General features: G+C 43.0%; 3 protein-coding genes across 3 annotated transcripts; all 3 read right to left on the bottom strand.

Annotated features, from left to right (window-relative positions):
- Positions 1-17,600: 17,600 nt before the first annotated feature.
- Positions 17,601-24,258, bottom strand: LOC306791124 (uncharacterized protein; the record flags this gene model as incomplete). The annotated part of the gene is made up of 4 exons (XM_079287750.1): positions 17,601-17,959; positions 18,649-18,853; positions 21,395-22,377; positions 24,066-24,258. 4 exons carry the CDS (start codon positions 24,256-24,258, stop codon positions 17,601-17,603), a joined length of 1,740 nt encoding a protein of 579 aa, XP_079143876.1.
- Positions 24,259-27,402: 3,144 nt separating this feature from the next.
- Positions 27,403-30,120, bottom strand: LOC306791288 (E3 SUMO-protein ligase ZBED1-like). Its single transcript, XM_079287938.1, has 2 exons — positions 29,237-30,120; positions 27,403-28,880 (listed from the first exon to the last, which is right to left on the bottom strand). The coding sequence occupies exons 1-2, from the start codon at positions 30,090-30,092 to the stop codon at positions 27,862-27,864; spliced, it is 1,875 nt and encodes a 624-aa protein (XP_079144064.1). The 5' UTR covers positions 30,093-30,120; the 3' UTR covers positions 27,403-27,861.
- Positions 30,121-46,411: 16,291 nt separating this feature from the next.
- Positions 46,412-63,690, bottom strand: LOC306791086 (uncharacterized protein). Its single transcript, XM_079287711.1, has 3 exons — positions 63,255-63,690; positions 55,929-56,066; positions 46,412-50,301 (listed from the first exon to the last, which is right to left on the bottom strand). Exons 1-3 carry the CDS (start codon positions 63,445-63,447, stop codon positions 48,398-48,400), a joined length of 2,235 nt encoding a protein of 744 aa, XP_079143837.1. The 5' UTR covers positions 63,448-63,690; the 3' UTR covers positions 46,412-48,397.
- Positions 63,691-72,089: the final 8,399 nt, after the last annotated feature.

Genomic DNA, 72,089 nt, shown 5'->3' with positions numbered 1-72,089 from the left:
ACAAACCGACTTTAGCGAAAGATGAGTCTCGACCCCTGTCTGCCTCAGTGCGAATTGAGTGAGAGACAGTGGCAGATGGAGGTGTGGGCACATGAATAAATTGATTAGTGGGGCACTTGACGGATGGGATTCATAGGAGGCCTCGACGCACCAGAGAATTAATTTCGCTAGAAGAACATGCCTCTGCCAGGTTCATTCGTCTTGGCAGCAAATTTGGCAGCTTCCCCAGGTCTGGGGGCTCAATAAACCACCGGCTCCAGCAGTTCGGGGAGGGAACAGCTTTATTGAGAAATACGTGTGTCAGACACGTGTGTTAATGAAAACAGATTTCGGGAATACAAAATGAGGGAGACTCTGAGGGAGGGTGAGGTTAAAGGGTGAAAGGGTGGGGTTAGGGGCTGAGCGATTGGTGGGGCTGATTGTGGAACAAGGGGACGAAAGGATAAAAAGTAAAGAAATGGTTCACGGAATCGCTAACGCAGCCTACAGCAACTGATCTGTTTGGCCACTCGGAACGACCAAGATGGTTCCCTTTGACTGCCAGACATATAACTAACCTAAACTAGCAACTTTTTGTGTCGCCTATTTGAAGCACTTCATTACCAAGTGAAGCAAGACGCAAAATAGTGTCCAGCTGCTTTCAAATTAGCTACATCCATTGCTTTATCAGATTGTATTTAATTGTAACTGGCGATGATGTTGGCTTTGCAGCAACTTTGCCAGAGGTCTGTTGAATCTTCTGTAGCTCATCTACCAAGTTGGAGATATCGTAGCCATGGGGGGATTATGAGACATTGGGCTCCTGGGCTCAGACACAGACGGGCCCCAGCACCGCTACCAAATAAGAGCAAGACACACAGACTTGGTAGTTATTTAGCCCCTTTTATTGGTCTTTTTGAGCTTTTTTTTATCTCTTTGTGGTTGTTTTGCCCCCCATTTGTAGTTGTCTTGCATTTATTTGCAGTAAGTATGTCTCTTTGAGAGATTTTGCATGTGTAGGCCAGGGCGGGGATGCCATGAAACTTAAGGTTCCGTAATCCATCCATGATCGCAGCATCAAAAATACAGATTATTGCTGCTTTACTTAACGGATTTTGCACAAATCTCTCATTTTCTATGGACTGCAGAGAATAGACAGAAATACAGAGTTGCTCGTGTTGAAGGCTCTCTGTACTGTGCGTCTCCCTTCCACTATCTCAGGCTCCAGTCCCTCATCCTGAACATCTCGGCGGATGATTTATGTAGCAGTGTTGCTCTGTGACCTCAAAATCCGCCCCATCCATACCGCACCTGTCACTGCCTGCGTGCTGACTGAAAACCAAGCCATCCGTGCAAAATGGCAATTTTCCACCCACCTAGAGAATGGAGGGAGAAAAAAAAGGATCCAATACATTCAGAGGCAAAAGTAGGAAAATTCTATGATATGTAGAGCAGGTGCGCGAGGGCTCGGTGCTCCGCTAACGAGGGAGCTGAACTGCACGCACCGCTGACCACAACATCTGTCGTTTGTGGGTATGCAGAGCTTGGTTTTCTGTTTGTTTTTTTTATCTCTACAACACAGTTTGCAGGCGAGAGACAGCAGATGATGAAGCGCTTAAGATGGATACAGATGGATGGGACCGGGGCCCGGCTTTCAGCTGGGGGGCACAGAGTACCCCGTGCCGTGGCTTGGTAGCATATAAAGCACGAGAATCCAGCGGGAATAGCAAAGAGTTATACCGGTCTGTCTGGGCCCACGGTGAGGCCCGGCCTGACCCACAGTCATCCCAGGTGGAAACCCTAACTAGCTCATCAGGCCTAACGAAGCTTAACGAGCCTCTTAATTGGCAGCGTTATGATGTCCCCGAAGGTCAGAGTGCAGGTTTGTGTGCCAGCAGCAGGACAGACTGCCATTTCCTGCCAACAGCACGCCACGTGACCCTCCCCCCGCCCCCCACGTCCCTCTGTAAATTCTACTGATGCATCACTATAGCATCATATTAAAAACCCTACGTGGATTGATGTGGGATCAAGCGACCTATCCACGCTCTTATCAACCAACACATTGCAGTCCCCAGTAAACACACACACACAGAGCTGTGAGCTAAATTATTTATCGGTTCTTGCAGACAAAGAGTGATCTATGTACATGGAGGACTGTGTATTCAACAATGACAAAACGAATCACACGAATAAAAATGTAAGATTAGAGTGTACTTACAAATCAAAGAATGAGCAGTAAATCATATTTGCAGAGTTAAGTCTTACAGGGCTTACAGGACAAATAAAATCCAAAATGTACACGTCTGACTGGCCAAAAGAATAAAAGACTGGAAAATGAGTAAAAAGGAGACGGACAGAAAAGCCCCAAATGATTAAGCTTACCACTACAAAAGAGGTAAAACCCATTTAAAAATGAAAGGTGAGGTAAGTAAGGCCACCAACGAGACATTCTTACAACAGTAAATGAATAAAATAGTAAAACAGCACACGTGAACCCACGTTTATCTCCCCTACAAGCTAAAAACAGCACATCATACCACAGCACACAAAGCTTTGAAATAAACATTTGTTTTAATAAAGTAATGTACAAGTCGACAGCAGCCTGTCGGGTCACTCTGCTGTTCCACACAAGGTTGTGAGTCGATTCTGTCAAGAAGTGGGGAAAAAAACAACAATGAGAATAAATGCATGCGCAAATATTTCACATCTAATGCTACACTAAATTGTGTAGCAAAACAGGGCCACAGAGATACCACACAAGGGATGAACTTACCTGCAGCAGCCGAATGCTCCTCAGAGCGGTTTCATCCAGCTGAGATTCCCCTGAATCAGGAACAAGCAGTTACACATGAAGTGACAGCCACTCTGATATTCATGATCAGTGATGCTCTCAAACACTCCGCTGTGTTTTCTTCCTCATAGGCATGTTTGAATGGAGAGAAAGAAAAGAACCAGCCATTACCTTCCGTGTTGTGCTCGGGGTGTTTTCATCCCCTGACCTGGATCTGGTGCCACCTTTTTTCTTTGATGCTGTGAGTTTGAGACAAAATAAACAGTATGAGATCATTTTACAAACCTTAAAGTCTTGACTGGAGTGAAAGAATTTGTTCAGTCTATATCGGTCTGAAGAGACACCCCGGGTTAATAGGAGAAAGAAAATGAACTCATAGATACCCCCATGAAACCTCCCCGGTTCATTACTCACATTAAAGCAGTTTTTATTTATATTTTCTGAAATGTTATGTTTAAATATGCAAACAAGTTATTCAATATTTGCTGATTTGCACACATTTCCAGAACAGAAACTGGAACAGCTTGTTGGTTATATAAACTGTACAGTGTCAGTACAGTTTATTCAAATACACAAAGAAACAACAACTTGCCATCACAGTATATACTCAGGATGCACATTACTAGTCAAGGGCTACAAAAATAACCAAGGAAAACATCTAACCTAAATCATAACAACACATTTTCTCAACACCATGAAACACAATATACAAGAGGAAAAACAGGGACACCTGGTGGCTAAAGTAAAAAAGTTTGTGGGAAATCATAACATTAAACACATACTTGAGGAAGTCAATGTATAAACACATTATTTGCCTTCTAGTATTTTTCTGCAATGCTGCCTCTACACATGCAACATAACAGAATTTACACAAGGAGATAAATGCCAACATCTATGCAGTGTCTATCTAATCTATGCATCTATTGTCATGTGACACAGGACGGCCTGCAGTGATAGAAATGACACCTAATAATTACAGAAGAACAGCAAACTGCTTTTAACAGTAACTTAACACCATGCCGGTATTTATAAAATTCTCACGGGTTCCAAGTGAAATTTACACTTTGGATAGTGTTGATATTTTAACTCTTTAATAGAGTTAATCAATTCAATCACCGTTTTTTTCATGAGACATGAAAACAGGGGTCTCAAACTCCCGGCCCGCGGGCCAAATCCGGCCCGCCACGTCATTTTATGTGGCCCGCGAATCCGCCAGCAAAAAAATAAATAAATAAAAACAAAAAAAATCTTTTTTTTTATAAAGTTAGACTTGATAATAAAAATATCCCCATAGTCGACCACGATGCTGATGTGGCCCGGAGGGAAAATGAGTTTGAGACCCCTGCATGAAAATGCATTTTTAACACTAAATTGTGTATCTGTGTTCACATAAGTTAAAATGTGTTCACCCACAAGACGTAACAGTGAACAACGATAAAAAATCATTGAAACAAACACTAAAAACTTTCTTTTTATTCATAAAAAAATCTTCCAAGCACCATGGGCACAACTTAACTTAACTTAAGAAAGAATATAATTGTACAATATATAAGCTCTCATCTCCACCATAAGCACTAAGTATTATGATACTCACAGGCTGGGCTTGGTTGGAATGTTGGCCACAGGTTGTTCTGACGTGGGCCCCTCCGCAGGAGGAGCAGGTATGGAGGAGGGTGCTGAGTGGTTGGCTGGGTGGTGGCTGTTTTGGGGGTGATGGGTGGTGAGGGGGTTAGGGCTGGGCGGTATACCAGTTTCAATTTCCCGTACGATATGAATTTTTCATAGACGTCATACCCGTGCACAGCCGAAACAACTTCTGTTGCTCTTCAACAGGCAGCAAAATATATTGTTCACAGCTAAGAATGCTACAGTCGGAGCTAGTTGTCTTAGCTGTATTGAGAGGGAACCCTAGTCATGGTCATAACTTTATAACAACAATGAACCCTAACCCTAAACCCTAGGGTTTAGGCCCTAAAATAGGGCCCCCCCCCCCCCCCAATTAATTTGCCATTATTGGCTTTAAAAAAAAACTTCTTTTTTTTTGGTGATGTCATTAAATTAAACTATTGTTTCTCACATGGACAAGTTATTTATAACTCTAACATGCTACATATGTGCGTGCGTTCTGGTTTGTATGTTTTCTCCCCCTTCAAATTACAATCCAACAGCCTATCATCATACTTAACGATATAAAGTTGACACTGTCGGGTCCATTCTCCATCCATTGTGTACAGTCCCTTTAAGAATTAGGATTTGGGAGTGACGCGGATATGAAAGCTACTTTATCCGTCTTTCCTTTACAAGCAGGAAAATTATTTCTCTCTCTTTATTTGAGAAAAGTTCATATTTGTGTTGTCAAATTTCACTCTGACCCTGAAATTCTGTATCTGTATCATATACTGAATGCAAGCAAAACTACATAGCAAAATCACACTCTTTCTGATTGAACCAATCTATGAACTGTCTGAAACAATGGATATCCACGGCCCCAAATGGGCCCCAAAACAAATTGCCGCGCACTACACGCGCAAACATAACACTCCCCTTGGGGCTAAGCCCCCCCTTCTTTGAATCCTAGAAACGCCCCTGTGCAACGCTGATTTCCGTAATATGTGTGGTATTTGTTATAAATGTACGTTGCTACATAGACGGTGATCAGAAGCTGTAGGAGCGGCTTCTTCTTCTTCTTCTTTAAATTCCACTGGCGGATCGCTACCAACTTGCATAGGTGCATACCGCCACCTACTGTACCGGAGTGTGCATTTTCAGGGAAACCTTTTCTTCACTGTTCTGATAATAAAATAAAATTAAAAAAAATAAAATAAAATAATAAAATAAAATAAAATAATATATACATATATAAATAACTAAAAAAATAAACCTAAACAACACCTACTAACAACTAAATCCTACGGTGTAATCCCGTTGCTTTCCATGGAGGGGCTTAGGACCCAGGGGAATGTAGGTGAAGGAAACAGGAAGTGACAGAACGGAAGACACGCCACACAAACAGCTGTTCACCACTCGCTGGCCTGCCGGAATCTTACAAAATACCGTGATATGCATTTTTGGTCATACCACCCAGCCCTAGTGGGGGGACTGCGGGAGGCAGGCTGCAGTAAAAGATGGGGCTTTGTTTACAAGGAACTGAGCAGCCGGCCGAGAGTCAATCTGTCCCTCCACGCTGAAGCACTGAGCTGATCAGCTGTCTCCGGTGTTCACAGACATCGTCAACACCTCACTGGAGACATACCATGTACCAGCCTGCTTCAAGGCCTCCACCATCATCCCCGTCCCCAAACAAACACAGGACTTAATGACTACAGTTCCGTCACCCTGACTTCTGTGGTTAAGAAGTCTTTTAAGCGCCTTGTCGTGTCCCACCTCAAAACCCTTATCTACCCACTCCTGGACCCCTTGCAGTTAAGCTACAGAGCTTACAGGTCTGTAGACGGCCCTTCACTTCATCCTCCAGCATCTGGACTCAGACTTCAACACCATCATCCAATCTCTGCAGCAGGACAAGCTCTCCCAGCTGCATGTGACGACTCCATCCGCAAGTGGATCACAGACTTCCTGTGTCACAGGAAGCAGCATGTGAAGCTGGGGAAACATGTCTCAGTCTCTCGGACCATCAGAACCAGTTTCCCCCAAGGCTGCGTTATTTTCCCTCTGCTCTTCTCCCTGTACACCAACAGCTGCACCTCCAGTCACCAGTCTGTGACTGGAGGTGCAGTCTGCAGTCGGGCTCATTAACAACGTCTGGGACCCCCAATGACTCGGACACTTACATCCTCGACAATTACTCATCCTTGCACAACTCTACTCTTTAAATACACACATGGCCCATAAATAACATACTCGATATTTGTTTATCATATTTTATTGTACATGTTAATTGTCAGGCACCAATCACCAAGCCAAATTCCTTGTTTGTATAATACAGTTGGCAATAATGTTGATAAGAAGAATCATTACGAGACAATAACAATAAGAACAATAATACATTTATTTAAAGCACACCAAACTTTTTGCTCACAGAAAAAGACAAATCTTTAGTCACAAACTGTTATGAAGTCAACTTTGTCCAGGAGATTACAAAACATATCTTAACAATATTACCCAACCTTTGTGAAAACGGACCAACAAAAAAAGGCATCAGAAAGATGTAAACTAAAGGGACAGTTCAGATGTTTAGAAGTGTGGTTGTATGAAGTACTTCTCCACAGTCAGTGAATTACTCCAGTAGATGGAGTTTGAAGAAACAGACAGGAGTACCAGAATTGTGAGCAAAGCAATGCACTGCTGTGGACGTATTTTAGACACCTAAAATAATCAATATCAGTTTTAGTGTAATACTCAAAATATCCCTTTAAGTGTAAAAATTAAAGACATTTATTTATAAGAAAATGATTTACAGAGAAACATACTAATATTGCAGAGAGGAGAGCAAAATAGGTGTCATGGTCTCCAAACCCGAAAGAGCACAAACCCACCTGACCCACATTAAGTATAAGTACAAAAGTATTGTCATGACAAAGAAGTATACTGATTATACCGAATGGCCCATTTCAAATACATATTTATGGTAGGCCTGTATCATTGGATACTAATAATTGACGCATTGTGTTCATCCCTTTAATGCTGCAGGCACTCAGGTATGGTAAAATACTTCACAATTGTACTCAAGTACAATACTTAAGTTAATGTACTTAGTTACATTCTACCACCGCTAAAAGAAGATCACACAATAGTTTACAAGAGCACAAAGTTCTTCATAGAACTAGCCTCTTGTTTTGGTCTCAAAACACACCCGATTGATGAAACAATGAACAACATGTTCTTCCAGGTGAGCGTGCCCCGGACCCCTCTGGAAAATAAAAACTCAATTAGTCTACTGGATCAAACTAAAGACAGTACTCAGCTCCCTGCCAACGTGAGGAGGCGTCACCTTAAACAAAGCGTGGATCTCTCAGAGCGATCAAGGTTTATCGTGTCACTAATCATAAGCGGGGGCTGATTGTGTGTGAGGACAGGGTTTTGAGGGAAACAATTCTAAATCTGAACGTGGAATCAATAAGTAATGCTCTCAAATTAAAACATGCATTTGAATAAAGATAGGAAAAAAGCACCATAGTTCTTCCCCTGAGTTATGTGCCATGTGGTGTGTCAGATTTACCTTTTCGATACAAACAGAACCACTACAGCCGGTTGTCTCTTGTATGAGCTTTCATGTGTAACTTCAGAGCTGACTTAGCATGTGTCTGTAAATGTCCACTCTCTGAAAAATATTTATTACATTCAGAGCAGCTGAAAAGATTCTCTCCTGTGTGGAATCTCATGTGTGTCTTCAGATTTCCATTTTGAGTGAAAGTTGTATGACAGACTGAGCAGCTGAAAGGTTTCTTTCCTGTGTGGATCATCATGTGTAAAATAAAAACCAGTGAATGAACAGAAACACAAAAGAAATAACTGACAGTGACTTAGGTCAGAAAGGCTTTCCTGAATAAAAAGGTTTTTAGGCCAGTCTTAAAAGAGACCAGTGTCTGTGTTGCCCTTAGGTGGTCGGGGAGACTGTTCCATAGGTGTGGAGCTGCCGAGCCAAAGGCCCGGTCGCCCATGGTGCGGAGCTTGGTGCTGGGGACCCGGAGAAGCGAGCTGTTTGAAGATCTGAGGGTGCGGGTGGAGATTTGGGGAGTGATGAGATCTTGTAGGTAGGGAGGTGCATGTCCATTTATGCATTCATGTGTGAGTAGTAGGACTTTGTAGTCAATCCGGAATGAGACAGGGAGCCAGTGTAGGGAGTGCATGATGGGTGCTATGTGCTCATTCTTCCGGACTCTCATCAGGATCCTGGCAGCGCTGTTTTGGATGTATTGCAGCTTCTGGATGTTCTTGGCAGTGATCCCAGTGAATAGTGCGTTGCAGTAGTCCAGTCTTGAGGATATAAAGGCGTGGACGAGCATATGAGTACATATGAGTATATCGATATCTGACAGTACAACACTCTTAGAGGGAAGCCGTCAGGATGAGTCAGTACCTCTGGGTCTGAGGCCATGTTTCTCTGCAGGGAATCGGTGGATACCGCTCTCCAAGTTGGAAATGAGTCACTGCCCCAAGAGAGGGCGTTCAAATATCTCAGGGTCTTGTTGACAGGTGAGGGAGTGGAATTAATCTCAAATTCATCAAAACCAGAACAACTACAGGGGGTTCCCTCCTGTGTGACTTACCATGTGCACCTTCAGTTCTGCATTTAGCATAAAACTTTTATTACAAACTAAGCAGCTGAAAGGTTTCTCTCCTGTGTGACTTAGCATGTGTTTCTGTAAATATTCCCTAAGTGAAAAAGATGTATTACAGACTGAGCAGCTGAAAGGTTTCTCTCCTATGTGGAATCTCATGTGCATCCTCAGACTTCCATTTTCAGTGAAACATTTATCACATTCAGAGCAGCTGAAAGGTTTCTCTCCTGCGTGCCTCAGCATGTGTGTCTGTAAATGTTCCCTACGTGAAAAAGATGTACGACAGACTGAGCAGCTGAAAGGTTTCTCTCCTGTGTGACATCTCATGTGTGTCTTCAGACTTCCACTTACAGAGAAACATTTCCCACATTCAGAGCAGCTGAACGGTTTCTCTCCTGTGTGACATCTCATGTGTTTCTTCAGATTTGCATTTCGAGTGAATGTTTTACTACATTCTGAGCAGCTGAAAGGTTTCTTTCCTGTGTGAATCATCATGTGTTTCTTCAGACTTCTATTTTCAGTGTAACTTTTACTACATTCTGAGCAGCTGAAAGGTTTCTTTCCTGTGTGAATCATCATGTGTTTCTTCAGACTTCTATTTTCAGTGTAACTTTTACTACATTCTGAGCAGCTGAACGGTTTCTTTCCTGTGTGAATCATCATGTGTTTCTTCAGATTTTGACTCTTGCCAAATGTTTTCTCACACTCAGAGCAGCGAAATAGTTTCTCACCAGCACTACATCTTGAATCACTGACAGAAACTTCATCATTATTCACAGAGTTTAAAGCCGACTGAGGTTCTCTGGTCTCATTCCAATCACAACTGTCATCAGTGTCAGAAGAGTCTCCAGTCTTCTCATTAGTATCTGGTTCTGGATGTCTATCTGGATCTGAGTTCCTGTCTGGTTCTGGTCCTCCACAGTCCTCTCCATCAGTTTCTGTTTCCATCTGTTCAGTTTGTCTTTGAAGCTGTGAGGACTGAGCTTCCTCTTCATCGTCTTCACTCTTCACAGGAGTGAATGTGAACTTGATGATATCAGCCTCTTCCAGACCTTGAAGCTGCTCTCCCTCCTGACTGGTCCAGAGTTCCTCTTTAATGTGTGGGGGCTCTGGGTCCTCCTGGTCCTCTTTAATATGTGGGGGCTCTGGGCTCTCCTGTTCCTCTTTAATATGTGGGGGCTCTGGGACCTCCTGGTCCAGACTGGAGCTCCACTCCTGCTGCTCAGGGGGAACCTCTTCTTTAACCACCAACAGCTGCTGGACGTCTGCAGTAAAACAGAAAACACAGACTTCAGATTTTTTTTCCCAAAATAGCCAATTAACTAAAATGCTCATTACCATAGACGATATCCAGTTCATTCTTTTGTACCTTGACCTGAACATTCAGGTGTGGATGGTTATCTCAAAGATGTTGGAGCATATTTGAATAGTTGGACCCCGTTGCTCTGGGTCCAACGGATCACGTGACTTGGTTCAGTTTGTCTCACGGTTTTGATTCAGCAGAATAAATAAGACAACAAATATAACTTTTAGAGATGCCCCGATCACGTTTTATTGTCATGATACCGATCGCCAATAAGCCGTATCGGACAAAACAGATCTTTATTGTTGGAGCCATAATGTAGTTTTGTTGTTTTATTTTGTCTTCGAGGGAAACACATGCAGTTCTGACATTGAACAGTGGGTGGCACATTAACTTAAAAGTGCATATATGTAAGTGCCTGGTAATGAGGACGAGGTGTGTGTGTGTGTGGACGGGAAGCTCACAGTTTTTGACCGCGTTATCGTGTCCAAGTAACGTATCCTGTATTCTGTTACGGTGCCAATATGTATTTAAATAAAAGGATCAACGGATCTAAAGAAAGACAGCGCATTGGACATTGAAATGTTTGCGGAACACGGGTCCGAACAGGTTCACCCGTTCGCCCCCACCGTGACTTTAATATATAAAAATGGATATTGCTAGTCACTCCAGTTATTGTTGTGGTTTTGTGATCCAAGGTTACATGTTGCATGGTTATTTTTGTTGTCATTGTACAACAGGGTTGCACAACTAAATGCAGATCGTAGTCCAATTTTAATACATCACAAACAAAAATTGCTGAAATCTACAAATAACTGTGTACCAGCTGGTTAGTCTAATATGTACATCACATATTGATGACTCAGTGGACAAATTGCGTCAAACCTACTTCAAAAAGGTATTTGTGTTGCACACAGTCACTAAACAGAGAACTGAAATAGATTTGCCATAAAAAATGACATGGAAATAAAATGCATATTGTATTCTCATTGTGTCACTGAACACTTCTTTTTTTACTAAAATCCACTTGCCACAACTTCATTTAAAGATAAAATCCTGTATTATTTTCTTATTGTGTCTCTGACCACTCTTAACATGTAGATGCCATAAACATCATATGAAATAAAGTGCATTAAGTAAAGTTGTCTGTCACTATGGCTGAGTCGTTCCCACTCTTGTCCCATTCCTCCAGGTTCACTTTTCAGTACCTCCGTGATGTCACTGCCTGTACGGCTCTCGTGCTGTGGTGTCTTGATGTGGTGCGACGTAGTCGTAACATTGGACTCGGTGGTCTAGTGTCTAACATTGTAAGTCAGAGCTACTCTCTTTTACAGGGGGGAGAAATGTTTCTTCACCTCTTTGTAAATCCTGGGCACTACACTGCTACATCCATCATGTGATGGCATGATTTGGGATCACATCAGAATCACAATCAGAATCGTTTATTGCCAAGCAAGTTTTCACCTGCAAGGAATTTGTCGTGGCGGAAGGTGCATAACATTCAACAATAAACAATAACATTTAACTATCAAAAACAGTCAGCACAGTGCAGGAAATAGAAACATATTTGAAATGTACAATAAGATATGTAATATAGGATATGGAATAAAGTGCACACAAAAACAGATAACAGGACCGTAAACCAAGTGAAGTGTATGAATGTTAAAAGTGACGAGTGTGTTTAAATAGAGAGACAGTGGCGAGTGTGTTTAAATAGAGAGACAGGGATGTGCGGGGGAGAGACCAGAAGGAAATGTCCTGGGGATGCCAGAGTCAGTGGGGGACCCGGGCTCTGTTCATGAGTCCGACTGCCGATGGGAAGAAACTGTTTGTGTGGCGTGAGGTCTTGGTTCTGATGGGCCGCAGCCTCCTACCAGATGGAAGGGGCACAAATAGATCATGTCCAGGGTGAGAGGGGTCAGCAACAATCTTTCGTGCTCGCTTCAGGGTCCTTGAAGCGAACAAGTCTTGGAGGGAATGCAGATTGCAGCCAATCACCTTCTCGGCAGAGCGAATGATGCGCTGCAGTCTGCCCTTGTCCTTGGCGGTGGCTGCAGCGTACCAGACCGTGATGGAGGAGCAGAGGATGGATTCAATGATGGCTGTCTAGAAATGCACCAACATTGTCTTTGGCAGGTTGAATTTCTTCAGCTGCCTCAGGAAGTACATCCTCTGCTGAGCCTTCTTTGTGATGGAGCTGATGTTCAGCTCCCACTTGAGGTCCTGGGACATGATGGAGCCCAGGAAGCGGAAGGACTCCACCACGTCGACGGGGGAGCCACACAGGGTGATCGGGGCTGGTGGGGCTACGTTCTTCCTGAAATCCACAACCATCTCCACTGTCTTCAGAGTGTTGAGCTCTAGGTTGTTCAGACCGCACCAGGTCACCAGATGGTCAGTCTCCCACCTGTAGGCGGACTCATCCCCACCAGAGATGAGTCCAATGAGGGTGGTGTCATCCGCGAACTTCAGGAGCTTGACGGACTGGTGACTGGAGGTGCAGCTGTTGGTGTACAGGGAGAAGAGAAGAGGGGAAAGAACGCAGCCTTGGGGGGAACCGGTGCTGATGGTCCTGGAGGCTGAGACATGTTTTCCTCGCTTCACGTGCTGCTTCCTGTCAGACAGGAAGTCTGTGATCCACTTGCAGGTGGAGTCGGGCACGTGCAGCTGGGAGAGCTCATCATGCAGCAGAGACGGGATGATAGTGTTGAAGGCAGAGCTGAAGTCCACAAACATAGCGCCGCAAACATATGTAGCCACAAACATAGCGCCGCTCTAGAGAATATGGCCACTTGATTGTGAGACGCCATGTTGTGATTTTGGCCGGATCATGCGACAGGCCCGGAGGTCACTGGCCTGAGCTTGGAAGGCAAAAGTCAGCAGCATCTAACATTACGGGAGCGGAGGAGGAGATTGTTTGACACAAAGGGATTTGAGGCAATTCAAAATACATTTTAGATCCATTTAAAACAGGATTTTTAAAAAGATGTAAGGATTGTAGTTGCGGAAATGTTGACACAATATTGCTTAAAAAATATTGCGATAGTACGATACATTGATATTTTTGTACAGCCCTATTTGTGTCTGGATAGGTTCTCTTTTAATGTACAACCAAATGAAAAATACAAACAATACCGTAGAATAACAAAAATATTAAACGATGAAATGTGCTGCTTTAATGACACAAATCTGTACTGTCCTGTACCTGTGCAAACAGAAATATATCTAAATCCTAAAACGTTTACATGAATGCACGAGTAATAAGATAATGGTATAATATATATAGCCTAATACCACTGTACTTTTAATGCCTTAAGTATTACATTTTCCTGATTAAACTTACATATTCTTACTCTAAGGAGCAGTGTGTAGGATTTATTGGCATCTTAGTGGTGAGGTTGAAGATTGCAACCAACTGAAGACCTTTCAAGATGTGTCGAAGAACTACGGTGGCCTTCAGGTACAGTAAAACCGTGAAAGGCTCTCTGTAGAGCCAGTGTTTGGTTTGTCCGTTCTGGGCCACTGTAGACAGCGGTCAAGTGAGCCTTCATCTTCGGAACCTCGGTCAAGCCAGCCGGCGCTTGAAATGTAATGCTCCTCTGTTCGTGGTGCTACGGTACGGGTGCTTTGATAACCAAAAAAGCCCGGAGATGGACCTATATTGAGGCAATAATTTGTCCAATTTGATATCACAAGTCAACGTAATTGTTTACATTATATTAAATAATAAAGTCTGAAGTTACACTGCTGTACTGTTTTTAATTGAAAAAGAAGGTCCGAAAATTACAATATTATCAAATAATAATTTTGATCTGCCTAACCCTCAGACATTTTTACTGTACCAATTAAGAGATATTTCAAAGTAAAAGTCATACATTTGTACCAAGAAAATATCGAATAACTGAATATTTGAGGTGCTCTAAAAATATTGTTCTCTATAATTCCAGACAACGACTGATGCATATATGTTCAGGACATCTGTTAAAAGCTCACAATGTAATAATCAGCACATAATGTAACAATAATTATTGTCTTTGTCTCAAATTGTTGAACTAAAAGTATGTGCTGTGTGTTTTTTATTTTTTATTCTTATTTGTGAATTAGAAAATGTTTGATGTTCATAATTACATAACTTAAATGTTCTAAAACCTTTCACTTGTAAAATAAAATAGTTTGATTTTTACTATGGTTGGAGTCTTACTATAGATGTCCTGATTTAGTTTTTTAATGTACAAATGCTCGACGTTCACTTTAAAAAATCTATTAATTGTTCCAGTAAAAATGTTTTTGTAGGGTTGTAGTCAGACACTTGCATCAGTCATTGTGTGGAATTATTGAGAAAATACCTATTATAGTACCTCAAATACAAAAAAAATTGCCTTTTAAACATTCAAAAGTAGGACTTTTAATTTGGAAAAATCTCCTAATTGGTAGAGAAAAAATGCTTGATTTTCTCTATCGGATGAGTCAGATGTCCTGAACACATGCATCAGTCATTATTTGGAATTATTTGGAAGTCTTTTTTTAGCACCCTAAAATATTCAGAAATGAGCTTTTTGAATTTACAAATGTAAGATATTTTTATTGTAAAATATGTAAATTGGCACAGTACAAATGTCTGACTTTCAGTATGGTTGTAGTGAGAGATGCCCTGAAAACATATGCAACAGTCATTGTCTGGAATTATTGAGAAAATTATTTTTACAACACTTCAAATATTCAGTTATTAGATATTTTCTTGGTACAAATGTATGACTTTTACTTTGAAATATCTTTTGATTTGTACAGTGAAAATGTTTTATTTCAGGAATACCCGAACACATGCACCAGTCATTGTATGGAAATGTTGGGAAAAATATTTTTATTGCACCGTAAAAATTTCAGAAATTAGCTATTTGAAGGTACAATTTTAGTTCAGTTTTAACTTCATAAAATCTCTTAATTGGTATATTTAAGATGTTTGATTTTTGTTTAGATGTGGTCATAAATGTCCTGAACACGTACATATTAGTGAGTCATATATTACTAATCAAAGAATAAAGACACTTCATCCACAATTTAGTTGTATTGTCCCTTTAACTCACGAGATGCAGGTAACATTTTTTATACTTAATGTGAATATTATTCATTTCATCTTATTTACACATATTGTATATACGCTTAGTTGCCATCTTATTTTGAAAACCGGTTGTATCACGTTAATCTTTCCGCTAACTTTGCAAAGTCCCGATCTGTGTCATTTGAATGAGTTTACCATGAATTGCATTATATAGGCGCACTAAAATGTAAGTGTCTGCTGAGTTGACCGCAGGAGGAGACAGGGGCCCTAAAGTTGACCCACATTGGACTGAGAAAACCATAGTTAAACAGACAGTTTGCAGAATCAAACCATTAAATTATAGCCATTTTGATTAAATGTTTATGAATAATTGGTCAAAGTACAATACTGAGCAACTTGTTGCTCTCTCTGTGTGAACAGTGTTTGAAGAGTGAGAGAGAACCAACCTGCTCTGTGTAACCGAAGCTGAGGGATGAAATCACCATCCAGTAGTTTCCTTTGTCGCTCGTTCTCCTCTTTTGAACGACAACGTTCCTCCTCGTACTCTGCTATCGTTCTTTCAAACACACCAAATATCTCTTCAGCAGCCGCAGTTAGTCGCTGGTTGACGAAACATCTCAGCATTTGGACTTTAGACATTTTCACACAACGAAACAAACTTGTTCTCCACAGAAACTCCGTCACAAACACCCTTTGCTCTCATTAAACTCTGACTAGCGCTGTGTTGATAACTCCCGTCCCCGTCGGTCTGTTTCCAGCTAGCATGCTAAGCTAACTTCAATAGCTTTGTAGGCTACCGGGAGATGAGTCAGAGGAAAAACATCCAGAAAAAAGGTGAACAGCTAAAAGTCCATTAAGACATGTTTATCCAGAGACTCTGGTGGATCAGTACCGATGGAGCTAACTGAGACTTTATCAACACAACAAAGAGACGCTGCTGTTTCTAACAACGTAAGGCGCCATGTTGTTCTCAGAAGAACATCCGGGTTCGCTGACACGTTATAGGTTACCTTCAAAATAAAAGCACTTAAAAAAAATACAAAATCGTTAATTATTATTTCAATCTTCAATTATTATTTCAATCTTCAATTACCTTCCATCTTTTCCAAATGTAACAGTTGTGGGTAGGGCATGGAAAGAGACTCCTCAAGTGATTGTTTTACATTCATTTGTTTCTGTAGAAGATAAAATATCACAATTCTGATCATTTTCTGCACCTCTGCTCCCTCAGCAATGTAAAACAGAACTGTGTGATTTCATTCCTTTTTTTCAAATACCCACACAAACAACAACTTGATTTACATTGAAGTATGTACTTGGTTCAGGATGCACATTATTAGTCAAGGGCTACAAAAATAACCAAGGAAAACATCTAACCTAAATCTTAACACATTTTCTCAAAACCATGAAAAACGATATACATTAGAAAAACAGGGATACCTGGTGGTTAAAGTAAAAAGTGTGTGAGAAATGAAGACAATAGACAACAGAAATCGTATTCCTCGCTCAGTGTGGCTGAAATTAAAATCTATGTGTCTGTAAAGGCTGCAGTACTAAGAGCCTATGAGTTGGTGCCTGAGGCATATCGTCAGAGGTTTAGTACTTGGGAGAGGTCTGGAAGACAGACACACATGGAGTTAACTACTCACTTCACTCGTTGGTGTACTTCACTGGGGGTTCATTCTTATGAGGCTGTGTGAGATTTAATAGTTCTGGAGCAGTTTAAAGATTGTGTGCCCAGTCATATTGCGACGTACTTAAATGAACATAAAGTGAGGACAGTGACAGAAGCAGCCACTCTTGCTGACGAGTGCGTGTTGACGCACCGTGGTGACCGCGATTGCACGCCTCGGGATGATGGACTGTGCAGAGATATTGGCGGTAAATTGTCGACCAGCCGGAAAACGATGGGAGGAGGGAGCCGGCCCTCGCCGTGATAAACCGGAACGGGTTGCATGGAGTCAGCAGCAGGTTGAGGCGAGTGATATATGCCATTACTGTAAGGGCAGGAGTCATTGGAAGGCTGAATGTCCTGTCAAGTACAGTGCCAACAGTAGGCTCAGAAGTGAGCATGTCAAACCTGTCGCACTGGCTGTTACTGTTCGAAAAATAACTCCTGTTATTTCTTCCTGTGTCAGTTCTCTCTGTAATTTTTCTCCCAGTGAGCAGGTGGAACCTGGAGTTGATTGCAGTCTGGAGCAGTCAGATTTTTCAGCTTTTGTGTCAGACGGCCATATGTCCCTGGTGGGGAGTGCTGTCAGGGTACCGGTGAAAATACTGAGAGATACGGGGGGCCTTGGATTCGTTCATTGTGAGTTCTGTGTTGCCTTTCTCACAGGGTACTGATGCTGGGGATTGCATTCTGATGCAGGGGATGGGTTTAAAAATGTTGCCTGTCCCAGTGCAGTCGCCCCGCTCGCTTGTCGCGCCGCCGCTCTGGAAGAACACGAACTTGACGTCGTCCTGCTCCGACGTCTGAGACGCCTCCTCCTGCTGATGATTGGTCCACAGCTCCTCCTCTTTGATGGGAGGAGGCTCGATGTCGCTGAGGCCGGAGCTCCAGTCCTGCTGCTCACAGAGAGCTGAACAAAGAACAAGAGTCACGTTTAGAGGCTGGTTGTGTTTCAATGATACTGGATGTGACTTCAGTATTTCTGTTTCATGTCTTTCTACTTCTGCTGCTCTACGTTTTACTGCATTATTTTGACAAAATAGGTTTCCAGTTACTTTGGAGATTGTGATTATTAAAACAAACGAATTACTCACTAGTGGAATCAAACTATAAATACCAGCCCCACCTTTACTAGCTGCAACATTAAAGTGATGAAGACATTAATCATTATAAAACAATAATAGAATATTATTCTTTCTGCATAATTAGTCCTTTTACTTTTGGTACTTCTAGTATATTTTGATGCCAGTACTTTGTGTACTTCAGGTATAAATTGTGTTGTAAAGGTTTATTTCTTGAAAATTAAAATCAAATGAATATAAACATAAATGAAGAGAGAAGTAGAGTCAGCTTTAACACATGACGCTTTGAGGTTTCACTACGTCACAAACAGCAGCGTCACTATTTAAAGGAGACACCTCGTGACATATTTGGGGAATTGGAGTTTCTACAAACTGAAATAAAACAATCCAATCGGTCATTTGTGGCCAATCACATTTGGTGTCCTCTTCTATGTCACATGTTGTCGGTAAACCGGTAACGTCAGAGAGACGTTACTGTTGTCGGTGAACCGGCTAAGACTCGGTGAACGTTGCTCACCTGTGCTGTTGACCTGCAGAGATATCTGCGGCTTCCTGGAGAGGTCCAGCAGCCAGCGCTGGCGGTCGATCTCCAGCTTGGAGCGGGAGATCTCCTCGTACTCGGGTAAGGTTCTCCCGATCACGCCGAAGATCTCCTCTGCGGCGGCGATGAGCAACCTCAACATCTCGATCTTAGACATGTGAGCGGCGGTTTGTGCGGCGGACTGGCGATACAAAACGGGAGAAGTTCGCTATCTGAAGAGTCGTGGCCAGTTGTTTACTCGTTACACTTCCGGGTTAAAGACTTTGCGCATGCTTAGTGAGCTTTTCAAAGGTACACATTGGATTATACGTGTGGTTATGATTATACGTGTAAATAAAATATACATTCATTCAATGTTAAACACAGCTTATACGCGGATATGTGAGTTCTAGTGCACGAAGGTCAAAAACTCCAGGCGGGGCATTACAGGAGCTTTGGCTCCCTCTGGTGGCAGTTCAGGAACTGCAAGAAGAACATTTGACTGGAGCTTTGGCTCCATCTGGTGGACATTCGGGAGTACTGCATCCACAAATTTTGAATTGAAAAAAAAATAAATAAATTAGAAATTTGAAAAAAACTTGATTTGAAAAAAAAGACGAAGAACACAAGACATGGCTGGAGCTGTGGCTCCATCTGGTGGCTATTCAGGAGAACTGCGTGCAAAACTGAAAAAAGCAGTCACAGAGACTGGAAGCAAGCATGGAAAAGAGACAAGATTCATTGGGATAACTGCATGAAACGATGGAAAGAGGAGGGATGGTGGAAGGCGGCTAGTCCCCTGCTTCCATCAGCCAACAACCTCCGATTCTTTGGACCGATAGGTTTAGGATAGGGACCTAAACATCGAGTTACAGCCATTGAATGAGTAGTTCCAAAACAAAGAATTCACACCAAGCAGGTGTGAAAAGGGGGATTTGTAAATAAAATATACATTCATTCAATGTTAAACACAGCTTATACGCGGATATGTGAGTTCTAGTGCACGAAGGTCAAAAACTCCAGGCGGGGCACTCTAGCGCTCGCCTGAACAAAGTGGAAAATACTAGAACTCTGAAGGATAGCTTTTGCCTTCAGATAATCATTAATATTATTGTTATTATTGTTTTATTCATATTTCATGTCCTGCACTTTAAATTCTAGTTGCAATACTCTTTCAGTATCTGATAGTCAGTGTGAATTTCTATGTTCTCAAATACTTGTAAAAAAACTAAATAACACAAACATTTTTTTACATTTATTTAAACAGTTTGTAAGATCCATTTTGTGTTTTTTGTTTTTGTACAACCTCCCACCACATGAGGGCGTTGTGCCGGTGTAAATCAAAGCACAGGTAATATAATCAGTGGGGTCATTGGACACAGGTTGTTGCTAATAGGCAGAAGCAAAGTTTTTGACCGTGCACATTTAACGAATGTAAATGTTATGATTTATTGGTTTATGGAGAAAATGAATAACTGAATATAAAGTAGTGGAACTCTGATTATGTGAGAAATAAAATGCCTATATTGGAAACTGGACTTCGTTATTTATGGCACGCGTCAGAACAAACATTTCAGCAACTGTAGTGACTTTTTTTATTGGGAAGCAACGGTCACTAGAGTGTACAAAATACAAACCAGTTTTATTTGTTTCTTACAATGAAAAGTAGATTAAAGGTTACAAAAATGGATTACTGAAAAAGACAATAAAATAAGACATAAATGTCAAAAGCTAATTTTACCTCAAGATCAATGTACTCTTACAATATTTACATGATCCTTGTTCTTCTTGTCCAGCACCCCTGAGTGAAACATCAGCCCAGATATTTCTTTAAATGGTGAACATTTTTCACAACAGTCCAAGGTTGCTTCATTTACATATCTTAGACAATTCTGATCTCCAGAGTGTATAAGCTTATACATTAATCAAGTAATGAAATTATCACTTTAAAATGATCATTAAATGAACACTGTGCTATAATGTGTTTGTCACTTTAATGCTGCAGGTACTCAATTAAAGTACAAGTACCTCAGAAATATCAAGTACAATACTTAAGTTAATGTACTTAGTTACATTCTACCACCGCTAAAAGAAGATCATAAAATAGTTTACAAGAGCACAAAGTTCTTCATAGAACTAGCCTCTTGTTTTGGTCTCAAAACACACCAGATTGATGAAACAATGAACAACATGTTCTTCCAGGTGAGCGTGCCCCGGACCACTCTGGAAAATAAAAACTCAATTAGTCTACTGGATCAAACTAAAGACAGTACTCAGCTCCCTGCCAACGTGAGGAGGCGTCACCTTAAACAAAGCGTGGATCTCTCAGAGCGATCAAGGTTTATCGTGTCACTAATCATAAGCGGGGGCTGATTGTGTGTGAGGACAGGGTTTTGAGGCAAACAATTCTAAATCTGAATGTGGAATCAATAAGTAATGCTCTCAAATTAAAACATGCTTTTGAATAAAGCACCATAGTTCTTCCCCTGAGTTATGTGCCATGTGGTGTGTCAGATTTACCTTTTCGATACAAACAGAACCACTACAGCCGGTTGTCTCTTGTATGAGCTTTCATGTGTAACTTCAGAGCTGACTTGCGCTGAAATCTATTGTCACATTCTGAGCAGCTGAAAGGTTTCTCTCCTGTGTGACATCTCATGTGTGTCTTCAGACCTCGACTGTCAGTGAAACCTCTATCACATTCTGAGCAGCTGTAAGGTTTATCTCCTGTGTGGAGTCTCACGTGTCTCTGTAAAGTTTCCCTCCGTCCAAAAGACTTCTCACAGAGGGAGCAGCTGAAAAGTTTTTCCCCTGTGTGACACCTCATGTGTCTCTGTAAATGTCCACTACGTGAAAAAGATTTATTACATTCTGAGGAGCTGCAAGGTTTCTCTCCTGTGTGAGTTACCATGTGTCTCTTTATAGTTTGTCTCCGTCCAAAAGATTTCTGACAGACTGAGCAGCTGAAAGGTTTCTTTCCTGTGTGAATCATCATGTGTTTCTTCAGACTTCTATTTTCAGTGTAACTTTTACTACATTCTGAGCAGCTGAAAGGTTTCTTTCCTGTGTGAATCATCATGTGTTTCTTCAGACTTCTATTTTCAGTGTAACTTTTACTACATTCTGAGCAGCTGAACGGTTTCTTTCCTGTGTGAATCATCATGTGTTTCTTCAGATTTTGACTCTTGCCAAATGTTTTCTCACACTCAGAGCAGCGAAATAGTTTCTCACCAGCACTACATCTTGAATCACTGACAGGAACTTCATCATTATTCACAGAGTTTAAAGCCGACTGAGGTTCTCTGGTCTCCTTCCAATCACAACTGTCATCAGTGTCAGAAGAGTCTGCAGTCTTCTCATTAGTATCTGGTTCTGGATGTCTATCTGGATCTGAGTTCCTGTCTGGTTCTGGTCCTCCACAGTCCTCTCCATCGGTTTCTGTTTCCATCTGTTCAGTTTGTCTTTGATGAAGCTGTGAGGACTGAGCTTCCTCTTCATCATCTTCACTCTTCACAGGAGTGAACGAGAACTTGATATCAGCCTCCTCCAGACCTTGAAGCTGCTCTCCCTCCTGACTGGTCCAGAGTTCCTCCAGGTCCTCTTTAATGTGTGGGGGCTCTGGGTCCTCCTGGTCCTCTTTAATATGTGGGGGCTCTGGGTCCTCCTGGTCCAGACTGGAACTCCACTCCTGCTGCTCTTCTTTAACCACCAACAGCTGCTGGACGTCTGTGGAAAATAATGAATTACATACACACCTTAGAAAACTGTAATTTCATGTTAACAACTAATCCATTGATTTCACTACTTTACTGTAATGTGGGGAGACATGTTGCACATTTCGTAGAACATATTCAGACTTCATTTAAACTAAAAACTGACATGTGTTTTACCTGGCTGTGAGACAAGGCCAAGGTGGAACAACTGATGGGTGAGGTTCACCCCCGCCTGTCAGGGCAGTTGAATCCTGCCCAACCTACCCATTTGAAAGCAGCCAGAAAAAACTAACAGAATCGTAGCGCTGGTTAAAGGTAGGCAGCTGTTTGTTTGTAGCTCTATAGCTTTATAAGCTTTATAAGCCAGGCTACATAAAGTATATTCATGCACAATGATCTAGTAAATAATTCAAATAATGTTGGTGTGTGTGCGTGTGTGTTTGAGAGTGATAGTGACTGTCTGTACATTTGTTGAAAGCCAGCAGTGGTTCTTATTATTCGAAATATAATAAAATATGATTATTTTAGAGCCTTCAACATCAGCAGTGGGATGTGGCCTCCATGGGTCCCAAACTCCTCCCCGCCTCCCACTGTATACTTTATATTATATTATATGATATTATAACATGATGTTGACATTAGTTATGATGAAGAGTAAACAAAACATGGTCATGCTTTTTCTGATATTCATACAGCCTCCCAACCTGCAGAGACCAGACCTTCATCATCCATCTCCTCGTCTGCTGGACCCACGACATCCACCGGTAGTGTACTTCATGTTAACTTTCTTTGTATGCCAACCCATGAAAATCGGATAGTTTTCTTCAGTTAAAAGTTCAAATAATCTGTTTATAGGTCACACTCCTGAAGAGATCGAGAAGACAGTTTGGGAGTTCAGCCGGTTCAGGAAACCTGACCCTCCTGACAGCTCGGAGGGATTGGTGTCGTGGGTCCAGTGCGACAGCTGCCACTCATGGTATCACACCATGTGTGTGGGCTGAGACAAGGAAATGATGAGGATGATTATATTAAATGTTGTTTGTGTCCTGATTTTTAATTTCATTTTTAATTTTTTTTTTGTCCCGTTTATATATAAATAAATGTTTGCATCATCTTTTCAATCCTACGTCATCTTTCATTTGCTTCAACAATGTAGCTTTTCAATAATGAATATTTGTGTTTTAAGTTTTAATCTAAGTCTTACTCTCCAATGTGTTATGATCGTAATTGTTATATTAAATATACTTCTACATAATTGTTAAATTCATGCATCAGCTGGTGTTTTGCAAGTGATTGACATGAGAAGAGTTTAACAAAACATCCAGCAGGTGGTGGTATACACTCAATTGGAAATGAAGGAGCTTCGATTGCATAATTTGGAGTTGTTGAAGCGTAATATCTTATTGTGAAGGACAGAACTACGGTCCCGGATGTGTTGACAGCATTGATGGTAATTTTGTCAACTCTGAAACAAGTTAATATCCCCAAAAAACAAACAGGACCCAGTGTTTACAACGAGGATAGAAGTTGGTCCGAATATATGTGGATTTTATTGGAATGTTCGCTAAAAACTGTCCGGACCAGGAAACAATTCCGTTAACTCTCTTATGTGACATGAACATATTTTAGATTTCAACACGCTGCACGTTCTCATCTCATCTACTTTGTGTGTTAAAGATGCTGAGTGTTTAATGAACCAACCTGCTCTGTGTAACCGGAGCTGAGGGATGAAATCACCATCCAGTAGTTTCCTTTGTTGCTCGTTCTCCTCTTTTGAACGAGAAAGTTCCTCCTCGTACTCTGCTATTGTTCTTTCAAACACACCAAATATCTCTTCAGCAGCCGCAGGTAGTCGCTGGTTGACTAAACATCTCAGCATTTGGACTTTAGACATTTTCACACAAACACACAAACTTGTTCTCTACGCAAACTCTGACTAGCGCTGTGTTGATCGCTTCCGTCCCCGTCGGTGTGTTTCCAGCTAGCATGCTAAGCTAACTTCAATAGCTTTGTAGGCTACCGGGAGATGAGTCAGAGGAAAAATATCCAGAAAAAAAGGTGAACAGCTAAAAGTCCATTCAGACATGTTTATCCAGACACACAGAGACTCTGATGGATCAGTACTGATGGAGCTAGCTCAGACTTTATCAACACAACAAAGAGACGCTGCTGTTTCTAACAACGTTAGGCGCCATGTTGTTCTCAGAAGAACATCCGGGTTCGCTGACACGTTGTATGTTACCTTCAAAATAAAAGCACTTAAAAAAATACAAAATCGTAAATTATTATTTTAATCTTCAATTACCTTCCATCTTTTCCATATGTAACAGTTGTGGGTAGGGCACGGAAAGAGACTACTCAAGTGATTGTTTAACATTTATTTGTTTCTGTAGAACACAAAATATCACCAATTATTTGCCTTCTGATCATTTTCTGCAGCTCTACTCCCTCAGCAATGTAAAACAGAACTGTGTGATTTCATTCCTTTTATTCAAATACCCACACAAACAACTTGATTTGCATTGAAGTATGTACTTGGTTCAGGATGCATATTATTAGTCAAGGGCTACAAAATAACCAAGGAAAACATCTAACCTAAATCATAACACATTTTGTCAAAACTAGTGATGGCGAGATGAAGCCTCATGAGGCCTCGCAACACTTCAGCCAATTGGTTCGAGAAAGGGTTCATTACTCGATGCTTCATGTGCACACGATACCACCTACTGGCCAAGTGTATAATCACAGGCAGCTGTATCTGAACCACATAATGTGATGCATTGAATTGTTGTCTGTTATGGCTGTTGGGAATGACTGAATTACAAAAATGTATGACCAAATAATTTCTGTACATAAATGATCACATATGTGCATAATAAAATATTTTTATATATTTTTTGAATGTATTCTGTGTGTGAATTTTCCCAAAATGGGAGTATCATATGATATGGCAGGTTGTGTAATGATGTTATTATGTCACTTTAGGAAAATGGCATGGGCTTAAGCAGGCAGAGGACAGTGAAAGTGCTTGTGGAACTAGGAAGAGGGGACTGAATATGCTTGTGGAACTTGGACAGTGATGTACAGGACAGGGGACATTTGATTCATTTTTATTCAGAAATAACAGTTTCTCAACAGTGTTTGGTTTTAAACGATTCCTTTTTTTTGACACGACCTCTCCGGCCTTTGAAAACACCCTTTCACAGGCTACAGAAGATGCTGGCGTGCACAAAAACGCAAACACATATGCCCTGAATCCAACATCATCCACAAGACTGAAGGGCTGTGTGTCCGTCACTATCATGGAGACGAGGGCTTCATCCAGCTCTTGTTTTCTGGTGGCTGGTTAAAAGAGAATAAATACAGTGTCTGTTACCTGTCTTAATTTGCACAATACACAAAAGTGAACAGGGAAAAATTGTGATAGTGCATTTGTAATATTGTAATGACTTACAATGGCTGGCTGAAGCTCCAGTTTCCTCCTTATTCTCATGCAAGGCACGGTAATGCCTTAGCATGGATGAGGTGTTGTTATTGTACCCCAGCTCCTTGGAGCACAATAAACACCTCACTTTTGAATAAAAGAAGAAACTGTGAAAAATACAGTTCTTGATAAGCAAACCTAATGTGTCTGAAATAGAGTTAGATTTAGCTTACCTTATTAGGAGTTATCAAATCAAAGTGTTCCCACACAGGGGAAATCCTCCTCTTCCTAGCTGGCTCCATCACCTATCCTTCTCTCCTCACTCTCCTAACTCTCCAAACTATATAAACGCTATCCAAACTATCTCTCTCTCTCCAAACTATCCAAACTCTCAACTGACCGCAACTCTCCACCAACAACCCACATTTTGAATGGAGCCTGAGTGGTTTATATTGCTGTCGAACCTCCCGGCAAACTCTGAACCACTTCCCGAAGCAGTCACGTGGTACAGCCGGGCAGCGAGGCTTCGGACGTCATCATTTTTGGCTCCTCCCCTACATGAAGCACGCCTCGATACGCGCTTCAAGGAAACGCCCCCTCCATTACTCGACACACGCTTCGAAGCGTCGGCACATCTCGTAACATCACTAGTCAAAACCATAAAAAACAATATACAAGAAGAAAAACAGGGAGACTAAAGAAAAAAGTGTGAGAAATGATGACAATAGACAACGGAAATTAGAATATTTAACAAATGAAAACATACTTGCAGAAAAGAATGTATAAAACATTAATTGCTTTCTGGTATTTTTCTGCAATTCTGCCTCTAAACATGCAAAATATCAGAATTTACAAAAGGAGATGTTTATGTGTGTGTATGTGTGGGTCAGTTTGAAAAGAAGACGAAGAAAGCACTCAAAACGAGGCCGATAAACTTAAAAACAATACAAACAAGTTTAAAAACACACTATGACCTATCTCTGCCCAGACAATAGCCTCTTACTTGAGATCACTTCGTTGTGGTTGGTGAGATTCTTTGGATTTGTTCGGCGGAACTTTCCCTGTTTAGGACTGTGACCACACTTTGTCAGCCAAGTGAGAAGCAGTCAGGATGAGTTGGTACCGCCGAGTCTGAGGCTATGGTTCTCTGACATAAATCAGTGGATAGTTTCCTCCAACTTGGAAGTGAGTCACTGCCCCAAGCGAGGGAGTACAAGTATTTTAGGGTCTTGTTTACAAGTAAGGGAGTGGGGTTCATGTCAACTTTATCAAAACCAGAACTAAAGGGGGTTCTCGGCTGTGTGACGTCTCATGTGTTTCTTCAGACTTCCATTTTCAGTGAAACATTTACCACATTCAGAGCAGCTGAAAGGTTTATTTCCTGTGTGACTGAGCATGTGTGTCTTCAGACTTGCATTTTGAGTGAAAGTTTGACTACATTCGGAGCAGCTGAAAGGTTTCTCTCCTGTGTGGAATTTCATGTGTTTCTTCAGATTTGCATTTAGAGTAGGGCTGGGCGATATGGCCTAAAAAAAAAATCTCCGATTTTTTTACAAAAAATCCGATTCACGATTTTAAATCGATTTTTTCCCCCAAAAGATTTTGCAGATGACAGAAGCTGTTGAAAACAATTTTTTATTTTATTTTGTGATGATTTTTCCTCGTAGGTTGATAAAAATAAAGTGCAAACAAAACCTGAACATTGTAGAAAGGTGCCTGTAGTATAGAAAAAGTATTTGGTCACTCTTTTGTTTCCCTGAATCATTTAAATATAAAATTAAATTAAACATAACATTAAATGGCATTAAATAGTAGCCTTCCATTGTAAACAACTGTCTGTGCAAATGTAACTTTTTACAGTAAGCTTTAACTGAATACACTGATACAAACACAACATGAAATAAAATGTATGTGACCCTTTAACGTTCACATTTTCAAAAGTGCAACATCTGATCTAACATCAACATAACATATTTTGCACAGTAAATAAGTGCATGTAAACAAAATCAAGTGCATTCACAACATAACCAACAGTATTAAACAGTAAACATTAAACAGTAGTGCATGTTTTTCCTAAATATTCTTTGCCAGGAAGACAAGCCTGTCTACTACCTCTGGCTTCAGGCATGCACGGTGGCATGTAACAATGCCCCCCCCCACACTGAAAAGCCTCTCAGAGGGGGCACTTGTAGCTGGCACAGAGAGGTATTTCTTTGCTAAAGTACTTAGCCGTGGAAAGTTCAGTTGGTGACGCTTCCACCAGTCAAGTGGATCGGTGTCTGGGTCAACCTCAGGGGTCAGGAGGTAAGTTGTCAGTTCAGTCTGTATTTTATCTGCCTCTGACTGGTTAGGAGATGGCACAGGCGCATTCAGTTTGAAGTAGGCAGCCAAAGTCATTTTTTTCTTTGGTGGACGCTGCTCTCCTTCGCACACCTGCTTAGCTGGACCAGGCTGCTGTGGTGTATTCTTGTCAGCAGGAGCAGGTAGAGACATGAGCTCATCGACAGCCCTTTTTTTGACTTGTTCCACCTTGTCTGGGTCGATATAGGCTGTACGGAACCTTGGGTCCATCAAGGAGGAGATGTCCAAAAGTTCCTCCTGTACAGCGTTGCTGTATTTGTCGTCGAGGTAGTGCATTATTTTTGTTTTTATTGTTGCTGTGAGCTCTGTGTCTTTTTCCACTGGCTGTAGGAGACTGGTTTTGAACAAATGGAGCACCGGTTTAATACATGAAACGCTCACGTATGACTCCCCTGAGAGTGCGTCTGTAAAATCTTGGAGGGGTTTGACGGCTTGATTAATGGATTCTAAGACTTGAAGATCTTGCCAAGTGGGCACAAGATGGCGACTTTTCTTGTCCGCACCCAAGACACGGACGATGGCTCTCTCCTGTTCCAGAAACCTCTCGATCATCTTCTGGCGGGAGCCCCATCTCGTCGGGGACTCTGTAACAAGCTGATGAGAGGGTAACCCCAGTTCAGTCTGTATTTCAGCCATTCCTTTTCTCTTCAGCCAGCTGTAAGAAAAGGCAGATACAGCCCTTTTGCAAACACCAACGGCTCGATCGACCCGTGGGTCCTTCACACCATTCTCTGTAAAAAAAATAAAAAAATAAATACACAAGCAAAACATTTTTGTGTAACATGACCTACAATCACAAACTTGTCTTTTTTATGTTTTTACATATCCGCATGCTACCCTAACCCTATTAATGTACACAAGAGCATGCACACAAGTAATTATAGTTTTGTATTTTTTCTGTTAGTTTTCATTTTTATTTAGTTTTTATGTTGTGTTTTATTACAGACACACACACACAGAGACAGACACTGACACACACACTGACAGGACCATGTACCATAATTATGATTAATCATGCACATTTGTGTAAATACTGGTATAATGCATCAATTACATCATGCAGCTGCTAATATCACTTGATTCTTACCTATAGCGCAGTTCAATCTGTGCCCAAAGCACTGAAGGCTGGGCCACCCATTTTCTCTCAGAGCTTTGAGCATGTTCGTGCCGCTGTCTGTCGTCATGCAGGTGAGTCTGTCCTCAGCCAGATTCCACGAGCTTAGAGAGTCTTTTAATCCCTGGGCAATTATTTCGCCTTTATGCTCATCAGGAAAGTAAACCGTTTGCAGGCAGACGCTTCGCAGAGTCCAGTTGTCATTGATGTAATGCACCGTTAAACTTAGATAAGGCTGCATCACTCTGCTGGACCACAGGTCAGTTGTTGCGGAGTAGAACGACATCCCCTCCAGCTCCGCAGAGATCCTTTCGCGTGTACTATTGTACAGCCGAGGCAAGGCAACGTCAGAAAAGTGTTTACGGCTTGGTAGCACGTACCTGGGGTCCAAAGCTTTGAGAAGGTGAATAAACCCCGGCTTTTCCACGGTGTATATGGGCACCATATCTTTTGCGATATACATCGCGACTGCATCCGTGATGGCTTTCCACCGGGCACTCTTCTTCTCATGCGGAGTACAGTTGGTGAATGTCTCCAAAATGCTGGGTTGTTGTTGTGAGGTGGTCGCGGCGGCGGCGGCGGCGCTTGTGCTCCCGTCCTGCTGCCTCCTCAGGGTGCAACATTTCTCCCACTCGGCGGCATGCCTCTGTTTGAGGTGCTGCATTAAATTTGTTGTGCTGCTTGATTTTGTGGCAACAGCTTTTAGACAGACCTTACATCGTGGTTCTGTTTGTTCTGTGTCAGATGACACGAACCCGAACCATTTCCAGACCACCGAAGACACATTCTTCCCTCTCTTAAAAACGAGAGGTTCACTGCTGGCCGCCATTGTTCTCGTTTGTAAACAATGCGCGCGCACTCTAGTACGGGAACCCCACGTGGGGGAGGGGTGGGGGCGATTTTCTCGATTTTCAATAAAACACATCGCCTTAAAGCACACATTCGAATTAATCGATTAAATCGATTTATCGCCCAGCCCTAATTTAGAGTGAACGTTTTACCACATTCAGAGCAGCTGAAAGGTTTCTCTCCTGTGTGACTTAGCATGTGTGTCTGTAAACGTCCCCGACGTGAAAAAGATTTGTTACAGACTGAGCAGCTGAAAGGTTTCTCTCCTGTGTGCGTTACCATGTGTGTCTGTAAATGTCCCCGACGTGAAAAAGATTTATTACAGACTGAGCAGCTGAAAGGTTTCTCTCCTGTGTGGAATCTCATGTGTGTCTTCAGACTTCCACTTAGAGAGAAACGTTTACTACATTCTGAGCAGCTGAAAGGTTTCTCTCCTGTGTGACATCTCATGTGTGTCTTCAGACCTCCATTTTGAGTGAAACCTTTACCACATTCAGAGCAGCTGAAAGGTTTCTCTCCTGTGTGACACCTCATGTGTCTCTGTAAATGTCCCCTACATGAAAAATATTTATTACATTCTGAGCAGCTGAAAGGTTTCTCTCCTGTGTGCATCGTCATGTGTTTCTTCAGACTTCCATTTTCAGTGTAACTTTTACTACATTCTGAGCAGCTGAACGGTTTCTTTCCTGTGTGAATCATCATGTGTTTCTTCAGATTTTGACTTTTGCCAAATGTTTTCTCACACTCAGAGCAGGTAAATAGTTTCTCACCAGCACTACATCTTGAATCACTGACAGAAACTTCATCATTATTCACAGAGTTTAAACCTGACTGAGGTTCTCTGGTCTCCTTCCAATTACCACTGTCATCAGTGTCAGAAGAGTCTCCAGTCTTCTCATTAGTATCTGGTTCTGGATGTCTATCTGGATCTGAGTTCCTCTCTGGTTCTGGTCCTCCACAGTCCTCTCCATCAACCTCTGTTTCCATCTGTTCAGTTTGTCTTTGATGAAGCTGTGAGGACTGAGCTTCCTCCTTATCGTCTTCACTCGTCACAGGAGTGAATGAGACCTTGATATCAGCCTCCTCCAGACCTTGAAGCTGCTCTCCCTCCTGACTGGTCCAGTGTTCCTCTTTAATGTGTGGGGGCTCTGGGTCCTCCTGTTCCTCTTTAATGTGTGGGGGCTCTGGGTCCTCCTGGTCCTCTTTAATGTGTGGGGGCTCTGGGTCCTCCTGGTCCTCTTTAATGTGTGGGGGCTCTGGGTCCTCCTGGTCCTCTTTAATGTGTGGGGGCTCTGGGTCCTCCTGGTCCTCTTTAATGTGTGGGGGCTCTGGGTCCTCCTGGTCCAGACTGGAGCTCCACTCCTGCTGCTCTTCTTTAACCACCAACAGCTGCTGGACGTCTGTAGAAAATAATGAATTACATACACACCTTAGAAAACTGTAATTTCATGTTAACAACTAATCCATTGATTTGTTGCACATTTTGTGTTGAGTTGTTCTTGTTTCTATAACATTAGAGTAGGAGCTAGTAACAGCCTGTGCCATTTTGTGGGGAATGGGGATATATGCTGTTCCGTAGTTTAGTTTGATGAATGGAAGGACAGGGGGGAGAGATGGAGTCTTCTTTTTTCCTGACCGCTATTGTCGATATTATCACTATTATCATTGTTTGACGCTGTCGATTACCTTTGTACACCAATGAGAAAGTATTTTGAATGTTTTTGTCTCTCCCGGCTGTAAGACCTGTATGACTCCTCTTCAGCCTGAAGACGGTCATGACCTTTGCCCCTCGAGCATCTGATGGAGAGCCTCATGAAGAACCTGTGCATTAACTGCAGCATCATGACTCCCGCGGTGAGGTCTACTCGGCTGGCCGAGGTGGAACACCTGATGGGTGAGATTCACCCCCCCCCCCTGTCAGGGCAGTTGAATCCAGCCCAATCTACCCATTTCAAAGCAGCGCGAACAAACAAACAGAATCCTGGCGCTCGTTAAAGGTAGGCAGCTGTTTGTTTGTTGCTCTAAAACAAAACAGCAAACATAAGAAAATAAAAAGATTTTTAGTTTTTTGTAAGCCAGGCTACATAAAGTATATTCATATACAATGATCTGGTAAATGATGCAGATATGCGTCTGTGTGTTTGAGAGTGAGAGAGACTGTCTGTACATTTGTTGAAAGCCAGCAGTGGCTCTTATGATTAGAAATATGGGACGAGGAACTGCACGACGAAGATGATTATTTTAAATATTATTTGGGTCCTGAATTTTAATTAAATTTTTTGTTTCGTTTGTATTTAAATAAATGTTTGCATCATCTTTTCATCATAAGTCATTTGTGTTTTGCTTTAACAATGTAGCTTTTCAATCATCTTTAGTTGTAATAGAACCGTTACTCTGCACTAGGGCTGCAACAACGAATCGATTAAATCGATGATTAAAATAGTTTTCATTATCGAATTTCATAATCGATTCGTTGTGTCGCGCAATTATTACGCCACTCAATAAGTCGCGGAGATGTTTGAGTATAAAAATAAAAAAAAGAGCGGAGGTAGAGGAAAGACCCGAAACGTTGTTCTGAAACACATGGTAGAGGCAGACAAATCAGTACGAGAAGTTCATTTCTAAACAGTTAAACGTTTGTTTTTGCACTTTCTAATTTATTTTTTTTATCACTCTAGATCAGGGGTGTCAAACTCATTTCCACTCTGGGCCCTCAAAGGGCCGGTTGTAACTGTAAGACTGTATAACTAACTCCTCCCTAACATATTGTTAAATAACTCTCTCTGCATTTGATTATTGTTCATTCAAGTGTAAAAATATTGTACATGTAGTTATATAAATGAATAATGATATTTAAACACATTTCTGTTATTATAACATAAATCATTTTAATTTAGGGTTAAGAAACCCACATTACTCTATCAAAGATCAAACTATTAAAGAAAATAACAAAGACAAATATCAAACACAAGTTATTACAATAACTTTGTTCAAAGCTGTTTGTGTCACCTCTCTGCATCACTAATGTTCCTCCCTGTCGTCGTCCTGTGCATGCAGCAACATCCAAGAGCTGCTCACTGAGAGTCAGGTCTGATGAACATGGATAGATGATGTATCCGTGTTGTCTGTGCTTTCATCAACAGATAATTAAAAACACAAGTACCTGCTCGTCTCTTAGCTAGCTGTGTTGTTAGATTGCTGCTAGTTCATGAACTCGGTCTGCGATGGTGTTTCTTCACAAACTGACATTTGTAAAAGTCTGTATCTGGTCGGAGCACTGCTCACATACCTTCAGCATGCACTGGGCTGTAGCTGTGTAAATATATTCTGCTGTGATTGCAGTCTGCCTTTTAATTCTTGGACAATTTGATGTTTTTCTTGGAGGCTAAATTTAGCTCCGTGTTTGGTGTCAAAATGCCGACGTGAATTGTATCCTTCATCACCGACACGCCTCATAACACAGAAGACAGACCCGTTTTTCTCCTTGAAGCACAAACATGTATTCACTTTCCCATCTTTCATTATATTTTCTTCCCTCTGCATCAATTGTTCTCTTCGTGGACATTTTGGGATTATTTGTCGATCTTTTTCAATCGTTGGAAAACCTCTTTTCGGGCTGTTGCCTCTCCTGTCCACCTGTTGTGATAGTTTTAATGTCGGTACACAGACAACATGCTGTCTCATAATTTCAACTTTATATCTCATAATTTCGACCATGGGGATACTTTTATTTTCAAGTCTAACTTTTAATTATTTTTCCTAAAAAAATAAAATTCTTTTTTGTTTTGTTTTGTTTTTGCTGGCGGATTCGCGGGCCACATAAAATGACGTGGCGGGCCGCATTCGGCCGGCCGCGCCATTTTATGTGGCCCGCGACTTTTGACTTTGACACCTGTGCTCTAGAGCAGTGATTCTTAACCATAGGGCCGCGGCCCATGATTGGGCCGCGAGCGCCACCTAGAGGGCCGCGAAAAACGTTCAGTTTTGCACCTGTGGGCCGCGGGACTGCATAGGTTATCAATTGAAGACACCAGAGATATCACTGTTATCCATGAGACACTCAGTTACGATACAGCTTCCCACCACCTGGTGGTGGTAATGCGTCAGTCAGTTGTTTAACAAGCTGCAATAAGCAGAAGAAGACACTCAGCTAGCCGCTAGCCTGTAGCGAAAGTTATGGATAAGTTATTAAAAAGAAAAAATGAAGACGACAGTAGTGCCATACCCCCCAAAAGTCTAAATGTGTGCGCAAGTACAACCCTGACTTTCTTAAGTTTCTTAAGCTTTGTGAACGGAGGCAACGAGGCAGAGCCGAGGGCTCAGTGTGTGGAATGTGGGCTAATGCTATCAAACGAAGCACTGGAGCCTTCAAAAATAAAGCGACACGTAGCGACGAAACATCCAACGCTCGTGGGAAAGTCTGTTGGGCTTCTTGTTGTGTATGCAGGTTTACATACACATGATAATAAATGTCTTTGTGATCATCACATTGTATCATCTCATTTATTTAACAAGGGTTTTGCCTGTTCAACACCGGCGTCCTCCATCCCCTCCCCTTCCGTTCCTACGGCTTGTTTGCGCAAATACGTCACAAAACATGTCCGTGTTTGGTATCCCAGCATGCCCAAAATCCTCATCTTTGCAAAGAAATCATCGATTTTCTTTCATTTCTTATGGTTTCTCCACAAAAGGAGCCCACACACACACTGTCCAAAGTCGCCATAACCGCTGCAAGTCGTATCTTGCAGCATTTAGACGGAAAAAGACACATTACAGACCCGACAACGTGCTAGCGGATGTTACCATGGAGCTACTGCCTTCAGAAAACGCTAGTACTTATAGTACAAACCTTATCCTCCTCTTCCGTAAGCCGTCAACCAACGTTTGCGTAACTGAGCTATTCTCATTCTCGTTCGTGCGCTCGGTCGCAGCCATTAAGCACAGCAAGTCCGCTACTCACACACCATGTCTTCGACCATATATACATCGTTTTTGCAATTTGTAAAGGCTAAAAATAAAAGGAAAATAATATAACATCACAATATAAAGGGAGAAACACCTTTAGTGTGTCAGAATATCATGTGGTTACCATGTGTCCATTTGGGTCTCCAAATGTCCTTTTAGAGCTCCGCCTGGATCTCTTCATGGAACAAACTCTGTAGAATGGTCATACTTTGTCCAATCTTCTTCAAATTTGAGGCAGTTGTTCACTGATAGTGTAGTTGCAGCCCTATACTGTCCTTTACCTGTACAGATACAGCCACCGGCAGTTATTTATACTGAAAGATACTTTTTTATTTTATGCGGACAAAAATCTTAAATTTGTACTGACTCCAAAGGCCCACTGCTCTGTTTCTGTATGACCTACAGGTTGTCTGACACTTTTGATGCATATAGTCAGAGTGGGCCCCGGGACACTTTGTACTTGAAAAGTTGGGCCCCGAGGTCAAAAAGGTTAAGAACCCCTGCTCTAGAGTGTATGAATAAAAGTGTATTTATATAACAAACATTTGATATAGTGCATGTTTTTTTTACATTAGTAATTCATATTGCACATCATTTTACATTATTGTTGGTAATAAATTAATTTAAGCACCAAAAAATCTGAAGAGCCATTTGGGAGCCGAAAGAGCCGGCTCCTTTTAGACCATATCCACACTAGTCCAGTTTTGCTACGTTTACACTGAGCAGCCACACAACACCGGAGTTTTGGAGCACCCTAAACGGAGGAACCTGAAAACTCCGCCGAGGTTGGAGGTATTTGAAAACTCCGGGGTTTTGGTTGAGTGTAGACGTCGGATACGGATGTCTGTTAGAAAAAATTAGCCCACACCCGTGTTCGCTCCTGGATTGGTTATTACCAGCCATGACGTCTCCGTCCCTGATTCGTCACACTCACTATCACGTGACCCGTACCCGGAAGAAAAAAAACAGCCGGGCGACCAGCAGCGATTCATTTCAACATGGATAACGAATGGCAAGCCTTGCTTACTGTGTTGTCTGTACTAGCAGCTATTGTGGAGTTAAATGTGTCATTTTACAATGCTGCTATTGCCTACAGGCGGAGGCAAGCTATTCTTCGAGCGATGAGCGACAATTCCCGAGTCCAGAGACGCTATCAGCCGTACATGGAGCGCCGGTTTTGTACACGCTGTATTACCTGTTGCGTACTAGCAGCTGTTGTGCAGTAAAAAGTCTGCATTTATGTGGAGGAAGCAGCTGTTATTCTAGCGATTAGCGAGCTGCTTGACCATCGGCGATCAGCCCCCACGGAGCGGCTGTCTGAAGCTACAGTTAGCAATAAATGCTATTCAGAGCTACAGCTACAAACAGACAACACAGAGGAAACGAGTGATCGACGCTGATTCGTTTTACTTCTTCCGTTTGGTAGCCTTGAGAGACCTTATTCTGCAAGTGTTTCTTTATGGAGCATGAAAAGATGTACGAAGATATATTATATTCGCTAATGCTAATCGCGGTTAGCATTTCCCCATTGGCGGTAATGTTAAAATTATCTTAGAAGCTAGCGAGTCGGACCTGTTGCATGATGTTGTGCCCTAAAAGATGGAGCAAATGCCCTAAAGAATTGATAGAGGGCGAAGATGATGTCCCTGTTTTTTCTGCTGGGTGACCCAGCTTATCCCCTGATGCCGTATCTCATGAAGGAATACCCCAATGGCGGAGCTAACGTTACATTCATCAGCCCCCACGGCAACAACAGACAACAACACAGAGGAAGCGAGTGATCGACGTGTGTTGACCACATTTATGGACCATAATCGAGTAAACGTTTCCGTGTAAGTGTTGATTTTAGAGTAAAGTTGATGTGAGAGAGAGAGAGAGATATAGACAGACAGACAGACCCGCAGCGCTGTAACTACGTCTGAAAAATAAAACTTCTAAAACTTTCCACGAACTGTGTCTGTTTGAGTTTATAGAGGAAGATCTTAAGTATCAAATACAACCTTTCATTATTAAAGACTACTTCATTACTCTGTCATATTTTTTTTAACTAAGCAAGCAATCCACTTCCTGTTTACACCGTCACGCGCATGCCCAGTGTACGTTAATGGTCACATGCTGTCCGCCTTCGAAGGCTGCCGTGTAGATGCAGATCAACTTGAGAATAATGCTGAAACTCCCGTGTGGACGGAGATCGTTTCTATTTGACAACTCTGCATCCAACTAGACACGGACTAGTGTGGATATGGCCTTAGTGAGCCGAGCCAAAAGAGCCGGTTCTCTAAAAAGAGCCGTAATTCCCATCACTAGTTCACACCAAACGCCAGTCTCGCCCGGGACTATTTGTGTTCATGCTAGGCTATGCTAACATTGTAGCAGCTCCACATACAGCAGTGTCTATTCATTGTTTCCACACACACATGTGTACACATAGTTTGGTCCGGTCTCTATTGATATGAGGTATCGTAGAGCTCTGGGTGAACACAGACGGCTACAGTATTTATTTCCTGATTCAACAACATAAACATGTTGGAGTCCTTGATGAGGAGGAAGGATGTTCAACAGCAGGGTAAATCATGACAGAATCCTACTTTAGTTCCGTTTTGAAGTGAGGAACCTAACGTCCCTCCAGTAGCTCTTCTGGTGCTTACTCGTTATCCAGCTTGACAAGTTAGCGTTAGCTCGTTAATAACAGTAGTAAAGCAGGTGGTATAGTTTGCAAGACTAAAGATGTTTTTATTCACTCGCATTTTTTGGCCCATTCATTTTTCAATCTGTTGTCATGTATATATATATTCTGTGCTTTGTCCCATATCAGTTATTGTTGACAAATATATTTGTGTGCTGTACTTTTTAATTTTAAAGTTATTTTATGGCGTTTCGTCATTAAGATGCGTTTAAATGTGGTGTATAAATGAGGTTCAAGTTCAAGTTCTGACGTTCAAACAAATCCTGTTACGTTTTCTGATTTGTAATTTTCTTTATTTTTTATAAATGATTTATTGTTCTGACAGCTCAGGTCCCTTTAAACAAAAGGGACAAACATTATTAACATTAATTAGCTTGTTGACAAAAACGAGTGGCCATACCATTATAATTCGGCCTTTTTTTAATAAACTAATTACAACTACCAATAGTCATGCCTTCAATGACCTTAATGTATTGTCACATAATGTCAAATAACGACAAATAAAGGCTAAACTACGGCGGAATCCGCTCCGAAAGAGTGGCAGCTGCCACAAGATGGTAGTGGCAGCTGCCGGAAACAGTGAAAACTGTCGCGAAAAGTAGTGGCAGGTACCACAAAACGGTGGTAACTGTCGCAACAACTTGTGGCATACTGTATATATATCTACATACTGCGTATATATCCAAGTCAATAGGTTATATGGATTGCTATCACTCTAAACAGTACAATGCATATCCATCCATATTTACAATTTGCATTCCTTTAGTCTGCAGCGTGAAAGTGTTTATCGTTGCCATGGCCAACAGGTATCAACTGAAGTTAGCCCGCAATTAGCTTGTTGACAAAAACGAGTGGCCATACCATTATAATTCGGCCTTTTTTTAAGAAACTAATTACAACTACCAACAGTCATGCCTTCAATTACCTTAATGTTTGGTCACATAATGTCAAATAACGACAAATAAAGGCTAAACTACGGCGGAATCCGCTCCGAAATGCTGGCAGCTGCCACAAGATGCTAGTGGCAGCTGCCACATACAGTGGCAATCACTTCCTGTTGCAAGCCCAGCTGCCACGGAAAGTCGTGGCAGCTGAGCTTGCAACAGGAAGTGCCTGTACTAGCTGCCGCTGCCACGATTTGAGCCAGCTCCTACTGGAAAAACCAGCAGCAGCCAGTGTTTACAACGAGGATAGAAGTCCCCACGGATTAGGCCAATAGAGTGGTCTCGTGTGACGTCACAGTTTAGCTGTCGGCCATGTTGGAGTACACACAAAGCCACTGGCATGCACGGCTGAGTCGCATAACCTATCGATCATGGTGAACTTTTGTGCTGTCGTTGGTTGTGGCAGCAGAGCTGATAGACAAGAAATCATTCTTTCGTTTGCCAGCGGTCATTACACATCAAGGAAATGACACGAAGGAGCTATCCAAGCGACGTCGCGAGAAATGGCTGTCACGCATCTCTCAAGATATAAAGGAATGGAATTTGGCGTACACTAGAGTATGTGCGGATCACTTTATAAGTAGTCAGTGATTTTATTTACTAATTCGTTTGTGAACAGTATTTAATAAAGGAAATATAAATTAAACTTGGACATGAGAAGGTTACCGAAGCTTCATCGGCCCGTGACAGCAGTCGGTACCAGAGACGTGTCGAGCGTGTACAACAGGCGAAACACATAGATGCAGCCTCAGCATTGCTTGATATGAGTTTAACGTCAGATCATATATATATGCGTGTGTGTGTGTGTGGTGAAGTTAGGGGTTGGTTGAAAGTTAATTCCTACACACACGCACACAATGACATGCATGTATAATGTAAACAAACACACGTGTCTGTTTGCACTGAGTAAACATTGAATATTGCTAAATATCTGACCAGATCTGTATATATTTACCCTCCCAATGACCAGATGAGAATTCTCGACGACCGTTGCTTTGACGTCTCGGACCCATCCACTGACAAACTGATTATAAGCGTCGAGCCCTTTGTAGCACTCCAACTCGTCTTTTGTGTAAGGACTGGGGGTGTTCACGAGATACGTGTAACGTAACGATGGCCTGCCTCGGTCGGCGCTAGCTGCTCTTGGCCTGTCTCGAACGATTCCGTCGTGACGCCCTTTCCGGTCATTACGCTGTCATTTTCTTCGGCGATCGCCAACCAAACGTAAATAATATTAATTCATACATATCAAATAATCTATGTGTCAAATTTCATGAATATATATGGACGTTTATATGTCTAAATACTATAGGAAAGTGACTTTGATGAGAGAAAGCAGAAAGAACGCTCGGGCGACGCTTAAACAGCTCGAACGGAAATTAAGGAGCTTTTATTGCATCATTTGGAGTTGTTGAAGCGTGATATCTTATTGTGAAGGACAGAACTACGGTCCCGGATGTGTTGACAGCATTGATGGTCATTTTTGCGGAACAAGCGAATATCCCCGAAAAACCAGCAGCAGCCAGTGTTTACAACGTGTTTGTACGGATTAGGCCAAGAGCAGTGCACGGCTAATTCACCCGTGTTAGCATCGTTTTAACGACTCTGGTAAAGGCAAAGCTAACTGTAATAATTACAACAATATTTCGTTTGAAAGGTACGAAGTTTAACTTCAGTTTAACACCGTTAAATCAACTGAAAACATTACACGATCATTTTTATCAACATTGTAAGTGAATTGTATGGAAACATTAGCTAAAAACTGTCCGGTTTGGGGTACAACTCCGTTACTTTGTGTGTTAAAGATGCTGAGTGTTTAATGAACCAACCTGCTCTGTGTAACCGGAGCTGAGGGATGAAAACAGCGTCCAGTAGTTTCCTTTGTCGCTCGTTCTCCTCTTTTGAACGAGAAAGTTCCTCCTCGTACTCTGCTATTGTTCTTTCAAACACACCAAATATCTCTTCAGCAGCCGCAGTTAGTCGCTGGTTGACGAAACATCTCAGCATTTGGACTTTAGACATTTTCACACAACCACACAAACTCCGTCAGAAACACCGTTTACTCTCATTAAACTCTGACTAGTGCTGTGTTGATAACTCCTGTCCCCGTCGGTCTGTTTCCAGCTAGCATGCTAAGCTAACTTCAATAGCTTTGTCGGCTACCGGGAGATGAGCCGGAGGAAAAACATCCAGAAAAAAGGTGAACAGCTAAAAGTCCATTCAGACATGTTTATCCAGACATACAGAGACTCTGATGGAGCTAACTGAGACTTTATCAACACAACAAAGCGACGCTGCTGTTTCTAACAACGTCAGGCGCCATGTTGTTCTCAGAAGAACATCCGGGTTAGTTGGTAACCTACAAAATAAAAGCCCTTACACGTATAGAAGTTATTTCCATCTAACCCTCTATGCCTGGGGTATTCAGTTAAAATTCAACGAGGTCCATTTCGAGAGAATTTCCTCAGTCAAAGGTCCGGAACATAACAGTAATGTATAACTTGTGCTATGATTTAGTCTCATATATATATTGAAGTCGTCTAACAGTTGTATTAACATCTGTATGAAGTCAAAGACTGATTGTCAAATCAACTGAAGAAAGTTTAATAATATCTCAACAATATTTATTGTCAGTTTTCAAATTGAACTCGAGGAATTATAAATAATACATACTCTAATAATAAATCAATGTTCTTCATTTAAGATTAAATTACATTGCAGAAAGCTTTGACATTTTTCATCTTAAAATAAAGTACTTAATTTAGGAAAAATTACTAGAACTGAATTGCCCTGAAGCTTTAAATTCAGTTAATTTGGGTGTCAGTGATGTCAATATTATATTATATTTTATCTTCTCATAAGATACATTTGTGTGCATGGACTTTATCTGTGGTTATTAAAATACTTTTTTCAGCTCTATTCCTCTCTGTTAACATCATTGTTGGACAGTGAATTCATATGTTAGGATTCTGATCATATTGGGCTCTTAGATTGTTTAATATCTGTGACTTCATTTCAAATGTGAGAGGTTTGCTCAAAAGATTTGTCTCGTAGTGGTGCTTCACATTACCGCTTTTAATAATCGTCACAGTCTCTGAACACATGAGACATACTGGTTTTAAACTGAACACATGAGACATACTGGTTTTAAACTGAACACATGAGACATACTGGTTTTGAACTGAAGACATGAGACATACTGGTTTTAAACTGAACACATGAGACATACTGGTTTAAAACTGAACACATGAGACATACTGGTTTTAAACTGAACACATGAGACATACTGGTTTTGAGCTGTCACATTTCCGGCATTTGGCTTTTGGTATCTTCCATCTTCCATCTTTTCAGCCATTATCATCCAGCGGTCTGTGGAATCCAGGCGCACATCAGGGACTGGAATTGGAGCAGCGGATCCTTTAATCCTTTTCTCCTCATATTCACCAGCAACTGTGGAACTGGGACGACCTTTTCCTGAACTCCAGACTCTTTCCACTTCTGCATAGGCCTTCAGCGATGTATGATTTAAAGGTCCCTCCACAATCTCTTCGGTAGAGCAGCCAGGCGGTCACAATGGTTAAATCCAAGACGTGCAACACCAGCCGGTGGTACCATTTCTTTTTTTATTGTGCGGTACAATGCAATAAGGGAGTCCAGAACAACCTACACAACTACCCCTCACTGTCACCACTCAGTGAGTCTACAGCATCAAGATCAGTCCTCTGAGCTACTTTGAGGACGTGACAGCGGCTGTGTCAGAAGTCAGAAATAAACTACAGGATGTTCTGAGAGAGAAGTGGACAAACATCTCACCGATGGAGACTAAAGTGGATGTTTTACTGCCACAATCAGAGCCCAAGACCAGAGCTGGATTCTTAAAATATTCACGTGAAATCACTCTGGATCCAAACACAGCACACACACTGCTGTTATTATCTGATGGAAACAGAAAAGCAACAGTTATGAGTCAAGAACAGTCTTATTCGAGTCACCCAGACAGATTCACTGGATGTCAGCAGGTCCTGAGTTGAGAGAGTCTGACTGGATGTTGTTACTGGGAGGTGAAGTGGAGAGGAAGAGGAGTTGAGGTGGCAGTCGCTTACAAGAATATCAGCAGAAAAGGGGACTGGAGTGAAAGTGGATTTGGATTGAATGACAAATCTTGGGTATTAAGATGTGACAATAACAGTTATAAGTTTTGGTACAACAATGTCCGATCTCCCGTCACAGGTCCTCTTTCCTCCAGATTAGGAGTGTACCTGGATCACAGAGCAGGTATTCTGTCCTTCTACAGCAGCGGTTCCCAAACTTTTTAGGCCGCGCACCCCCTTCTACATCCCGACTGGGTTCGCGCACCCCCCCCCCCCTTAATAAAAAAAAAAAAAAGAAGCAACAGAGCCTTTTAAGCCTTCATAGCCGCATAAGAATCGGACCAATGAGTGAACAGTTTGCTCGCGGGTGGCATTTGTTTACAAGATTTAGTCCGCTGTTAAATGTTGCAGTGTGAACACAAACCGAACAAAGGAGCAACTGCAACAAAGCAAACGAACTGAAGGTGTGAAAACGCCCTGAAACACTGCAACAAAGTTTCAATATCTTTCAGTGACACAAGGCGTCACTTTTAAAGAGCAATACGGATGCGAGCACACACGCACAGGCTCAGAGGCAGATTGTCACATTTAATTTACAATTAATGAGCGACTAATGAAGCCAGGATGTCTTCGGACAAAGCATCGATGCGGCGCGACACAGTGTTGTTGGACACCGGGATCATGTCCAACTTTTTTGCTTCTTTCTCCCCAATCATACATTCCACCATCTCTCTGGCAGCTGGCAAGCTCACGTCTTCGGCGATTGTGTGCGGTAGCCCCTTTCTCGCTATTCTGTAACCAGATATGAAGCCCGTAGTGCGTCATTTATAGACCAACACATGAATGAGACTCCAGTTGTTTTTGGCTGTTTTGTAACTCCTCCAATTTCGATATAAAGAATGTAAGGGGCTTTTGACTTGCACTGGCATGCTTGGTGTTCAGGTGGCGACGTAAATAAGAGCTTCAGACTGTTAGCCAGAACCTCACTGCACACCACGCACTGTGGCTTTGGGCAATCTGCGTTGCCAATCCAAGTGAAGCCCAGACACAGATACTTTTCATCATATTTCCTCTTTTTTTCCCAGTCTGATGCTCACTCTCGTTTCCTCTTTTTCACCTTGACTCCGCGATGGGCCGATGTGCTCCCGATTTGTCTGTGCTGCACCTCTTTTACGACTGATAGCTTCAGATGTCCCACCTGACAGTTTTTAAATTAAAATTACATTTTTTTTTAATATTTAATATTATTACACCATCAGACCGCCATTACACTTTTCCTCTCGCGCACCCCCTAGAGGCAGCTCGCGCACCCCCAGGGGTGCGCGCACCCCACTTTGGGAATCCCTGTTCTACAGCATCACTGAAACCATGACTCTCCTCCAGAGTCCAGACCACATTCAATCAGCCTCTCTATGCTGGACTTTTGCCTTTTAGTTCTAGAGGTACTGCCGAGTTGTGTAAACTGAAGTAGACAGAAGTCCTTTAAGCGTTAAACTCTTTGTTTACCTGAACTGATATTTCTCTGCATGAACATTTAAACTTCTGAGCTCTAAATGTTTGATGAATATTTGTATTGATGCTTTTATTTTGTTGTTTCTCTTCCACTGCATGAATCTTGAGAGAAAACACCAGGGCCCTGTTCCTCGTACGTGGTTTAGCTAAGTCGATCAAATGTCCTATTAGCCAGCCTAAATTAACGAGATGATTGATGTCAGGCTATGTCGGATTCTCCAAGGCTGATCCTCTCTCAAACAGTCTCGTTCATTTGAACCAGACGATCAGGATCAGGATAATTGCGCATGCCCGTCCTACGTCAAAAGGGGGAAGCGTCGACCACCGAAACCATGATTTTCTAACAGTACAATGTCAAATAAACTCAAAAAAAGAGCCTCTTTTTACTCCGCGGACGAGCAGGAGATGACCATGAACGGGATGGGGATAATGGTGGAGGCCTTGAAGCAGGCTGGTACGTGGCATGTCTCCAGGGAGGTGTTGAAGATGTCTGTAAACACCGGAGACAGCTGGTCAGCACAATGCTTCAGGGTGGAGGGGGAGACAGAGTCCGGGCCGGGTTCTGTTTTTTTAAAAGCCTGTTGACGTCTCTCTGTCATTCATAGAGTGGGGGGTTTTAGGTTTGTAATTGCTGATCTGTCTGAGACCTCTCCAGACAGAAGCAGAGTCACTTGCTGAGAGAGCTGGTGTTGCCCCTGGGATGAATAATACAATGCAATTTTCCCTTTGTACAAGTCGTTGTCCCCACTCCTAAATGCCTGATCCTTGTGCAGCCTTAGCTGTCTGAGTTCCGCTGTAAACCAGGGTTTGTCGTTGTTGTAACTCACCCTGGTGCTTGTTGGAACACAGCTGTCCTCACAGAAGCTGATGTATGATGTTACAGCCTGTGTACTCATCCAGACTGTTGCTTGCAGTCCTTAAAACAGCCCAGTCTTACAGTCCAAGCACACTCGAAGATCCTCCATAGCTTCACTGGTCCACTTCTTGAATTTCCTCAGCACAGGTTTACATAGCTTTAATTTCTGCCTGTAAGCAGGAATCTGATGCACCATGACGTGGTCAGAGTCCCAGTGCAGCACGGGGGACGGCGTGATTGTTGTGTAGCAGTGATTTAGAATGTTCTCTCTAGTTGAGCATTTAATGAACTGTCTGTATGTAGGGAGTTCATGAGTGATTGTTAAAGTCACCAAGGACAACAACTAAAGAGTCCGGGTTGGTCTGCTCCACACACTGTATCTGGTCGTCGAGTGTCCGCTGTACCTCCTGCACGTTGCCGGCGGCATGTAAACACCGACCAGTATGAATGAAGCGAACTCACGGGGGGAGTAAAAGGGTTTACAGGTTATGCACTTAAGAGGATTCATTACACGAAAATATAAACTATAGTCAGATTATATTTGGTCATATTTGTTTGTGAAGAAGTCGAGTTGAGTCCTGACGTTTGGTTACAAATATTTCCATGTTGTTCAATCAGAATTCAAGAATTCAGAGAAATGTTATAAAACTGGTAGCTCAAATCAATCAATCTGATTGGTTCATATCGCTCTGATTTAATGACCACATACCACCACTATGATGTCATTCCTTTGCACTTTCAGTATTAATCCACGTCTGAGCAACAAACGCCAGACGAATGTGACGCATGGTTGCTTAGAGACACATAACAGATACAAATGAACAAAGTTAGCTGGTAAAACCTGCAACCAAATAGACACATTTGAGATAAACTATGGAGTGGATTGAGCAGCAACAACAACATGCAGCGCTACGTAAAGAGGTTAAACATTGTTGACCAACATATGAAAGAAATCGGGAATTTAGCAGAAATGCTCTAACCACGTGCAGCAATCTGATCCAAACCTGAACATGATGAAGAAATATCTCCTCGCATCTAGAATAGGCTACGTTCCACATTAATTATGTGAATACTATTTGTAGAGTAGAAGCTCTTCTCTACCATCTTTCCCATGTAACCTGAATGCAGCATCTTATGATACTCACTGACTGGAGGTTCTACTTTAGTTTGGCCTCCTTTATTTCAACTAAAATCATCCATGTTTTACAGAAGTCTTTGGACTCATTCTAATGTTTCCACCTACAGAACAGTTAGAGATTTTATTTCAGAATCAGAATCAGAAACCGTCTATTGTCATCGTCTGTTCAACATACAAGGAATTTGACATGACGGGAGGTGCGTAACATTTAAAACGAGCAACAATGCAAAGTAGAACAAATTCAATTTACAGAAAATATAAGATAAAGTAAAATATAATAAAGTGAAATATAAGATAAAGTGAAATATAAAATAAAGTGAAGTCAAGTGCACAAGCGGTGTAGTGTGAAAGTGTCCAGTGTGATAGAAGGGATGTGCGAGTGACCGGAGGGAAATTGTCCTGGGGATGACAGAGTCAGTGGGGGTCCCGGGCTCTGTTAATGAGCCCGACTGCCGACGGGAAGAAACTGTTCATGTGTCGTGAGGTCTTGGTCCTGATGGACCTCAGCCTCCTACCAGATGGAAGGGGCACAAACAGTTTATGTCCAGGGTGGGAGGGGTCAGCTACAATCCTTCTTGCTCGCTTCAGGGTTCTTGAAGAGAACAAGTCCTCGAGGGACGGCAGATTGCAGCCAATCACCCTCTCAGCAGAGCGAATGATGCGCTGCAGTCTGCCCTTGACCGTGATGGAGGAGCAGAGGATGGACTCAATGATGGCTCTGTAGAGAACCATCATTGAGTCCATTTCAAGGTAATGTTTTAATCGACAACAAAAGAATCCACATATAAAACAAAAGTAAATAAAATAAAAGTATATCAATACTAGAGGTTCATCACTTTATATCAATGAACAACAAACTGCAGAATCCGCTGATCTGGTTCATTCTTGTCCTTCTGCATTACATCCATTTGCTGCTGAGCAGGTAGTCTACAGTGGCTTCTCTTGAACAGCCTGTTAACGTCCCTCTCCAGGATGGAGAGTCCTCGTTGTCAGGACTGTCCCTTTGTCTTTCACAAACACAGTAGGATTCATTCGGGTCATTGGACATGTGCAAGTCGTTAGTGGAGTGAGGAGCTTTAGGTTTGCAGCTGGTGATCAATCAGAGACCCTTTCAGACAGAAGCAGAGTCGTTCACTGAGAACTGCTGTTGGAGTTTCTCAGAGTACAGTCGTTTGGTTTGGCTCACCGGCTCGCTAAACCTGTACTTTGATTCTTTAAACCTGTCCTTGTCCTCCTGAATGATTCTTCGGTTTCACCTTAAATTAATGCCACAGAATGAATCAATACAACATCTACATGTGAAACAGGATTACAGTTGTTCATTTCAATATGATACACATAAAAAAACAAACATCAGAGCAGATAATCAGCTTCAGTCATCACTGTTAACATCTAACACACAAATACACAGAAAGATAAAAGGTGTGTGAACACACGTTTCTCCACATCGGTGGCGTTTCAGTGGAAACTATCGCATCCCAGTGGAAGTTCAGTAAATGTTTCTTCTGACTTTTCCTTAATTGTAGTCAGACAGGAATCAACAAGTAAGCTGCTCTGGTTATGACCCATGCTTCATATTTACATTTGTATTTACATTTGTGTGTATATATATATATATATATATATATAAATAAATAATGTGTTCTACTGCAGGTCTGATAAGCCCACTTTATCACAAAATGTAAACATATGATACATTAACAAAAAGAGATTGTTTTGAATAGAAAAAAATGCCACACCAAACAAGAAGATCAATATTAAACAATGTTGCAAAACTCCAGCTGGACTCTATTATAAATTAAACATGATGAAGTGCCATCTAGGATGCCCTTCAGTGGATAGAAAGTAATGAAGAGGCTTATATTATAGGACAAAGAGAAACTTACATTATGGGATTACATACGAGTATATCGATATCTGAAAGTACAACACTCTTAGAGGGATGCCGTCAGGATGAGTCAGTACCTCCGGGTCTGAGGCCATGTTTCTCTGCAGATGAGTCACTGCCCAAAGAGAGGGAGTTCAAATATCTCAGGGTCTTGTTGGCAGGTGAGGGAGTGGAATTAATGTCAAATTAATCAAAACCAGAACAACTAAAGGGGGTTCTCTCCTGTGTGACTTACCATGTGCACCGTCAGTTCTGCATTTAGCACAAAACTTGCATTACAAACTGAGCAGCTGAACGGTTTCTCTCTTGTGTGAGTTACCATGTGTCTCTGTAAATGTCCGCTACGTGAAAAAGATCTATTACAGACTGAGCAGCTGAAAAGATTCTCTCCTGTGTGGAATCTCATGTGTGTCTTCAGACTTCCATTTTCAGTGAAACGTTTACCACATTCTGAGCAGCTGAAAGGTTTCTCTCCTGTGTGACGTCTCATGTGTTTCTTCAGACTTCCACTTTCACTGAAACTTTTCCCACATTCTGAGCAGCTGAAAGGTTTCTCTCCTGTGTGACGTCGCATGTGTTTCTTCAGACTTCCACTTTCACTGAAACTTTTCCCACATTCTGAGCAGCTGAAAGGTTTCTCTCCTGTGTGAGTTAGCATGTGTCTCACTACATGTGCACTCACGGAATAAGATTTATTACAAACTGAGCAGCTGAAAGGTTTCTCTCCTGTGTGACGTCTCATGTGTGCCTTCAGAGTTCCATTTTCAGTGAAACTTTTACCACATTCTGAGCAGCTGAAAGGTTTCTCTCCTGTATGGAATTTCATGTGTTTCTTCATGCTTCCATTTTGAGTGAAACTTTCACCACATTCTGAGCAGCTGAAAGGTTTCTCTCCTGTGTGAGTTAGCATGTGTCTTTCTAAATGTCCACTCACTGAAAAAGATTTATTACAGACTGAGCAGCTGAAAAGTTTCTCTCCTGTGTGGAATCTCATGTGTGTCTTCAGATTTCCACTTTGAGTGAAACTTTTACCACATTCTGAGCAGCTGAAAGGTTTCTCTCCTGTGTGAGTTACCATGTGTCTCTCTAAATGTCCACTCACTGAAAAATACTTATTACAGACTGAGCAGCTGAAGGGTTTCTCTGTGTGGAATCTCATGTGTTTCTTCAGACCTCCACTTTCAGTGAAACCTTTATCACATTCTGAGCAGCTGAAAGGTTTCGCTCCAGTGTGAGTTACCATGTGTCTCTTTAAAGTTTCCCTCCGTCCAAAAGATTTCTTACAGACTGAGCAGCTGAACGGTTTCTTTCCTGTGTGAATCATCATGTGTTTCTTCAGATTTTGACTCTTGCCAAATGTTTTCTCACACTCAGAGCAGCGAAATAGTTTCTCACCAGCACTACATCTTGAATCACTGACAGGAACTTCATCATTATTCACAGAGTTTAAAGCCGACTGAGGTTTTCTGGTCCCCTTCCAATTACCACTGTCATCAGTGTCAGAAGAGTCTCCAGTCTTCACAGTAGTATCTGGTTCTGGATGTCTATCTGGATCTGAGTTCCTGCCTGGTTCTGGTCCTCCACAGTCCTCTCCATCAGCTTCTGTTTCCATCTGTTCGGTTTGTCTTTGATGAAGTTGTGAGGACTGAGCTTCCTCTTCATCGTCTTCACTCTTCACAGGAGTGAATGAGAACTTGGTGATATCAGCCTCCTCCAGACCTTGAAGCTGCTCGCCCTCCTGACTGGTCCAGTGTTCCTCCTGTTCCTCTTTAATGTGTGGGGGCTCTGGGTCCTCCTGTTCCTCTTTAATGTGTGGGGGCTCTGGGTCCTCCTGTTCCTCTTTAATGTGTGGGGGCTCTGGGTCCTCCTGCTCCTCTTTAATGTGTGGGGGTTCTGGGTCCTCCTGTTCCTCTTTAATGTGTGGGGGCTCTGGGTCCTTCTGTTCCTCTTTAATGTGTGGGGGCTCTGGGTCCTCCTGGTCCTCTTTAATATGTGGGGGCTCTGGGTCCTCCTGGTCCTCTTTAATGTGTGGGGGCTCTGGGTCCTCCTGGTCCAGACTGGAGCTCCACTCCTGCTGCTCTTCTTTAACCACCAACAGCTGCTGGACGTCTGTAGAAAATGATGAAATACATACACACCTTAGAAAACTGTAATTTCATGTTCACAACTAATCCATTGATTTCACTACTTTCCTATAATGTGGGGAGACATGTTGCACATTTTGTATAACATATTCAGACTTCATTCAAACTAAAACAAACTAAAAACTGACATGTGTTTTACCTGGCTGTGATACAAAGTTTCTCTTTGCGGGAGTTCTGGTTTCTATAACATTAGAGTAGGAGCCAGGAACAGCCTGTGCCATTGTGTACATCCTATGTGGTCACTTACGGTAATTGAGTAACATGGTGTTGGGGATATCAATGGGGATATATGCTGTTCCGTGGTTTAGTTTGATGAATAGAAGGACAGGGGGTGAGAGGAGTCTTCTTTTTTGCTGACCGCTAATATCGCTGTTATCACTGTTATCATTGTTGTTCGCTGTCTATTACCTTTGTACACCAATGAGAAAGTATTTTGAACGTTTTTGTCTCTCCCGGCTGTAAGACCTGTATGACTCCTCTTCAGCCTGAAGACGGTCATGACCTCGAGCATCTGATGGAGAGCCTCTTGGAGAACCCGTGCATTAACTGCGGCATCATGCCTCCCGGGGTAAGGTCTACTAGGCTGGCCGAGGTGGAACACCTCCTACCTGACAGGTCGATCCTCCAGGTGACATGGAGGGGTGCCGTGTCGGAACCACGCATGCTGACTACGGGGGTTCCACAAGGTTCAGTCCTAGGTCCCCTTCTCTTATCGCTCTACACAACATCTCTGGGTTCTGTTATTCGCTCGCATGACTTCTCTGACCATTCTTATGCCGATGATACCCAGCTGGTCTTGTCATTTCCCCCCGGTGACACCCAAGTGGAGGCACGCATCGCTGCATGCTTGGCTGACGACACACCACCTCAAGCTCAACCTGGACAAAACCGAGCTAAAGTTCCTCCAGGTAAAGGGTTGCCCGCACCGAGACCTGTCCATCACCATTGACGATACCGTGGTGACACCAACTCGGACTGCGAGGAACCTGGGTGTGACCCTGGATGACCAACTGTCATTCTCAGCAAACATTTCATCAGTTACACGCTCCTGCAGATTCCTGCTCTACAACATCAGGAGGATTTGCCCTTTCCTCACTGACGAGACGGCGCAGGTGCTCATCCAGGCTCTTGTCATCTCCCGCCTGGACTACTGCAACTTTCTACTTGCCGGAGCCCCGGCGTCGGCCATCAGACCTCTGCAGCTTGTCCAGAAAGCTGCAGCTCGCCTGGTGTTCAATCGCCCCAAGTTCTCCCACACAACTTCCCTTCTCCGTTTTCAACACTGGCTACCAGTAAGAGCTCGCATCCAGTTTAAGACTGTGGTACTAGTCTACGGGGCAGTAAAAGGAACAGCTCCTTCCTATCGCCAGGCCATGGTCAAGCCCTACACCCCCGCCTGACCACTTCGCTCTGCTGCTTTGGGGCGATTGGTTGCCCCGTCGCTCAGAGGTCCCTGCGCCCGATCGACCCGGTCACGGCTTTCTCCTGTCCTGGCCCCACAGTGGTGGAAGGAACTTCCCACTGAGGTCAGGATAGCAGTCGTTGCCCAACTTTCGGTGCAGGCTGAAAAGTCACCTCTTCGAGAAGTACTACCCCGAGCCTTCCACTTAGCACTTATGGAGTGGTCTCACCGACGTCACGATCTCCTTAGTTACGAGGTCGGTCGGCCATGTTGGAGTACATACAGATCCTACATGGCGGCGCGTAAACAAGGAAGTGCGGCGAAAATACAATACTTTGAATCACTGGATAGTGCATCAAAGGTTCGCTACCTGGCCAAATTGAAGGTTATTGGTCACTTGGATCCCTATACGATGAGTGCAGATCGTTTCAGTGCCGATCCTACTTATCTTCCATCGGTAAACTATGCCAACATCTACGCGTATCTCGTGAACACCCCCAGTCCTCACACAAAAGACGAGTTGGAGTGCTACAAAGGGCTCGACGCTTATAATCAGTTTGTCAGTGGATGGGTCCGAGACGTCAAAGCAACGGTCGTGGACAATTCTCATCTCGTCATTGGAAGAGTAAATATATACAGATCTGGTCCGATATTTAGCAATATTCAATGTTTACTCAGCGCAAACAGACACGTGTGTTTGTTTACATTGTACGTGCATGTCATTGTGTGCGTGTGTGTAGGAATTCACTTTCAACTAACTCCTAACTTCATCCCCCCCCCCACACATATATATATATATATATACATATATATATACATATATATATGATCCGACGTTAAACTCATATCAAGCAATGCTGAGGCTGCATCTCTGTGTTTCGCCTGTTGTACACGCTCGACACGTCTCTGGCACCGACTGCTGTCACGGGCCGATGAAGCTTCGGTAACCTTCTCATGTCCAAGTTTAATTTATATTTCCTTTATTAAATACTGTTCACAAACGAATTAGTAAATAAAATCACTGACCACTTATAAAGTGATCCGCACATACTCTAGTGTACGCCAAATTCCATTCCTTTATATCTCGAGAGATGCGTGACAGCCATTTCTCGCGACGTCGCTTGGATAGCTCCTTCGTGTCATTTCCTTGATGTGTAATGACCGCTGGCAAACGAAAGAATGATTTATTGTCTCTAACAGCTCTGCTGCCACAACCAAAGACAGCACAAAAGTTCACCACCGATAGGTTATGCGACTCAGCCGTGCATGCCAGTGGCTTTGTGTGTACTCCAACATGGCCGACAGCTAAACTGTGACGTCACACGAGACCACTCCATTGTATTCATACTAGTTTGTTGCACTTTTAGTACTCAGTTTGTTGCACTCAGCGTCGGAAATACACGAGGGCAAAGGGCAAAACTGCCCCTAAGAAATATCATTTTGCCCCTGATATCACTAGGAGAATGGCAAAAAATGCCCCCGAAAAAAAATGGAGCGCTTCTTAATCAGACCTGTGACTGCGGTCAAGTCAGCAGACACTTACATGTTAGTGCACCTATATCCTGAAATTCACGGTAAATGCATTTAAACGGCGCAGATCGGGAGCGAGCGAAGGACTTTGAAAGTTAACGGAAAGATTAACGTGAGACAACATCCGGTTTCTTAAGACGAACATCCGGTTTCCAGAATAAGATGCCAACAAAGTATACATATTGCATAATGGAAATTAGATTTAAATGAATTATATTCACATTTAGTATAAAACATGCTACCTGCTTCTCGTGAGTTAAAGGGAAAATACACCTAAATTGTGCGTAAAGTGTCTTTATTCTTTGATTTGAGGGTTGCCGGAAATGAATAATACCTGACTGACAGTCAATTAAGATATTTTACTAAGTAAAAACTGAACTGAATTTGTACCTTCAAATGGCACATTTTTTTAATTTTTAAGGTGCTATAAAAATGTTTTTCTCAAAAATTCCACACAATGACTAATGCATAAGTTCAGGACAGAAATGGGTAATATCACAATATTTGAGGTGCTACAAAAATATTTTTTCTCAATAATTCCATACAATGACTGATATATATGTAATCAAGGCATCGTTGACTTAATAATTGTTAATAGTTGTTTAAAACATTTAATAATAACAATAAATAACCACAAAGAAATAAGAATAAAATTGAATGTTTGTTTGATTTGTTTTTTTTTTGTTAAATAAATCTAAGAAAACACTTTGAATCTGTAGGCTACTGCCTAATAGTCTTATTATTGCCATTTGATGACAATTGCTCATATATTGTAAGCCTAAATGAGTATATGTATTATTTTGAACAAAGGTTAAATGTTATTTCACAAGTTTCAAAAAAATGCCCCCAATTTTTTGAAAATGCCCCTGGATTTCAGTCAGTGGGGGCAAAAATTGCCCCCAAAAAAATGAGAATTTCCTACCCTGGTTGCACTTGTATTAGTTTGTTGCATTTATTGTTTTCGTTTGTTTCTGCACTGTACTTTGGCTCTGGGTTATGCTCTGAGATGCTTGTTTAAAAAAATGAGATGTAGCCTACTCATGACTTCTGGTGACTAGTATTTCTCTTGAATACCTATGTTGAATACACTTATTGTAAGTCGCTTTGGATATAAGCCAGGCTAGGGCTGGGAGGCATGACCAAAAATGCATATCACGAGTTTTGTAGGACTGGCGGTTTCACGGTATATCACGTTTTTTTAATTTAATTAACGCCGAGAAGAAACGGCCGGCCAGCGAGCGGTGAACAGCTGTTTGTGTGGCGTGTCTTCCGTTCCGTCACTTCCTGTTTCCTTCATCTACATTCCCCTGGGCCCTAAGCCCCTCCATGGAAAGAAAGGGATTAGACCGTAGGATTTAGTTGTTTCTAGGTGTTGTTTAGGTTTATTTCTTTAGTTATTTTTTATATTTATATATATATATAAAATATATATATATATATATATATATATATTTATATATATATATAAAATATATATATATATATATATATATATATATATATATATATATATATATATATATATATATATATATAAAATATATATATATAACATATATATATATATATATATATATAAAATATATATATATATATATATAAAATATATATAAAATATATATATATATATATAAAATATATATATATATATATAAAATATATATATATAAAATATATATATATATATATATAAAATATATATATATAAAATATATATATATAAATATATATATATATATATATATATATATATATATATATATATATATATATATATATATAAAATATATATATATATATATATATATAATTATCAGAACAGTGACGAAAAAGTTACCCTGAAAATGCACACTCCGGTACAGTAGGTGGCGGCATGCACCTATGCAAGTAGCGAGCCGCCAATGGAATTTAAAGAAGAAGCCCCCCCCAGCTTCTTATCACCGTCTATGTAACAACGTACATTTATAACAAACACCACACATATTACGGTAATCAGCGTTGCATATGTGTCTGACCTAAATACCTTTTGTTGTTCAGTCTTTGTTCATCCTGCATCGCTCTTTTCTGTTCTTTAATGTAACGTTACTGGCTCAACAGAGCTGTTAGCTCCCAGCGGTTAGTAGACTGTTGTTAGCGAGCTTTACCCAGCATGCAGTTCGGCGGAGAAATTTTATAAATGTACAATTATTAGTGCTACAAATTGTTTATCTGTCACAAACTGTTCTGTCGTGGTGTTTTGCCCTGTTAAAGAGCGTTAGTTGTGGGTTGTTCATGGTTCCCTCTCAATACAGCTAAGAGAACTAGCTCCGAAGCACCCCCAGCGGCGAACAATATATTTTGCTGCCTGTTGAAGAACAACAGAAGTTGTTTCGACTGTGCACTAGTATGACAGTATATGAAAAATTCATATCGTACTGGAAATTGAAACCGGTATACCGGCTGAACCGGTATACCGGTTCAGCCCTAAGCCAGGCTACATAAAGTATATTCATGCACAATGATCTAATAAATGATGCAAATAATGTTGGTGTGTCTGTGTGTTTGAGAGTGTTTCTGTTTCCATCTGTTCAGTTTGTCTTTGATGAAGTTGTGAGGACTGAGCTTCCTCTTCATCATCTTCACAGGAGTGAATGAGAACTTGATATCAGCCTCCTCCAGACCTTGAAGCTGCTCTCCCTCCTGACTGGTCCAGAGTTCCTCCTGTTCCTCTTCAACGTGTGGGGGCTCTGGGTCCTCCTGGTCCAGACTGAAGCTCCACTCCTGCTGCTCTTCTTTAACCACCAACAGCTGCTGGACGTCTGTGGAAAATAATGAATTACATACACACCTTAGAAAACTGTAATTTCATGTTAACTAATCCATTGATTTCACGACTTTCCTATAATGTGGGGAGACAACTTACTTACTTTTAGAGATGGCGGCGCGCGTAGTCGCAGCGACCTCTCGCTCCTCCGACAATGCAGTGGTTTGTTTATTTAATAAGAGTCCGTCAGAAAGTTTGTCATGTTCGTCTCGTCTGTCTACGTTGGAGTATAAATACAATCAACAGGCTCTGCTAAACATCAGCAAGCTTCACTATACTTTGGACACTTCAATAGAGTCCATCATCGGGGAACTCGGATTACTCCGCCAGCCCGGGGCCACGTCGTACTCTAACACGGCGACCACAGCCCCGGTAAGGAGACTACCTCACCAGCCCGTGACCACATCGGACTCTACTGCGACCACAGCCCCGGTAAAGAGACATCGGAAACGGTGTGCGAGGAAGCAGAAGAGGGGTAAACGCGGAGGTATCCGAGCTAGGCTAGCGGCTAGCCCTACTCGTCCAGCCATACCATCCATCATCCTGGCTAACGTACGGTCTCTGGACCACAAAATGGACCACATACGACTGCTGAGGTCAGGAAATAGGACAGTGAGTAACTGCTGTGTGCTTGTTTTTACTGAAACATGGCTAAATGACAATATCCCGGACTCCGCTGTGCAACTCGATGAGCTAACATGCTATCGGGCGGACAGGGCCCATGCTAACGGATGTAAACAAAGAGGCGGGGGCGTGTGTGTCTACATACGTGACGTGTGGTGCCGAGACGCTGTGGTAGTATGCAGACACTGTTCACCACTGGTGGAGTTTATGATCATAAAGTGCCGTCCTTTCTACCTGCCGAGGGAATTTAATGCAGTCTTGCTAGTTGCAGTATATATCCCTCCAACCTCCAACAACAGTGACAGGAGTGCGGCACTCTGTGAACTGCATCATGCCATCAGTGAACAACAGACGGCTCACCCGGATGGTTTCATTGTCGTCGCAGGAGATTTTAATCATGCAAACCTTAAGACTGTTCTTCCAAATCTCTACCAGCATGTAAAATTCCCAACAAGGGAGAAAAACATCCTGGATTTAGTCTACACTTCACTTAAAGGAGCATACAAGGCCACCCCTCTCCCCCACATTGGACTCTCTGACCACCTCACTGTTATGCTAACGCCAGCATACAGGCCCAGAGTGAGAGTGAAAAAACCGGTTCGAAAAGAGATCACAGTGTGGCCCGAAGGATCAAGATCTGCTCTCAAGGACTGTCTCGCTACAACAGACTGGGACATGTTCAAACATGCAGCCACGTACAATAACAATATAGACAATGAGGAGCTCACAGACACTATTCTTTCCTACATCCGGAAATGCACAGATGATGTAACGGCTAAAAAGACCATCACCACTAGGGCTAACAAGAAGCCTTGGCTGACAGGGGCCGTCCATCAGCTGCTGCGGGCCAGAGACAAAGCCTTCAATGCCGGAGATAGAAATGGCCTGAAAACAGCGAGAGCCAACCTGTCCCGGGGCATTAGAAAAGCAAAACAGGACTACTCTGAAAAAAGCATCAACCACTTCAAGGACAGCAGAGACACACGCAGCCTGTGGCAGGGCATCCAGACCATAACGGACTACAAGCCTGCTTCACAGACCTGTGATGACAACATCTCTCTGCTGAACGACCTCAACAGCTTCTTCGCACGGTTTGAATCAACAAACACCACTAGCCCACAGAAAACCTCACCCTCCCCCCACGACCAGGCCCTGTGCCTGTCTGCTGCAAGTGTGAAAAGAGCACTCTCCACCATCAATCCCCGAAAAGCAACAGGCCCAGACAACATCCCAGGCCGCACACTAAGGGACTGCGCAGAGGAGCTAACAGATATCTTCACTGTTATCTTCAACACTTCTCTGAGTCAAGCTGCTGTCCCATCACACCTCAAAACCTCCATCATCATACCTGTACCCAAGAAACCGGCTCCATCCTGCTTCAATGACTATCGCCCCGTGGCACTGACCCCCATCATTATGAAGTGTTTTGAATGGCTAGTCATGGCCCACATCAAGTCCATCCTCCCCCCCACCATGGATCCCTCTCAGTTTGCATACAGAGCAAAACGTTCCACAGAGGACGCAATCTGCTCTGCTCTCCACCCAGCCCTCACCCACCTAGAAAAAGCAGACTCGTATGTAAGAATACTTTTCATAGACTTCAGCTCAGCATTTAATACCATAATCCCACAACAACTCATCTGCAAACTGGACCAGCTGGGGTTCAACACCCCACTGTGCAATTGGGTCCTGGACTTCCTCAGTGAGAGGCAACAAGCAGTACGTGTCGGCAACAACACCTCACGCAGCATCACCCTAAGCACTGGGGCCCCACAAGGCTGTGTGCTCAGCCCCCTGCTCTTCACCCTGCTGACTCACGACTGCGAACCTACATACAGCACCAATCACATGGTGAAGTTCGCAGACGACACCACTCTGGTTGGTCTCATCACCAAGAACAATGAGACCAACTATAGGAAGGAGGTCAACCTTCTGACCACGTGGTGCAGCGACAACAATCTCCTGCTGAATGTCACCAAAACTAAGGAGATTGTTGTTGACTTCAGGAGACGCCACACTGTACACCTGCCACTGACCATCGATGGTGCTGCTGTGGAGCAAGTAGAAAGCACCAAATTCCTGGGGGTGCACATCACTGACGACCTCTCCTGGGCCACCAACTGCGCATCACTGGCAAAGACAGCCCAGCGGCGCCTCTACTTCCTTCGCAAGCTGAAGAGAGTAAAAGCCCCCACATCAGTGCTGACATCATTTTACAGGGGCACCATTGAAAGCATCCTATCCAGCTGCATCACTGTGTGGGGTGGTAGCTGCACCCAACACAGCAGGAAAGCACTCCAACGCATTGTAAAGACAGCCGGACAGATCATCGGTGCCCCACTCTCCTCGTTACAGGAAATATACACCACCCGCCTCACCCGGAAAGCCATTCAAATTGCAAGCGACACCAGTCACCCTGCACATAGTCTGTTCAGCCTCCTACCCTCTGGAAGAAGGTATAGGAGCCTCCGCTGCCGCACCACCAGACTAAAGAACAGTTTTACCCACCAAGCTGTCAGGACACTGAACTCTCTCCCCTCACTCCCCCCAATCATATCCTCCAGCCTGAGGGAAGCTGAAGCTGAAAGTACAGAAGTACTGTAAATATGTACTCATATTTATATTTATATTATATTTATTGCCCACTTTTCACACACACACATACACACACAGTATTATATTAATTGCCCATTTTCCCATCATTATTATATCAATTGCCCACCTGCCCCTACATTATTAATTATTTATTACATTAATTGCCCACTTTTCCCGTTTTTATGTGTATTGAATGTTTTATTGTAGTATAGTATATGTTTTAACTAGGATATCTGTCTTCACTTAGCCTAGGAAGTGTTTTATGTTTTATGTGTTGTGCTGCACTTTATGTTCCACCGTGGGAGAGTGGGAAACGTTATTTCGATTCCTTATATGTCCTGACATGCAAGAATTGACAATAAAAGCTACTTTGAACTTTGAACTTTGAACATGTTGCACATTTTGTAGAACATATTCAGACTTCATTCAAAATAAAACAAACTAAAAACTGACGGGTGTTTTACCTGGCTGTGATACAAAGTTTCTCTTTGGGGGAGTTCTTCTTGTTTCTAGAACATTAGAGTAGGAGCTAGGAACAGCCTGTGCCATTTTGTACACCCCAGTTGGTCACTTACGGTAATTGAGTAACATGCTGTTGGGGATAGCAATGGGGATATATGCTGTTCCGTAGTTTAGTTTGATGAATGGAAGGACAGGGGAGAGAGATGGAGTCTTCTTTTTTGCTGACCGCTATTGTCGATATTATCACTATTATCATTGTTTGACGCTGTCGATTACCTTTGTACACCAATGAGAAAGTATTTTGAACGTTTTTGTCTCTCCTGGCTGTAAGACCTGTATGACTCCTCTTCAGCCTGAAGACGGTCATGACCTTTGCCCCTCGAGCATCTGATGGAGAGCCTCATGAAGAACCCGTGCATTAACTGCAGCATCATGACTCCCGCGGTGAGGTCTACTAGGCTGGCCGAGGTGGAACACCTGATGGGGGAGATTCACCCCCCACCTGTCAGGGCAGTTGAATCCAGCCCAATCTACCCATTTCAAAGCAGCGCGAAAAAATTAACAGAATCGTAGTGCTAGTTAAAGGTAGGCAGCTGTTTGTTTGTTGCTCTGAAACACAACAGCAGACATAAGAAAATAAAAACATTTTTTGTAAGCCAGGCTACATAAAGTATGTTCATATACAATGATCTGGTAAATGATGCAGATATGTGTCTGTGTGTTTGAGAGTGAGAGAGACTGTCTGTACATTTGTTGAAAGCCAGCAGTGGCTCTTATGATTAGAAATATGGGACGAGGAACTGCACGATGAAGATGATTATTTTAAATATTATTTGGGTCCTGAATTTTTATTTAATTTTAAATTTTTGTTTTGTTTGTATTTAAATAAATGTTTGCATCATCTTTTCAATCATAAGTCATTTGTCTTTTGCTTTAACAATGTAGCTTTTCAATCATCTTTAGTTGTAATAGAACTGTTACTCTGCACTGTGTGTTATGATCGTAATTAGTGGTATAACCGATCACAGATCGATCCGTGATCGGTTCGGATCGATCCGTGATCGGTTCGGATCACCCCTCACGGTTCGGATCACCCCTCACGGTTCGGATCACCCCTCACGGTTCGGATCACCCCTCACGGTTCGGATCACCCCTCACGGTTCGGATCACCCCTCACGGTTCGGATCACCCCTCACGGTTCGGATCACCCCTCACGGTTCGGATCACCCCTCACGGTTCGGCACACTTGAGAACCGCAGATTCAGTTATTTTCTTTTACAGTGTAATCATCATCGTGTGTAATGAAGTTTTACTGCTGTTGTTCCTTTTCAAGTAACAAGTCCCGTAATATCAATGCAAAGTGTCAGTGAACAGATATAAAGTGTGTTCACGTCAACGGAGCGTGTTAAAAGCATTTCACGGTGAACGTCATGGCGAGCGGAGAAACTTCAGAAGTCCCTGGCGTTATTTAAGTCGCAAGTTTGGGAGCATTTTGTCTTCCCTGTAAATTATGACGGGATGAGGGTGGTGGACAAAACCTTTACGGTATGTAGGCGTTGTTTAAAGAGAAAGACACACGACAATGGCTGACTGTGACCGCTCACTTCTTTACGGCGGAGTGGGAGATTCATAGTCCACGCCCCCTCTGGAAGAGTCACACAGACAGGTGCTGTAGACACGGCCCCTCTGGGAGAGTCACACAGAAGCAGTAGAGTGGAAGCTAGACAGGCCCAATAGTAATATCCCAGTCACCACAGAAGTTCTTTGCTTTAAGTGTTCTATAAGTTTTTACTGAATAAATGGAATGAAGAGACAGTGACTCAAGAACCGTGATCCGAACCGCGAGGTTTGTGATCCGTTGCACCCCTAGTAGTAATTGTTGTAGACAATATACTTAATTGTTAAATTCATGCATCAGCTGGTGTTTTGCAAGTGATTGACATGAGAAGAGTTTAACAAAACATCCAGCAGGTGGTGGTATACACTCAAATGGAAATTAAGGAGCTTTTATTGCATAATTTGAGGTTGTTGAAGCATGATATCTTATGGAGTGGTCTCGTGTGACGTCACAGTTTAGCTGTCGGCCATGTTGGAGTACACACAAAGCCACTGGCATGCACGGCTGAGTCGCATAACCTATCGGTGGTGAACTTTTGTGCTGTCTTTGGTTGTGGCAGCAGAGCTGATAGAGACAAGAAATCATTCTTTCGTTTGCCAGCGGTCATTACACATCAAGGAAATGACACGAAGGAGCTATCCAAGCGACGTCGCGAGAAATGGCTGTCACGCATCTCTCGAGATATAAAGGAATGGAATTTGGCATACACTAGAGTATGTGCGGATCACTTTATAAGTGGTCAGTGATTTTATTTACAAATTCGTTTGTGAACAGTATTTAATAAAGGAAATATAAATTAAACTTGGACATGAGAAGGTTACCGAAGCTTCATCGGCACGTGACAGCAGTCGGTGCCAGAGACGTGTCGAGCGTGTACAACAGGCGAAACACACAGATGCAGCCTCAGCATTGCTTGATATGAGTTTAACGTCAGGTCAGATCATATATATATATACATACATACATACATACGTACGTATGTATGTATATATATATATATATATGTATATATATATATATGTGTGTGTGGGGGGGGGATGAAGTTAGGGGTTGGTTGAAAGTTAATTCCTACACACACGCACACAATGACATGCATGTATAATGTAAACAAACACACGTGTCTGTTTGCACTGAGTAAACATTGAATATTGCTAAATATCTGACCAGATCTGTATATATTTACCCTCCCAATGACGAGATGAGAATTCTCGACGACCGTTGCTTTGACGTCTCGGACCCATCCACTGACAAACTGATTATAAGCGTCGAGCCCTTTGTAGCACTCCAACTCGTCTTTTGTGTAAGGACTGGGGGTGTTCACGAGATACGTGTAGATGTTGGCGTAGTTTACCGATGGAAGATAAGTAGGATCGGCACTGAAACGATCTGCACAGGGATCCAAGTTACCAATAACCTTCAATTTGGCCAGGTAGCGAACCTTTGATGCACTATCCAATGATTCAAAGTATGGTATTTTCGCCGCACTTCCTTGTTTACTCGCCGCCATGTAGGATCTGTATGTACTCCAACATGGCCGACCGACCTAGTAACTAAGGAGATCGTGACGTAGGTGAGACCACTCTATTGTGACGGACAGAACTACGGTCCCGGATGTGTTGACAGCTTGATGGTAATTTTGTCAACTCTGAAACAAGTTAATATCCCCGAAAAACCAACAGCACCCAGTGTTTACAACGAGGATAGAAGTTGGTCCGAATATATGTGCATTTTATTGGAATGTTATAGCTAAAAAACTGTCCGGACCAGGAAACAATTCCGTTAACTCTCTTATGTGACATGAACATATTTTAGATTTCAACACGCTGCACGTTCTCATCTCATCTACTTTGTGTGTTAAATATGCTGAGTGTTTAATGAACCAACCTGCTCTGTGTAACCGGAGCTGAGGGATGAAATCACCATCCAGTAGTTTCCTTTGTTGCTTGTTCTCCACTTTTGAACGAGAAAGTTCCTCCTCGTACTCTGCTATCGTTCTTTCAAACACACCAAATATCTCTTCAGCAGCCGCAGTTAGTCGCTGGTTGACGAAACATCTCAGCATTTGGACTTTAGACATTTTCACACAACCACACAAACTTGTTCTCCACACAAACTCCGTCAGAAACACCGTTTACTCTCATTAAACTCTGACTAGCGCTGTGTTGATCGCTTCCGTCCCCGTCGGCCGTCGGTCTGTTTTCAGCTAGTATGCTAAGCTAACTTCAATAGCTTTGTAGGCTACCGGGAGATGAGTCAGAGGAAAAACATCCAGAAAAAAAGGTGAAGAGCTAAAAGTCCATTCAGACATGTTTATCCAGACATACAGAGACTCTGATGGAGCTAACTGAGACTTTATCAGCACAACAAAGAGACGCTGCTGTTTCTAACAACGTTAGCCGCCATGTTGTTCTCAGAAGAACATCCGGGTTAGTTGTTAACCTACAAAATAAAAGCCCTTAAACGTATAGAAGTCATTATTTCCACCTTAACCCTCTATGCCTGGGGTATTCAGTTCAAATTCAACGAGGTCCATTTCGAGAGAATTTCCTCAGTCAAAGGTCCGGAACATCACAGTAATGTAGAACTTGTGCTATGATTTAGTCTCATATATATTTTTATAATATATATATGTCATTTTTATTTTATTTGTTATTGTTTTAAATTTTTCTCTGTGTATGTAATTTATTGACCATAGGGTCACATTGTGTTTTTTATGCTTTTAAACTCATGCTCTGTTAAGCACTTTGTGATGTTATGTCTGTGAAAAGCGCTCCATAAATAAATTTCATTCATTCATTCATATATTGAAGTAGTCTAACAGTTGTATTAACGTCTGTATGAAGTCAAAGACTGATTGTCAAATCAAGTAAAGAAAGTTTAATAATATCTCAACAATATTTATTGTCAGTTTTCAAATTGAACGAGAGGAATTATAAATAATACATACTCTAAAAATAAATCAATGTTCTTCATTTAAGATTAAATTACATTGCAGAAAGCTTTGACATTTATTTATCTTAATATAAAGTACTTAATTTAGGAACAATTACTATAACTGAATTGCCCTGAAGCTTTAAATTCAGTTCATTCGGGTGTAAGTGATGTCAATATCAGCACACAGACGGAAGTGTCGCAAACCAGAGCGGCTCTGGAAAGCCACTGGGCTAGAAGTGCATCGCTCATATCTCAAAGACCTCAGAGTTTCCTTTAATACTGGAGTAAAGGAAGCTAGAACTGCTCATTTTGCCAACTTAATCTCTTCCTCAAAGAGAAATCCCAAGATTTTGTTTGACACAATTAAGAGAATTGTTTCACCGTCTGTCTCTACATTGCCATGCTGTTCTGTTGACGATTGCAACAAATTCCTTACCTATTTTAATGATAAGGTAACAGGTATTAGGTCTGGCATTCAGCCTGGGATTTGTTCATCTACATGTAGCTCCTCGCAACCTCCTGCTGTTCTGGACTCTTTCTAGCCTATCAGCCTTCAAGGCCTGATGGACTGAATTAACAAAACAAAGCCATCATCTTGCCCTCTGGATATAATACCAACCTCTCTGTTGAAGAAAGTTCTGCTAATTATTGGCCCTGCAGTAACATCCATTATCAATTCCTCATTGTCTACAGGAATTGTCCCTTCCTATTTTAAACATGCCACTATCCAGCCCATATTAAAGAAACCAAACTTAGATCCAGCTTTGCCCATGAACTATAGGCCCATATCAAAACTGCCTTTCCTGTCCAAAATTTTAGAGAAAGTGGTGGCCAAACAACTTACTGCTGCACTGGAGAGGCACACCATGTACGACAAGTTCCAGTCTGGGTTTCGCAGACAACACTACTGAAACCGCTCTCCTGAGGGTTTCAAATGACATTATCATGTGTTCTGATGCAGGTGACTGCTCTGTGTTAGTTCTTCTGGACCTCAGTTCTGCATTTGACACTGTTGACCATAACATCCTGATTAAGAGGCTACATGATTGGGTTGGCATATCTGGCATAGCGTTAGACTGGTTCACGTCTTACCTCAATGACAGAAGTTTCAATGTCTCTGTGGGTGACTTTGTGTCTGTTACCTCTCCACTGTCATGTGGCGTACCGCAGGGCTCAGTTCTGGGGCCTCTGTTATTTTCCCTTTATCTTTTGCCTTTGGGGCCGATTATAAAAAGTTATCATGTGTCCTATCATTTATATGCAGATGATATCCAACTCCATCTGTCATTCAAACCCAGCGAGGCATTCACATTAACTAGGCTCCTGGACTGTGTCAATGCCATCAGAGACTGGATGGCAGAAAACTGCTTACAACTCAACGACTCTAAAACGGAGGTCCTAGTTATTGCTCCAGAGGAGTTTGTCCCCATGATCAGGCAGACTATTGGTCCACTCTCCTCTACTGCCCATTGCAACCTGTGCAATCTTGGGATTTTCTTTGATCGATCCATGTCGTTTGACCCCCATGTTAAGCAGCTGTCCAGGTCATGTTTCTTCCATCTAAGAAATATCAGTAAACTAAGATCTGTAGGATCAACACCTGATTTAGAGATGATCATACACACATTTATCTCTTCACGCATTGACTACTGTAACTCACTTTTCACATCACTCAGTGTATCTGCTCTCAACCGTCTGCAGGTAATCCAAAACGCTGCCGCCAGATTACTCACCAGGACAAATCGACGGTCTCACATCACCCCCGTACTCCGATCTCTCCACTGGCTCCCTGTAGCATCTAGGGTACACTCACCATCACTTACAGAGCACTTCACGGTCAGGCCCCTACTTATGTAGCTGATCTACTTCGCCCCTATTCACCCGCCCACACTCTCAGGTCAAACGCTCTAGGTCTTCTGTCAGTCCCACACACACGATTTAAGACACGTGGTGACCGAGCCTTTGAGGCAGTGGCCCCGAGGCTCTGGAATGTTCTGCCTGCAACTCTACGCCTCGCAGATACTGTGAATACTTTTAAGAACCAGCTCAAAACCCACCTTTTTAGGCTGGCGTTTGAGTAAAAACCCATGTCCTAGACCTGCTCTTAAAATATGTTTTAATTTGTATTATCTTATTTTAATTTTTTAATTTTATTTAATTTTATTTTATTTTATTCTGTGTATGTAATTTATTGACCCTAGGGTCACATTGTGGTTTTTTATGTTTTTAAAATTTCTGCTGTTAAGCACTTTGTGATGTCATGTCTGTGAAAAGCGCTCTATAAATAAATTTCATTCATTCAATTTCATTCATTCAATATTATATTATATTTTATCTTCTCATAAGATACATTTGTGTGCATGGACTTTAGCTGTGGTTATTAAACTACTTGTTTCAGCTCTATTCCTCTCTGTTAACATAATTGTTGGACATATGTTAGGATTCTGATCATATTGGGCTCTTAGATTGTTTAATATCTGTGACTTCATTTCAGATGTGAGAGGTTTGCTCAAAAGATTTGTTCTTCGTCTCGTAGTGGCGCTTCACATTACCGCTTTTAATAATCGTCACAGTCTCTGAACACATGAGACATACTGGTTTTAAACTGAACACATGAGACATACTGGTTTTAAACTGAACACATGAGACATACTGGTTTTAAACTGAACACATGAGACATACTGGTTTTAAACTGAACACATGAGACATACTGGTTTTAAACTGAACACATGATGAGACATACTGGTTTTAAACTGAACACATGATGAGACATACTGGTTTTAAACTGAACACATGAGACATACTGGTTTTAAACTGAACACATGAGACATACTGGTTTTAAACTGAACACATGATGAGACATACTGGTTCTATTTCATCCTTACTGACCGATAGAGGCAGTGCTTCACACTGGATATCTTCCGTCGCGCGCATGCGCAGGTCGAATATTTATATCAACAAAGTCACGTGTGACCTCGGATGACCCCCGTCGTCTATAAGTTCCGGTGTCATCCTGAGCTCAGTCCTTTTCATCTTCTCGCGACGCAGGTTAGCTACCATGGTAGCATAAACAAGGATGTGTCTACGATCAAGACATATTAGAGCTCGTCGCTGTAGCCTTGTGACCACCGGTCGGAGTTGCGGTTCTCTCGCCCTCCAAAGGCTGCGACGAGCTGTCCCTCTTCGGAGGGAACGGTGTGTGCGCCGTTCGGACATCGAGCCCCGGACTGGTGGACGCCTCTATCATCGGTCGTCACCAGTCTGATAAGGGCCAGCTAAGTCATGATGACAGCAATCGGTAAGATCGATTAACATTGTTTTCTATAACAGTTGTTTGTTCCACGGTTGGCAGAGCGCTTCCGCTCTAGTTAATCGAGTGGCGCGCTAACGAGAGCGTAGAATTACGCTGTCGGCCCGCCCTTCACAGTGTTACGGCTATACAGTTAGCAGAGTGTTCCTGCTCAGGCAAACTTTGTGAGACACTAGATCGGCATTGGCGTTGTGTACATGGAGATTTAATCTTTACATCTGACGTAATTCGCAGTTAGCAGTGTCTTCACTCAGGCTAACTTGGTGAGATGCTAGCTGGGACTGCGTCCATCAACTTTGTAAACCTTACGGCCGTCACAGTTAACAGAGCATCCCCGCTCAGGTTAACTCAGTGGGAAACTAGCTAAACAGAGCTGATACTGGGGCTGTGGCCATCAACTTTGTATCCTTACGGCTGTCACAGTTAACAGAGCGTCCTCGCTCAGGTTAACTCAGTGGGAAACTAGCTAAACAAAGCTGATACTGCGGCTGTGGCCATCAACTTTGTATCCTTACGGCTGTCACAGTTAACAGAGCGTCCCCGCTCAGGTTAACTCAGTGGGAAACTAGCTAAACAAAGCTGATACTGGGGCTGTGTCCATCAACTTTGTAGCCTTACGGCTGTCACAGTTAACAGAGCGTCCCCGCTCAGGTTAACTCAGTGGGAAACTAGCTAAACAAAGCTGGTACTGGGGCTGTGGCCATCAACTTTGTAGCATTACAACGATCACAGTTAGCGGAATGTGCTCGCTCAGGCTAACTCTGTGAATGCTAGTTATACTAAATCAACATTGAGGTTGTGCCCATTGATGGTTTTTACGCATTACGGCTGTCGAGTTCGCTCCGGCTAACTAGACTAAGCTAATACTCGGATTGTGTCCATTGATTGTTGTAAACATTATGGACATATCGGTAGCGGATATCAGTTAGCAGAGTGCCCTCGCTCAGGCTAACTGGTAGCACACCAAGAGTTACAGCAACTGTCCAAGTGAAGAGAGTGTCCTCGCTCCCCTCTCACTGTAAGGACTGTGTTCTTTTTGTCCGTTTTTCACAGTAGCAGAGTGCTCTCGCTCAAGCTAACTGGTGGGACACCAATATCTGCAGCAACTAGCTTAGTGAAGAGAGTGTCCTCACTCCCCTCTCACTATAAGGACTTTGCCTGGCCTGTTTCCACAGTGGCAGAGTGCTCTCGCTCAAGCTAACTGGTGGGACACCAATATCGGCAGCAACTATCTTAGTGAAGAGTGTCCTCGCTCCCCTCTCACTGTACGGACTGTGTTCTTTTTTGTCCGTTTTTTACGGTAGCAGAGTGCTCTCGCTCAAGCTAACTGGGGGGACACCAATATCTGCAGCAACTAGTTTAGTGAAGAGTGTCCTCGCCCCTCTCACTATAACGACTTTGCCTGACCTGTTTCCACAGTGGCAGAGTGCTCTCGCTCAAGCTAACTGGTGGGACACTAATATCTGCAGCAACTATCTTAGTGAAGCGAGTGAGCTTAGAGAGTGTCCTCGCCCCTCTCACTATAAGGACTTTGCCTGACCTGTTTCCACAGTAGCAGAGTGCTCTCGCTCAGGCTAACTGGTGGGTCACCAATATCCGCAGCGGCTGGCCAAGGGAAGAGTGTCCGAAGGATCACTCGCCACTGACTGCCCCCTGCCTGTTCTCTCAACATTCAGCAGAGCGCTCCCGCTCGGACTGATTTGGAATTCCGCATAAACTAGTGGGACAAGGGTTCCACCAGAATCGCGGCCATGTTAAACTCTCCCGGCTGTAGGACCTGTATAGCTCCTCTTCAGCCGGAGGACGGCCCTGACCTCTTGCCCTAGCCTCGAGCTTCTGAGGCAGGGCCTCTCGGAGAACCCAGGCAGGACCTGCGGCATCACGCCTTGAGCAGTAAGGTCTGCTAGGCTGGCCGAAGTGGAACACCTGATGCGGGAGGTCTACCTCCCCCTGTCAGGGCAGCTGAATCCAGCCCAACCTACCCTGGTCATTTGTATGGCGCTTGCATGCCTGGCATACACAGCAGCTGGAACATCCACCTGTGAGTGCCTTCTTCAGGCGCCTTCCCGCCCTCACCACCTTTTCTGTTCCTCCCTCCGAGGAATATCTGAGGGAATTGCGTGCATGGTGGAGACACCAGGGCTCTCTCCCGCCTTACATCAGACCATGCAGGAGGTGGCAAATCTGGCCTTGCACGTATGCCAGCCAGTTAGACGACTATGGCGTCCATCAGTTTCCCCTGAGGAGACTCTGAGGCCCGATGCCAGGTGCCCTCGACCCAATGTAGGGTCAAAGATGACCTGCTATCCAGGGCTTATGACACAGCAGCGCTGTGCACCGTATCGACAACTCCCTCTCCCACCTCATGCTTTCCCTCGCAGATTCTCTGCAGCGGGCTACTTCGACGCTTCTGCTCAGTGATGCTTCATTGCAGGCGTTTGCGCTCATATCGAGGGAACGTGGATGTATGATGTCCACCCTGGTTCAGACTCGCCGCCAGGTTTGGCTGGCGCAGTCACCCCTATCTGAGACATGTAGGAGGACCCTCCATACTGTCCCAGTGGAACCTGGTGAGCTGTTCGAGTCAGTTGCTGTACAGGCGCTTCAGCGGACTGTTAGAGCACATCACCCCCACCCTCATCAACCTCCACTGGCTCCCGGTCAAGTCCCGCATCTCATACAAGATCCTCCTCCTCACCTACAAGTCCCTCCATGCCCATGCCCCCCAGTACCTATCGGACCTCCTCCGCCCACATGCCCCTCCCCGGAACCTGCGGTCTTCAGACTCTGGCCTGCTTGCCACCACCCGCACCAAACTGCGAACCTTCGGGGACAGAGCTTTCAGTGTGGCAGCCCCCACCCTCTGGAACTCTCTCCCTGCGGTGATCCGCAACATCTCCACTCTGAACGCTTTCAAAAGGGCCCTCAAGTCCCATCTGTTCGCCAAGGCTTTCGGCCCCTAGTTTACTTGTTCTGTTTTTCTGACTGTTTGTCTAAACTGTTTTTGTCTAAACTGTTACTCTTGTAAAGCGGCCTTGGGTCCCCTGAAAGGCGCTATATAAATTAAAGTTATTATTATTATTATTATTATTATTAGAGCTAGCCAGACCAGGCAGCAGTTCTCTGGTCTTTGCAGGGACATGCCTGCACCCCCAGACCTAGGGGTCCCACTTTGGCCCACAAGGCCGTTTTCTCAGCCTCCAGCTTACCCTAGTAGCCGCAACAGGCCTCGGCGTCCTGCTGAGAGGCCGGACCGCTACCTATACAACCCTACTTACGTCCCCGTCCCCCCGGCAGGGGTGCCAGGAGATGTCTCCAGGCCGGCTGTCGGGGTTCTTTCTCCCATCAGCGGATTTCCAAGGGAGAGTGGTTCACGTCTATCGACGCCTGTTCCCATGGTGCATCACCACAACTTTCAGTCCTGGGTGCTTCCATTCGGACTCTCCCATCTCCCCATTGGGTGTTCACAGTGTGTTACTGCTGTCCTTTCCGAGTTTCTACAGTCCCTCCTGGATAAGGGCCGGTCTCCCCTGCATGGGACCTACCCTTGGTACTGGACACCTTATGCTTGTCTCCTTTTGAACCCCTGGCACAGGCGGAGCCGAGATGGCTATCGGCAAGACGGTTTTCTCCTTGCTGTCAATTCAGCTCAATGTGGGGCCGAGCTGCATGCCCTATCAGTGGAAGAATCATGTCTGAGGTGGAACTCAGATGGCTTGGGTGTCACTTTCTGGCCTAAGGCAGTGTTTCTCCCAAGGGGGTGGATACGTTCACATATAAACCGGCCTATCCAGCTGGCAAAGTTGACCCCCCCCCCTCCCCCATCGGGAGAGGAGAGGTCAAGGCTGCTGTGCCCAGTGTGGGCCCTCAGGGCTTATGTGGAAGCCACCGCCTGCATAGTCAGTTATGGTGAGCCTAAGAAGGGCTGTGCTCCTTTTAAAAAAAGAAAAAACAGCACCTGTCCCACTGGATAGTGGAGGCCATTGCCGATACATACAAGGCGAGCGGCTGCGCTCGGCCATCCGGGGTGAAGGGTCACTACCAAGAGTGTCTCCACACCGAGGGCAAGCCTGAGTGGTGTGCCTGTGGGGGATATATGTGCGGCGGCCTCATGGGCATCACCGAGCACATTCACCAAACACTACAGAGTTAACGTTGCCAACCCTCACCCACGGGGGAGGGTTCTTTGGCCAATTTTCACTGCCGGAGCTATAAGAGGTAGTTACTGTGCTTCCTCGTGACTCTTTTGGTATAAGTCATCCAGTGTGAAGCACTGCCTCTGGCGGTCAGTAAGGATGAAATAGAACGAAAGTTACGAATGTAACTACGGTTCTATGAATCCTGGATGACCGCCAGAGTTCTTGGTCACTCGGAATCCCGTGAACTCGCGAGAAGATTCCATAGGACTGAGCTCAGGATGACACCGGAACTTATAGACGACGGGGGTCATCCGAGGTCACACGTGACTTTGTTGA

The sequence above is a fragment of the Melanostigma gelatinosum genome, assembly GCF_949748355.1.
Source record: "Melanostigma gelatinosum genome assembly, chromosome: 17".
NCBI classification, from domain to species: domain Eukaryota; kingdom Metazoa; phylum Chordata; class Actinopteri; order Perciformes; family Zoarcidae; genus Melanostigma; species Melanostigma gelatinosum.
This window is presented reverse-complemented; position numbering and strand designations above follow the sequence as displayed.

Bases quoted from the DNA above. Each gene is read 5' to 3' on its own strand.
- LOC306791288 (XM_079287938.1), bottom strand. From the start codon at position 30,092: ATGGCGGCCAGCAGTGAACCTCTCGTTTTTAAGAGAGGGAAGAATGTG. The intron at 28,881-29,236 runs GTAAGAATCAAG...TTTTTTTTACAG, and splicing joins CAGATTGAACTGCGCTATAG to AGAATGGTGTGAAGGACCCA.
- LOC306791086 (XM_079287711.1), bottom strand. From the start codon at position 63,447: ATGTCTAAAGTCCAAATGCTGAGATGTTTCGTCAACCAGCGACTAACT. The intron at 56,067-63,254 runs GTTGGTTCATTA...TATTTTCCACAG, and splicing joins GCTCCGGTTACACAGAGCAG to ACGTCCAGCAGCTGTTGGTG. The intron at 50,302-55,928 runs GTCTGGAGGAGG...CATTTTCTACAG, and splicing joins GGAGGGAGAGCAGCTTCAAG to ACGTCCAGCAGCTGTTGGTG.